We start from the raw sequence: 72,089 nt of genomic DNA, 5'->3' as shown, positions 1-72,089 counted from the left end.
AGGTCCTTTTGAATGAACACATATTGGAGAATTTTGTGATCAGTGAACACATTCATATGTACCCCATAGAGGTAATGCCGCCAAATCTTTAGAGCAAACACAACAGCCGCTGAATCAACATCATGGGTAGGGTAGTTACATCCGTGCATTTTCAATTGCCTAGAAGCATAAGCTATAACCTTGCCATTTTGCATCAATACACAACCAAAACAAACCCTGAAGCATCACAATAACCATGAACCCTTCGAATCCTTCTGATAGAGTCAAAATAGGAGCGGAGGTAAGTCGATCATTCAAAGTTTGGAAACTATTTTCACAGTCATCTGTCCATCGAAACTTTGCCGTCTTTTGAGTTAATTTTGTCATAGGAGATGAGATGGAAGAGAACCATTCAACAAACCTTCTATAATACCCGACTAGGCCCAAAAATCTCCTAATATCCGAAGGACCAAAGGAGATAATGGATTAGAACAATTCCTCACCACCTCTGTCTTTTTGGGATCAACCTTAATCCCATCACCGAATACTATGTGACCAAGAAACATCACTTCTTTCAACTGAAGTTCACATTTGCTAAATTTGGCAAATAATTGTCTATCTCTCAAGTTTGAAGAAAACTTTCAAGTGATCCTTGTGTTCTTCCTCACCCAAAGAGTAAATCAAGATGTCGTCAATGAAGACCACCAAAAAAGTATCAAGGTAGGATTTGAACACCCTATTCATTAGATCCATAAACACCACCGGTGCATTCGTCAATCCAAACAACATCACTAAAAACTCAAAGTGACCATACCTTGTTCAAAATGTCGTCTTGGGAATGTCACACTCCCTTACTCTCTATTGATAACAGCCGGATTGGAGATCAATCTTTGAGAAATGACTTGCCCCTTGCAATTGTTCAAACAAATCATGTATCCTAGAGATTTGATATTTGTTCTTAATGGTCACCTGTTCAATTTCTGAAAGTCTATGCACATCTGAAGCGACCCATATTTCTTTTTCACAAACAACAGAAGATCACCCCATGGTGAAATACTTGGCCTTAAGAAACCCTTTCCCAATAAGTCCTTTAGTTGTTCCTTTAACTCTTTTAATTTCGTCGAGGCCATTTGATAGGGAGGAATAGAGATATCTTGGGTATTACAAAGGAGATCGATACCAAAATTAACTTTTCTTTTGGGAGGGACACTAGGGAGGTCAATAGGAAAGATATCAGGAAACTCATAATCATAGGAACTGTCTTAACAGAAGGACTTTTGGAGTCGACATCCCTAACCCTCACAATGTGGTAGAGAAACCCTTAGTAATCAAATTTTTGGCCTTAAGACAAGAAATGAACCTACCCTTCACTATCGAATCATGATCCGTCCATTCAAGAATAGACTCATTTGGGAATTAAAACTTGACTTTGCGAGTTCTACAATCTATAGAAGCATAAAATGCATGCAACCAATCCATCCCAAGAATAACATCAAAATCTACCATGTCAAGTTCAATGAGATCACAAGGAATAACTCTATGCAAGGTAGACAGGGGAAAAATCCTATAGATGTTTCTAGCAACAACCAACTCACCAACGGGGGTAGACATCATATAGGGTTCTAACAATATATTGGGTAACACGTCAAACCTATTATAAAGGAATGGAGTAATAAACGACAAATTTTCACCCGAATCTAATAATGCATACACATTAAAAGTAAAGACCTTTAACATATTGGTAACAACATTGGGTGCTTCCTCAACCTCTTATTTCCCACACAAGGTATAAAAACAGTTGGTGCATTTGCCACTTCCTTGAACTTGTTGACCATGAGAAATTTGGTATCGATGCCTACCACCACCACCTCCACAACTCTAGCTTGGTGATCCAGCTTACCACACTTGAAGTATGCATTGGAGCTGGCTAAGCATTACCCTTTATGAGTCCTTCCACACTTTTTGCACGCGAGGAAAGCTTGAGCACCAATATTCTTCCTTGGAACCATTGGATTAGCATCCTTTTCCTTGTTGAAACTTGGATGAGGATAATTGGTAGAGCCTTGCCCCATAAATCGTTTCCCACCTTGACTATTTTTACTACAACCATAACAAGCCTTTGAGGATTGAATCCTCCATCATCAACTCTAGCCTTCTTAAACCCTCTTGACCTTTCCCTCAACTTCTCTTCCTTAATTTGTTACTCATATGTCATGAATTGGGAGATGTCCATCTCTTTGACAAACATAATCATCTTACATTCCTAGGAAAATAAACTAGAAATGCCAAAAATGAACTTGCTCATCATTGCTCTTGGGTTGGAATCATGAAAAGAGAATACTTAGACAATTCAGTGAATTTGAGGGCATATTCCCTCACACTCATGCTCCCTTGGTGAAGATTGATAAATTCTTGAATCCTTGCCTCTCTTATATCTAAAGAAAAGAAGCAATCTAGGAAGGCACCCTTCAACTCTTCCCATTCTATCGGTCCCATATCTTTATCCCTCTCAACAACCTATTGTGTATACTAAACCCTTGACACCTATTTGAGTTGATAGGACACTATCTCAGCCTTCTCATTTAGATTTGCACCCATGATAGCCACAATCCAATAGACTTCCTCAGTGAACTCCGTAAGGTCCTCATCTACCTTGGAACCATCAAACTTGGGTGGATTCATTCTCTTGAAGTCCAGAATCCTTGAAGCTGGAGTAAGCACTTAAGGAGTAGGAGGACAAATGCCTTGGTTAGTTTGATTAGCTATGGCTTGGGCTAACAAAGTGATGATGTTTTGGAATTCCAAAAGTGTCACTCCTTCCATGAGATGTGGAGCTTCGGGAACCCGAGGAGGTTGGTCCTTATCTTCAACCCTTGCTCTAGGTGGAGGTACCATTCTTGGAGGCATGATCTAGAAGACACAAAATGATTATTAGTTAGAGAAAATCTTAGGACCACTCTAAGGCATGATATGAATCATTAAAGAAGGGAAAACTTTCATAAATTCCCCATAGACTCCTATTCATAGTTGTGGTGCACTTCACAACCATAAATAATACCCTATTCGACATGGTATGTTGAACTCCGAGAGCCATTCAAAACCTGGTTCTAAGAGTAATAGAATGAAATCAATTAAAACATACTTGAAATAATCCACCAATTCACTTTAAAACTCTTTCATGCCTTCAAATAAGGATCTTTGATAAGTCAATCATTTCATGAAGTTAAGAACCAATATGAGATAAAATAGATAAATAAACTTCAAACATTCAATAATCTATACATTTGGAAATATAATATAAAAACCCATAAAATTTGTCATTTGATATTGAACTAATAAGTTGGAAAAAAATATTTTGACTCCATGGGTGGAAGAACCCATGAATAAAACCTATATAGCTTGGGGAATAAAACCCTAATGCAAACTTGAGAGTGGAGACTTGATCACCTCAGATAGGGGTTTTTTAGTCTTAGAACCTTGAGTTAAAATAATGAGTTGGGAAACGATTAGGGTCACATAGATAGGCTAGATTCAGTCCCCAAAATGACTTCACTTCAGTGCTAAAACATAGGCAAAGACCAAAATACCCTTCTTAACAACTCATAGACTTACCTTATGATTTGACCCTATAAATCATACAAAGGTCGACGAGTCGTAGGAATGACTCATCATACAGGGTTTCGGTAATAACCTAAGAACTGACCCTCAGGACATTTGTTATGACTCATAGACTCTTCTATGAATTGTCGAAGGGACTAGTCCTGTAGGGTTGGAGGAACCCAGAGGACTGAATCTTTGAACTTTTTCTACAAGTCGTTTCTACGACTTATCATTACTTCTATGAGTCATAACTTTGACTCATAGACTCATCCTGTACTTGGTCCAATTTACTTTCCCTCAGTATCCTCCCTACGAGTCACTCCTACAACTCGTAGAAGCACCTACAACTCGTAGGTTTGCTCGTAGACTTTGGGCAGTTCACTTTTTCAGAGGGTTTCTTCTTCATTTCGAATTTCAACTTATAGGATCTTACATAGTAGCTACTAGAATTGTCACATAGACTCTATGATCAAATTCTACAACTTATCTAGGGTGCTATGACCCATAGGGAGGGGATTCGTAAACCTCAAGTCAAATTCCCAACTAAGGCCATGAAGGATCTTTGGCAACCCATAGAAGAGTGGTCCTAGACCTCTAGTGCAATTCCTACGATGTCTAAGTATTGGACCATGGGTTCTACGATCGACCTTCTACGGTCCATAGAAAGTCCTACTGTCTATAGAAGGGCCTGTAAATAGCCCTAACCCACTTTTAATAAGGATTAGTTTGGTCTATTCCCATATTTTTCAAGCTAAACCCAAGTTGTTTCAGGACTAAAATTAGACCTTTATTAGTACCCAATGGGGTTTCCCTCTTATTAACACTTACAATCTTTTAAGAGCAAGAATTTGAGAGAAGGAGAAGAGTCAGGGTTCAAGAGTTTTATGCAATATCATCAAATTTTTGCTTAGATAATATTTATTCAAGGTATGTAAGGATGTTATAACGTTGGACTAAGTTCGTCCTCATACTCTACATCTTTATACAGTCAAGTTGAGTTTTGATTTTGAGTTTCAATTACGATAAATTGAATTCTTAAGTTATCTATTTAAAATCTATTTAGATCTTGTATATACTTGAATATACTTTTATGGTTAGCATGAGATGAGTTTGAGAAGTCTCTTAATTATCATTTTTGTGCATGATCTGAGTTTGAGAAGTCTCTTTATTATTATTTTGAGTATGAGTATAAATACTTTAAACATCTATTTTTGCGATTGAGTTGAGGAGTTAAGTTATCTTTTTAATGCATTTATTGAGTTGATAACATATCTTTTTTAAAGATAAAACATGAGTTGAGAAGAGTTGAGTTTTGAGCTAACTGTAAAAGAGACTAAATGAGTTAATTGAGTAAACACAATCACTTGAGATATGAGCATAGTAAATTATATTTTGGGAGTAGTACACTAATTTGGGTAAGAGTATATAATAACTCAAACCCCTTAAAATACGTAGCTAGCATAGAATAAGATCATACCGCTCATTTGGGCGACTCTCTAAACGGGGACTTTTATTTGATCTAGAGATGAGTTTACGTACCTTATCCTAGCATGGTATTTCAAGACTGTGGCAATGACAATAGTTCATTGTATCATCACGTAACTTATAAGTGATGGTTGTCGGTTAAGAGAAACTCCCCAATAGTAAAGTATTATATTTTTTATATACTGAGTTGCATTTACTTATTCATATCTTTTAAAGCATCATTTTATATATGTGCATGCTTTATTGAGTTGAACTATTTTCAGGGTTGAGTTTCTTGAGTTAAGTATCTTGAGTATGTTTCCTTTCAATTATTTTACATACCATATATTCCATGTACTGATGTCATTTGGTGTTGCATCTTTTTATGATGCAGACACAAGTGATAGAGATCATCAACCGGCTTATCCAGCTTTGGTGAGACCTATTTGTGTTCAAAGGTTCTCTTGAGTCTTTAGATTTTTAGTCTTTACCTATCAATTTGATATAGCCATGAGCCTAGCCTGTTACCTTTCTCAAAGCCAGTCTCAGAGGCTTCATACACTAGGCAAACAGAGTTGAGTTGTTTAATTTATATATATGATATTGTTAAGTTTATTTACACTTATTGTGCCCGTATGAGTAGGCTTTTCATGAGTAAAACTTTTTTCTTTATGAGTTAGCCAGGCCAAGAGTTTACTTGGGAACCAACAATGATTTTCGATTATCGTCCACACCTAGGGAGGAGACTTGATGTGTGACATCTTCCTCAACATCCACCATAAAATATTCATAACAACCAAAAATAAAGAGAGATCTTCATCTAGGGACCTGAGTTCAGTATTTGAAATAACTATAGGGTCAATCATGATGCCATTCGGACTACGGGTGTCATCGTGTTACCTTCATTGCCTCTAGGAGCAAAGCTTAATGTTTCTAATGGTTTGATTTAAATGCTCTACATTAGCGGATTGTTTGCAAGCTTGCCATCTGAAGATCTATACACCCATCTAAATAATGGGGTAGTATGTCTGTAAGAGTAGTGTTGGTAACCTAGATTTGAATATGGACATCATCGAATTGCGCGTGTTCCAATTATCCCTTACAGGAAAAAAAACTACTTGGTTGAGAGAGCTCCCATATAACTCCACCACTACATAGGGGTAGTTACATGATGCTTTTGTAGAAAAATACTTCCCTTTGTCAAAATAACTGAAGTTGAAAGACAAAAATCAATAACTTCCAACCACTACTAAGAGAGTCGATAAGTGCTGCATTAGGAAAGGTTCACAAAATATTTGAAGAGTGTACCAAATCACAGAATCACCAATAAGTCACTTCTTTAGATCTTATAGAGAATTGGATTACAATGAAAAAGCAGTTATAGACACCATCACTAGATTCATGCAAAATACTTTTGAGGAAGCTACTAAGAGACTTGATCTGTTGATAAACGAATAAGGCATGGAGTAACAGGGGCACATAAACCTCGAGGAATACCTTTGTAGTTGGAACTAACCAAAATATAAGACTAGCAAACAAGGAAGTACTCCAAGAAATAAAACATTCAAAAACATTAGATCAAAAAAATTCAATGCAATTGATTACCAAGGCATAGTGCTAATATACGATAATTTTGGATATGAGGAGGATACATACTATGTGAATGAGTAGATGGGGGGGTTAGACTAATTCCCAAGAGTTCAATCGGATACTTGGTGCCAAGGTCAAGGGAAACAAGGTCGGAACTATAATTGTGAAAACAACTTCAATCGAGAAGGCCATTATAACCGCGATAACAATTGAAATCATGATAACAACTAATGGATATAATAACCAAAATCACCGCCAAGATAGAGAAGGTGATTGGGAAAGGAGAGATACTAATAGAAATAAAAAAAGTGGTGCATACATCTCACCAGGAAATCGAGATGGAGAATCAAGAATTGGAAGGATTGAAGATATGATTACCAAGATGATGAAGAAGTATAACTCTACTGAGGAAAATCTCAAACAGATATACAATGATCTGTCGGGTTTGAATCAGAAAGTAGAGTTCCATCCTACATCCATCAAGCATGTTGAGAAGCAATTGGGTCAAATTTCCTTGTCCTTGAATCCACTCTAAAAAAGAACACTCCTAAGCAATATAGTCTAGAATCCTAAAAATGACGGGCAATTCATGATAGTAACCACCTAAAGTGGTGCCTAAACAGTGGATCAACCAATACAATTAATTATGGATGATGCATATGACTCTAATTCTAGTGTGGATGAGAGAGCTACCCAATTAAAAGAGAAAGTTGAAGGCCAGAATTTGAGCAACAAACAACCTCAAAATAAGGATAAAAAGCTCAATGTGGTGGTTGACAAGGAAAAAGAGGTCACTCCAACTCTAATTCCCATGTCGTGACCTCCTCCACCTTTCCCACATATATTGAGAAAGAAAGTTGGAGATAGAAAATAGCACAAGTTCATCTCTATGTTGAAACAAATATTAGTTAATATCCCTCTAATTAAATTGTTGGAGCATATGCTTGGATATAGGAAGTTTATGAATGACCTTGTTACAAAGAAAAGAATAGTGAACTTCCAACTTCCAGATAACTTGCATCATTGTAGTGCAATATACACCCGTTCACTTGTGTGGAAAAAGAATGATCCTAGAGAATTCACTCTACCATGTACTATTGGAGCATTCAACTCGCTAAAGCTTTGTGTGATTTGGGTGTTAGCATTAGTTTGATGCTACTAAAAGTATCTCAACAGTTGGTCTTGGAACCACCAAACCGACATCAATGCGACTACTTATGATAAAATGTACTGTGAAACAAACCTTAGTCATTCTTTATGATGTTCTAGTTAAGGTTGAATCATTTATATTCCCAAAGGATTTAGTTTTCTCGACTGTAAGGTTGACTTTGAGATTCCTATCATTTTGGGAAGACCATTCTTAGTCACTGGACGTGCTCTGATTGATATGGATACTGGACAAATAAAGTGAACATTGAATAATGAAGTGGTGATTTTCAATGTATGTCAGTCAATGAAGCATCATAATGATATGCTAGTAGTTTTAGGGATCGATCTTATTGATGAAGATCAACCTAAAATACCTATTTAGGAGAGACTAGTTGTTGAAAAATTAGCAACAGTGATCATAAATTTTGATAGAGATCACATTGCAAAGTATGAGGAGATGGCTAATGCACTTGACAGTATGGGGAAGCACAATTTTGCACCAAAGGCACTCGACTTAGATTTGAAGAACAGAGTAACCCTACCTACAAAACCATCCATTGATGAACCTCCAACATTAAAGCTCAAAGGTTTTCCTTATCACTTGAAATATGTGTTCTTGGGGCCTGACAACACCTTGTCGGTCATTATAGTTTCTAATCTAAATGAAAGGCAAGTGGTATCATTGACATTTATATTGAGGCATTTCAAGAGAGCAATTGGATGGTCTATAGTTGATATCATAGGCACCCCACTGAGCATGTGTTCTCATAAAATCCAACTCATGTTAGATTGCAAACCTAGCATTGAGCACTAGAAAAGAGTTAACCTTCCTATGCAAGAAGTTGTCAAGAAAGATATCATCAAGTGGATATATGTTGGATTAGTTTATTTAATTGCTAACAGTAAATGGGTAAGTCCTATACAATTCATGCCTAAGAAGCGAGGATCATTGTGGTGTCAAATACAATAAATGAGCTCATTATGATGAGGCTAGACACTAGTTGGAGAGTATGCATGAACTATCATAAATTGAATACGTGGATAGAGAAAGATCACTTTCTAATGCCATTCATGGACAAATGTTAGAATGTCTTGTTGATAAAGGGTGGTATTGTTTTCTTAATGGTTATTTAGGCTACAGTAAAATATCAATCACACTCGAAGAAAAAAAAACTACTTTTACTTGCTCGTATAGGACGTTCTCTTTTAAAAGGATGCCATTCGGATTGTGTAATGCATCGATGACTTTTCAATGTTGCATGATATCCATATTTTCGGGCATGGTGATGGACACAATTGGAGTTTTTATGGATGATTTTTTAGTGGTTGGTGACTCATTCGATGATTGCTTAGCTCATGTAGGTGATGTACTAAAGAGGAGTGAAGAATGTATCCTCGTACTCAACTAGGAGAAGTCTCATTTCATGGTGAAAGAAGGCATAGTACTTGGCCATAAGATCTCAAACAAATCAAAAGTTTCCCCCTCTTATCTTCATAAAGGGTGTTAGAAGTTCTTTTAGACATGATGGCTTTTATCGCAAATTCATCAAAGACTTCTCCAAGATAGCACTCCCATTATCCAAACTCTTCGAGAAGGATATGAAGTTTGTTTTTGATGAGGTGTGTCTGAAGGTGTTTGACGAGTTGAAAGAGAAGATGATTTTGGCACCGATCATCATCTTACCAGATTCGAAACAACAGTTCAAAGTTATGTCTAATGCGAATAAGGAGGCACTTAGCATAGTATTAAGGAAGTGGAGTAAGAAGATTCTTCATTCCATATACTATACTATAAAATCCCTCAATGTTCCTAAAAGAACTACACTGTGACTTGAACAAGAGTTTCTTGGCGTAGTCTTCTCATTTGAAAAGTTCAGATCCTACTCTCTTAGCACCAATGTCCTTGTACAAACTAATATTGAAGCATTGAGATATCTTATGGAAAATAAGAATACAAATCCAAGACGGATTCATTGAGTGCTACTTTTAAAAGAGTTTGACTTTGAAGTTAGACACTAAAAATCATGTTTCCGCTCACTTATCTAGACTAGAAAAAGAGGCAATGCTAAAGCTACAAGATGGGGTTGAGACAGATGATACTTTCCCTGATGAGAAAGTTTTGATGGCATCATATGATCTCATTCTCAGAACCTGAAGACTCAATAATTGTAAAAGCTAATAAACTCTAGCCACGAGCAGAAAGAGGATAAGCGCGATTGTTGGTCCCTAAATTATGATTCAATGCAGGCAAAAAGTATGCGTTAGTACATGGAATACACTAAGTATGTGGGAATATGCATGAACAATTAACATAGGGCATAGTCAATATGAATCATGAGATGCAAGACCAATATCTTTAAAACATGTCTAAAATCATGAAAACATTAAAACATTTATCTCATTGGTCAATACATCAAAAGAATCTCATAACCATCATAAGAACTCATACCTCAACTAAAACTGAGTGAAATAGGATCTTTAACCGGCATATAAGACCATGAGAATTCATAGAATTCGATGACTTCTGCATCGAGATAAGAGAGGCTACCTTACAAGGGCATACTCCATTAAGTAACTTTTTAATTGGGATATGTGGATCCACTAGCTTCTCCATATTGGAATATGTAAACCTACGCGGGCAATGAAATTTGGGACTAAAGGTTGCTACTAGGATTTCCTTGGGTAAATAACTACGTTACCAGACATTACCCCACCTAAAATTTCTCTCAGTGCTTAGTCAATATCCCAATAGAACTCATAAAACATGATCATAGACATTATAGGGAAAGATAGTAACTACCTATCAAAACATCTTTACAAAACATCTTAAAACAACTTATTTAGCATCATCATAGTAAAATCATATGATTAGCTCATCTATCATATAGCTCATGCAATATTGGTGTAGTCCTTCCATCATAACATATCTTTGATCATAAAGCTATTTAGGGATTTAATCTGTCCTATCTTTAACTTTGCATGAAACATCATAGAATCATGATTCATGAACTTCTTTGCATAAAGCATCTTTATATTCATTCATAAAGCTTTCATAACATATAACTTCAAAATCACGCTCATATCACAAAATCATAGTTGAAAATAGCATATAGCATGGGTTATTGAAATTCAACTTGAAATCATCCAATATGATGTGAATTATGCATAATTAGAACAATAGCATTGAAGAATATCATAATTGAGAAGACCTAACATAAATCTGCAATTAGGGCTTTTAATTGAACAAATCATATTAAGAATTCAGAAGAAATCTTTGGGATTCCATGGGTGAAAGGTACCCATGGATGAAGTCCCACATACCTTAACTTTGATTAGCCCTAGATTGTAGAGATTGAAAGCTTGACCATGAAGAACCCTAGTGAATTTGCTTGAGAGAGAAGAAAACCTTGAGAGAAGACTTGGGAGAAAAGACTTTGGGGTTTTGGGAGTTATGGCAAGAATGAGAGAGTTAGAATGTCTTATGAAAGTTAATAAGCATGAACTTAGTCCCATAAATCGTCCCCCTTAGTTGGTGATAACCGGAATGAAGATTGATCTTAGAGAAGTAACTTTTTCCTTGCAATTGGTCAAACAAATCATCTATCCTCATAATTGTATACTTATTCTTAATGGTAACTTTATTCAATTGCCAGTAATTAATACACATACGAAGCGAACCATTCTTCTTCCTTACAAATAAAATGGAAGCACCCCATAGGGATATACTTGGTATAATGACACCTTTGTCTAACAAGTATTTCAATTGATCATTTAAATCTTTTAATTTCACCAGAGCCATTTGGTAAGGAGGAATAGAAATAGTTGGGTACCGGGAAGGAGGTCTATGCCAAAATCAATTTCCCTTTCAAGAGGAACATCAGGTTGATCCTCGAGAAACACATTTGGAAATTCATAAACAATAGGAACTGACACTACAATAAGGGCTTCAAAATTAGTATCCCTCACCCTAACAAGATAGTAGATGCAACCCTTGAAAATCATTTATCGAGGTTTAAGGCACGATATGAATTGACCCTTAAACACGGAATCAGTACCCTTCCATTCTAGGACCGACTTATTAGGGAATTGAAACTTAACTACTTGGGTTCTACAATCAATAGAAGCATCGCATGCGTATAGCCAATTAATACCAAGGATAACATCGAAGTTAGTCGTATCAAGCTCAACTAGATCACATAAAGTAACATTGTGAAAAAAAACCAGACAATTTCTATAGACCCTCTTAGCTAAAACCGACTCACATATGGGAGTATAAATGAAAAAAGGCTCCACCAATATTTTGAGGCTAACATCAAATCTAATGGCCACATAAAGAGTAACAAAAGATAAATTTGCACCCATATCAAGTAAAGCATATACATCATAGTGAAAGAACCATAACATATCAATAACAACATTGGGAATCTCCTCCATCTCTTCCCTACCATGAAGAACATAAAACTGATTATTCCGTTGACCACCCTTTGGTTGCACTCGGGCACCTTATTGCACTAGGATTCTATGAACAACTTGGACTTGAGGACGATCATCCTTAACCCTACACCCCTTAGCATGATGACCCATCTTTCCATATCAATAGCACGCATTCAAACCTGCTAGAGACTCTTGTTTGTGGTTCTTTCCATATTTCCTCCATATAGGGGTAACTTGGCCGATTGGGGATCCTGATTGAGGCTTAGGATTGGTCACCCTATCCTTTTTAAGGGTATTATCATTTGAAGAACCTTGACTGGAATACCTTTGTAGAAAATGAGGATGCCTTCCACTTCTAGATCAAGCATAAGAGGAATCACCATCATCGGTCCTTGCCCTTTTAGACTCCCTAGTCTTCTGTCTTAGCTTCTCATCCTCTATTTTCTCCGCATAGGTCATATATATAGAGATGCCTAATTCTCAAATCAACATGGCCATCTTGCATTCCTTTGAAATAAAATCTGATACGCCTGACCTGAACTGCTCATACAAGCTCTTGGGTCGGCAACCATAAATGGAGCATACTTTGACAATTGGGTGAACTTGATAGCATACTCCCTCACATTCATACTCCCTTGCTTAAGGTTGATGAACTCTTGTAACTTGGCCTCCCTCAAATCCAATGGGAAAAAGAGATCAAGACATAATCCTTTGAATTCTTCCCAAGTCATGGGATCCGCCTCTCTAGGCCTCTCACTTTTTTATTGGTCAAACCAAATCCTAGAAACACCCTTAAATTGATAGGTAGGAAACTCCTCCATAGCAACGGGGATAATCCCCATGATCTCCATAAACTTATGAATGCTCTCAACAAACTCTTGGGGATCCTCATCCACCTTAGAACTCCAAAACTTTGGAGGATTTATCCTCATGAAGTCACACACCCTTGTCACCTTTGTAACCACATTTGGTTTTATGGGAGATACCACTTAATGATTCATTGTACCATCATGGCTTGAGCAAGCACTTGGAAAGTCGCTCGAAACTCTACATTAGTCAGTTGGCCATTCAAGGGATCATTCGGAGCTTGTTTCTCCTCTTCAATCATATTTCCTCTAATGGGTTATCTTTGTGGAGGCATTTTCTAAAAATTATAAAGAATAGCATTAGACAAAAAGACTTAGAGTACCACTCTATCACACGACATAGATCAATAAAGAAGATAGATTTTCCTAAGATGCCTCATAGCATCTTATGCATAGATGTGGTATGCTTCACACCAATGAATAAGACTCTACTTGATGTGGCATGTTAGACTCCCTAGGACACTCTTAAACCTTTTACTCTTATACCATGATTTTCATGATCCAAACTAGGGCCAAGCTGTGATACAGTAATTGGGAACCCAAAGGACCCCAACCAAGCCTCTTAGCATATATCGCATTCATAAGGTCAATTGAAAATAATGAAATAAGAAGAATAAACAACTCAATATAGATGTCAAAAGAGAATAAACTCAACTCAAATGTCTAAAATGGACTACATCAAGATCAACGTCTAATCATGCCTCTATAACTAGACTTGATGGGGGCTTAGGATAAGCTCCTAGCTCACCCGAATTCATAAAATAAAGTCAAAGCAAATATGAAAGGAAATCTCATCCTCATTGAATGAGGACTCACCAATAACAACTCAAGAATGCCAAGTCAACTCTAGCCATGAATGTGAGAAGCATGAGTATCATCTATCCCTACATTATGAGAAAATGTAGTTGAAAAATTGTGTTAGTAATAAAAGGTAAAGTATGTGAGATATGCATAAACAAGTGATAGAACATGAGAAATATGTCATAGAATTTATGACCAACATAAATGAGCATGAGTAAGGATTTAAATAGCATTGAAATCATATGAAAACTTTTGGTCAATGCATCATAAAACTTCATAGCAAAACTTACACCTCATGTTAACCGACATCTAAGACCATGCGAGCTATAACATAAAATCTTATATAACTCTCACATTGAGGAGAGAGAGGTTACTTGCATAGGTAAACTCCATGAGAACATTTTTAATATCACAAGCTATATGTGGATCCATTAGATAAGTCATAAGGCAACCTGCGACGGCAACAAAGTTTGGGACTTTAGGTTGCTACTAGGATTTCCTTGTTTAACTAAATATATTACCGGATCAAACCCCATCTAAAAATCCTCTCAGTTCTTAGTCAATATCCAAATAGAATTAATTAAAACATTGAAACATCATCATTAACTTTATCATGAAAATAATTGTTAGAGTAGCTCATTAACTTTAGTGATTCATAAGAATTCATAAACTTTGGTGAGAATTGTCCTTATCACCATCTTAATCATAATTTGTATGAGAATAGTCCTTATCATACTATAATAACTTTCTTGTATCATCATTGATCATTAATCTAACTTTCATCATTCAATCATAAGTCTCAACTCTTTCATAAAAGCTTTCTTTGAAAATCATTGAACTTCATAATCATAATTCATGTAAATCATCATTGAAAATAGATTCATGCACAATCATAATTCAACTTGAAATCATGTAACTAATGTAGAATTATGCTTATAATGATCATTAACGATAATTAAAATATAATTGAAATAGCCCAATAAAATTCATCAAAACTAGGGTTAGAAACTAAGAAAATTTAAAGAGATCTTTGAAGAAAACCTTGGGAATAAATGGTTGAAAGGAACCCATGGATCAATTCCCACATACCTTGATGTATCAACTAAGAAATTGTAGTAGAAACAGATTATTCTTGAAACCATAGCTTGAGTGTGTGAGAGATCCTTGAGAGAATTTCTTAATCTTGCCTTATAAAATTTATTAGAATGAATTAGAATAGGAAGGGATTTTTAATGGTTGGGAAATTATAGGCTTGAACTTGGCCAGAAATATGTCTAGAATTATTGGACTAAACTTTGGGGAAAAATAATATTACCCTTCATTAAACTTCAGACTTGACCTTGTGAATTGGGCCTTACGAGTCGTAATGAGTCCTACGACTCATCATCATGAGTCATCCTGCAGGTATGAAACACAGCATAAGTTACTCTAAACCTCAATATAATGGAACTAAAACTCAAGCTTGAACTCAAAAGAATGGAATTTAGATGTTGGGCACGACGACGGACTCAGTCCAACGTTATAATTAGCCTTATATACCAGGAAGAGTGATGTACTTGGCGAACCTTGAAGACTGCAAAGACTACTCTTGAACCCTAGCTTTTTCTCCTCTCCAATCCATGCTCAAAATATTCTAAGTATTAATCAGGAGAAATGGCATGTACAGAACTGATAAGGGACTTATTTTATTCCCAAAAAGTTAGGGTTTTGGTTTGGAAAAGGTGAGAAAAGACGAAACTACCGATCACTAAAATTATGCCTGGGCCATCTATGGATCGTAGGAACTCCTACTGGCCGTAGAAGACGTGGAAAGTGGATGCCAAGATTGGATTTCACTAGAAATTGTAATGTAGGGTATACAAACCCCTTTTATGGTGTGGACCCTTCTACGGGAGATATAAGGTGCTTGTAGAAGAGCACTTGGGTTTCTTAGGGATTTGGGTCTATGTACCTATCTACGACTCATATACCCTTAGACGAGTAGTAAACCCTAGTCATAGGATCTTGGTACAATTTTCAATAGCTACAAGAATTATGACATTAGGTTTATGAGTCCCTTCTATGGGTCGTAGACTCTTCAATGGATCATGGGATAGGCTCGTGGGATGAGGTCTGAGACTGGTTCTTGGGGTCCCTCCTACGGTCACTTCCTATGGTCCCTAGAAACTTCTACATGCAGTAGAATCCATCCGTAGAAAGGGACTCAACAAACTCAATTTTCACTAATCCTTGAAGGAACCTACGAGTCCTATATATGAATTATAAATCCTTATATGGTCCGTAGGTGCCACTCGTGGCCCTCTGGACAATGACTTTTATAATTTTCTCTGGACTCTTCAAGACTGATCTAAGTTAGAATATTTTGGGGTGTAATAATATCTCCCCCTTGAGATCATTTGTCCTCAAATGATAACCAAGATAAGAATTTACAAGCACAAATGCAATGCAAGGATATAAAATACTCAAACATTCGAAAGGCACTAAACTATGGGATAGGAAAAAGGAATATTTCCTTCATCATCGACACTAGGAGGAATGAATAGATACAGGTATTAACTTTTATATCTTCTTCAGCTTCCCGTGTAGTCTCTTCGACAAATTAATTCCTCCATAAAACTTTAACTGAAGCGACCTATTTAGTCCTCAACTTATCAACATGATGATCAAGAATATGAAATTGAATCTCCTCATAGTATAAGTTGTCCTTTATAACAAAGTATTTTGTAGAAAAAATGAGCGAAGGATCTTCCAAACACTTCTTAAGTAGAAATATGGAACTCTGGATGAACGGTTGCTGACTCTAATAGTAGCTCTAACTCGTAAGCTACATTACTAACTCTCTTAATAATTTAGTAAGGATTGATGTAATGGGTACTAAGCTTTCATTTCTTCCCAAATCTCATAAAACTCTTCATGATTGAAACATTAAAATATACCCAATCATTTACCTCAAACTCTAAGTTCTCCTCTCCTAACATCAGTTTAGGACTTTTGACGACTTTGCATGGTTTTCAACCTCTCTTGAATGATCTTTAACTTTTCCATAGCCTGATAAACCAAGTCTAGACCTATTAACTTAGCTTTACCAACTTCGAACCAACCAATATGTGATCTACATTCCTCCCATAAAGAGCCTCATAAGGAGCCATCTGAATAATTGAGTGATAATTATTGTAAGTAAACTATATAATAGGCGACTATCCATCCCAATTACCTTTGAAATTGATGACACAAGCTCTCAACATGTCATCAAGGATCTAAACCATACGCTCATCTTGACCATCTGTATAATGATGGAAAGTGGTACTAAGGTTTACCTTCGAGCCTAAACCTTTTTGGAATGACTTTCAAAACTGTGTAGTGAATTGAGCACTTTGTTTGAGATGATAGACAAAGGGACTCCATGTAGTGTGACTATCTCATGAATGTACAATCCGGCATAATCCTCAGCTTAATATGTATTCTTAACTGGTAAAACGTGGGATGATTTAGTCATTTAATCTAAAATTACCCAAATCGAGTCATGTTATCTGCGATATCACAATAAACATATAATAAAGTCAATCTTAATCATCTCCCATTTCTACTCTGGAAGCTTTATATTCTGAGCTACACTAAAAGGCCTTTGATGCTCAACTTTGATTTGTTGGCAAAGCTATATCTCTCTTCATATTATTCAACCAATAGACTTTCCTCAAGTATGATACATCTTTGTGGAACACAGATGAATCAAACATCTGGAACTATGGGCATGTGCCATGATTCTGTCTCAGAGATCATAAACATTCAGAACGCACAATCTACCTTGATACTTCAAAACATCATATCCCCCTTTAGCAAACTCCATCACTTTCTTCTTGTGAACATCTTCTTTTAACTGAAATAGGATAGGATTTTGTTCTTTCTTTTCCTTAACCTCCACAACTAGTGAAGACTCATCCCCATTTTGAATAATGACATCACCCTCATTTGAGTCCACAAGGTGAACTCACAAACGTGCAAGTCTATGCACCTCCTTAGCTAACTCCTTCTTTTTTTCCTTTACATGAGTCATATTCCCCATAAATAACAACCTAAGAGCATCAGTAATAACATTAGCTTTATCTGGTTGGTAGAGATTGTTATGTCATAATCCTTGAGAAACTCAAAACATGTCCTCTGCCTCAGGATTTCTTACTATACACATATTGAAGACTTCTGTGGTCAATGATCACATACATATGCATGACATATAGATAGTGACGCTATATCTTAAAAGCAAATACTACCGCCACAAAGTTCAGATCAAGAGTTGGATAATTCCTCTCATGTATCTTAAGTTGTCTGGAAGTATCAGCTATAACTTTACCTCTCTACATTAAAACACAACCCATCCTAACTCTGGACGTACCACAATAAATAACAAAACCATGTGTTCCCTTGAGTAAGGACAACACTAGAGCGGTAATCAATCTAGTTTTCAAATCATGAAAAGTTTTCTCATAAGCACCATACCATTGGAAGTTAGCCTTCTTTTGAGTTAACTTAGCCAATGAGGATGATATGGATAAGAAACACTATTACAAATCTTCTATAATAACCAGCCAAATCCAAGAAACTTCTTATGTCAGTCGGGGATGTGGGTCTAGGCCAATTCTTTACTGTCTTAATTTTCTGCGAATCAACTTGAATACCTTTCAAACACAATATGGACAAGGAATGCCACAGATGCAAGACAAAACTTGAACTTAAAATATTTGGCATACAACTTCCTATCCTTGAGAGTTTGGAGAAAGATTTTTAGATAGTTGTCATACTCCTCATTTTTGAATATATCAAAATATCCTCGATAAACATAATAACAAATATATCTAGATATTGCTTGATCACTCTATTTATGATATCTACGAATTTTTTAGGAGTGTTAGTCAAACCAAAGTACATGAAAAGAAACTCATAATGACCAAATAGGGTTCTGAAAGCTGTCTTTCGAATATCATTTTTTCTCACTTTAAACTGATGATAGCCTGATCTGAGTTCTATCTTAAAGAAATAACTGGCACCCTGAAGTTGGTCAAATAGTTCATGGGAAGAGGGTACTTATTCTTTATGGTGATATTATTCAGTTGAGGGTAGTCAATGCATATTCTAAGGGAACCATCCTTCTTTCGCACTAATAGGATAGGAGTGCCCTAAGTTGAAAAACTCAGTCTAATGAATCCCTTATCCTGCAGATCTTTCAACTACTCTTTTAACTCTTTTAACTCGATTGGAGCCATTTTATATGGTGGAATAGAGATAGGTTGGGTATTAGGAAGAACATTTATTCTAAAGTTTATCTCCTTATCGGGAGAGACTTTAGGTAAATCATCATAAAAGACTTTAGGAAACTCATTTACAATTGGAACTGACTGAAGCAATGATGTCTCCACACTATCATCTCTAACTTGAACAATGTGGTATATACACCCCTTGGAAAATAACTTTTTGGCCTTAATTTATGAGATGAAATGACCCTTAGGCACTGTTGGACTACCATTTTACTCAATAATTAGCTCATTAGTAAACTGAAACTTGACAACTTGAGTTCTACAATCAACTAGCATAACAAACATAAAGACAATCAATGCTGAGAATGACATCAAATCTACCATGTCTACCTCAACTAAGTCAGCTAAAATATCTTTATGATAGATGGAAATTGTGAAATCTCTATAGACTCTCTTAGCTAAAATAGACTCACCAACTAGAGGAGAGACGCTTAAGGACTCTAAAAGATGTTCAGACGTATACCAAATGTCACAGCTATATAAATAGTCACAAACGACAAAGTTTCACTAGGATAAAATAATGCATAAACATTAAAAGAAAAGACTTTAAGCATACCATGACGACGTATGGTGAGTTCTCCTTTTCTTGGCGACTAGCCATAGCATACAGATAGTTTGAACATACGCCAGCCCCTAAAGTTGTACCTCTTTGACCAACTATTCCAGGTGGTACTGCTAAAGAAGCTTGGGCCTTTTTTCCCCCATAACCTTGTCTCTCCGATTGATAGTCTCTCATGTAGTGACCCATCTGGCCATACTTTTAGCAACTGCTAGTTCCATCATGACACTCTCCCAAATGCAGTCTTCCACATTTACCAAAAGGTGTCGTACGCAAAGAACTTTGATCCATGCTCCCTTGAGACTAGGAACCTTGAGCTTTGAAATTCTGATTACTTTGTGATCTTTGGTCATAACCAGAAGACCTCCTTTGAAAGAACAGCCGATTTCCATTACCGCTCTTCTAGTGGTTAGTGCTATTAGCTACAGACCTAGCCTTTTTATGATGGTTCTCCTTCCTATATTTTTTTTTATCCTCCTCAACCTATTGTGCATACACCATGAGTCTAGAGATGTCCATGTCAAAGATCAATAAGGCAGACTTGCACTCCATTTTCACATATTTACCCAAGCTAGAGACAAAATTTCTGATCTTAGATCTCACATCAGGGACCATCTCTGTAGCATACCTGGACAGTTGAATGAACTTAAAGTTGTAATCTAGGAATGCACTCTCGAACTCATCCCCCAAACACAAGGCACAACATCCTCACCATGACTCTCCTCCAACTAGTTGTACCAAATATTTGCCATATCTTTAAGCTGATAGGAAACAAGCTCAACTCCCTCAATCTCTATCGCATGCATAACTTTTAGGATTTTCCATATCTCATCGATGAATTCCTGTGGATCCTCCTCAACCTTAGACCCAGTGAAGACTAGTGGGTTCATCCTCACAAAATCTCTAATCTTTGTTGCAGTTGAAGGATTTTGGGAACTAGATCTAGGGATTGTAGTTCTTTGATGGCCTGACTAGGAAGACATCACTTGGGAGATCATAGTGATTTCTCCTCCGAACTCTACGTTAGAAGTGTTGGTAGGCTGAGTAGTAGATGTTGAACTTCATGAGTTCTATTGTCATTTTCTTGATTAGCTACTTGAGTTATATTCATTATCTACATTCCAGATAGTAGAGGCATAGTCATCGATAGAACCTCAGCCTCGATGACGTTCCTCTGACTAAGTATGCATTTTGGAGGCATGATCTAAAAATGTGTAAATGCATAATTTAGGAGAAACTTTATAGAGTTAAACTCGATCGCACAAATTTAGAGTACAGAAGAAGTGAGATAATTCTTAAAGTCCTATAGCCTCCCTATTATAAACGTGGCTTGGTTCACATTGATAAGGAAGACTCTACTAGACTCAGCTTCATAAACATCCTAGGACTCTTAAACTATGTGCTCTGATATCAAATTTTTTACACCTTGAGTCTACATACTGGCGTGGCCGGCAATCGAAAACCATTGTTGGTTCATATTTGTTCCTTGGCCTAGCTAAATATTCAAAAGAAGACTCAAACCAATAGAATAGAATCATAGGAATGAGAATTATAATACATTAAAAGTAAACTTATACATCTCTAAAATAAGTCTAAATATATAATGAAATACTATTTAAAAACAAACTCTGAAAGGTTTAACCGATTCAACTCTATATCTATCTATGAAGCCTCTAAAACTCATAAGATAGGTATCAAGAAAGGCCTACGGCTACCTCAAAAGGACTACTAAAATAAAGAATGACTAAATTGAAAAGAGTTCCTCTAAAAGAAAAGAGGTCTCAGCAAAAGATGGATGGTTGTGATCATCAATGATACACCTGTTAAGGATCTCTAATGCTTGTACTGCATCATTTCTATTGAGGATGTCTAACGCCTATACTACATCATGAAATGATGGAACATCAAAAGGCGTTCGTGTATGGAATATACAGTATGTAAAATAGCTGGAAGGAAATAACTCACTAAATACTCAATCGAAGAGGATATAGAAAATAAATGATTGAAAGTAAAGCATGTAAGTATAATGAAAATTTCACAACTTTACAATAAAATAAGATAAGTAATGCAACTCATATAAAATATTATTTTCTCTTAATGGGGAGTTTTTCGAACCGACAACCAAGACTATGAGCCTCATGATGATACAACGAACTACTTTATTACCAGAGTCATCCAATACCTTGATAGGGTAAGGGACTCAAACTCATCTCATGGATCCATATAAAACTCCATATCAGGGACTGAAGTGAGGAGTCACCCGAACCAACGGCATGATCCTATCCTACGTTGACTACATAGTTTATGGAGTTTGAGTTATCTAAAATCTTACTCAAATCGGTGCACAATACTACTCATAAAAATATGTAATTATTCTCATATACTCAAAGTGAGTGAAAATAATCAAAACAAATTTCTCATTTAGTCCCAATGAGCTATACATTGATAAGCTTAAACTCATTTCTCAATTTTTATACTTTCTCTTTAAAATCAATGACATTTAAGACTATTCATGTGTCCTCAAACTCTTACTCAAAAACATCGTTTATGCTCAATACTCATACTCATTTAGACTTAGTAAAATCATGCATACTCACTAAGGTAAAGTATTGTAACTCAAGAAATATAATGTACTCGGAAGTCCTTTCTCAATCAAATCGTGAAAATATATCATTTTGCAACTCAAAATAATGAATAGTAAAAGCAATTGTAAATACTCAACTAGGATTCATGGGAATGTAAGCAAAAGCAATAAATTTAAGAATTGGATTTATGGGAATCATCACAATAGGATAACTATAAAGAGAACTCAGTGAATGACATCATAACTTACTTAAAACCTCAATATAATAGAACTAAAACTCAAGCTTGAACTCAAAAGAATGGAATTTAGATGCAGAGCGTGAGGATGGACTTAGTCCAATACTATGATTAGCCTTACATACCTAAAAGAATGATTTTCTTGGCGAAACACGAAGAATGCAAAGATTCCTAGCTTTTTCCCCTCTAATCCTTGCTCAAAATCTTCTAAGTATTAATGAGGAGAAAGGCATGTAGGGTGGGAAAAGAACAACCTACCCCACATTAAAACTATATCCGGGCCATTTATAGACGTTCTACGAACCATATGAAATCCTATGGGCCATAGAAGACTCTTCATGGAAATTGGGTATCAAGATTAGAATTTACTAGAAATTGAAATATTGGGTCTACGAACCCTTTTTTACAAATTGTAGACCCTTCTATGGGCCATTGAAGGTGCTTGTATAAGATCCCTAGGGTTTCTTAGGGTATGGGTATACAGAATTAGACCCTTACATGGATCGTAGACCCTAGTAATATGATATTTGTACAATTTCAGTAGCTACTGGAGTTGTAACATTGGGTCCACGAGTCTCTTCTATGGGTCATAGACCATTCAACGGATCGTGGTATAGGCTCATAGGATAAGTTCTAAGAGTGGGTCTTGGGGTCCCTCCTACTAAAACTTCCTAAGGTCCGTAGAAACTTCTACGAGCCGTAGAAGCAATCCATAAAAAGGGTCTCAAAAAACTCAAATTTCATTAAGTCTGGAAGGGACCTACGAGTCTGACCTACGACCAGTAGATCCTTCTACGGTTCGTAGGTGCCACTCTAAGCCTAATAGATAGTGACTTTTCTTAATTTCTCTGGACTGTTCGTGACTGAACTATGTTAGAATATTTCGGGGTGTTACAATTACTATATTAATTTTATGCATATTTTCCACGGGAGTAATACTTAGCACCGAGTGGACTAACGAATAAAGGATTCCAGTCAGTATTTGTGGTCTTTTTGTAGTAATACCTATTTTACCAGAAATATGTACCGTCGTAGGTTTGTCCTGATTGGTATTATCTTAGAGGATACACATAAGCTCAGACTCATGCCTTTATACCTTGGCATGTATATTGGTCCATTTTAGTGGGGCAATGTCATGACCCAATCCCATTGTGAGTGGAACCCATACTAACCCTCCGATGGAAAAATAATACTAACCCGACTATAACACAATTAAAATAAAACAAGCATTTAATAAGTGTAAACAATATTTCAATTCTTTAAAAGTTGAGTTCATATAAACTCAAGTAACTTTATCAAAACATGCGGAATTTAACTCTCCAGAACCTGAAAATCATCGTACCAAAACTCTATCTAAAAGTCTAAAATATGGGGACACAATCCTAAAAATAGTAAATATAATTTAAATATCTAAAATGTGTTATTCCGAAAAGACAGGACTAAGAACTAGGAAGAATTCATGGCAACCTAAAAGAACTGGCTCACAATTGAATTCGAACGATTATGCGTTCCTCAATTGAGGTCTCTCAATAGCCACCAGAATATGTCATGTACTAAATAAAAAAAGAGCAAGTGCAGTATCAGTACACAACCACAGTGTGTTGGTAGGATAACGCGGCCATTTCCAGTAAATAAAATATGAACAAGAATCTACAACTTAGTAAAGTGGATAATACACAATCACACCACATTAATACAACACCGGACTCCCAATCCTTACATTTGAATCAATATACACAATGAGAATAGTCAATCACAAAACAACAATCAAACGTAGTGCACTCATGGAACCCATACAAAAATTGTTAAGGTATCGATGTGGTACGCATTCTAATAGTCAGTATACTGGCGTGGTACCCGTCCCAAATATACCAGCGTGGTACCCAATCCAACATAAAATCACATATCACAACTACCACCACAATGAATAACACACACTTGTACAACTAAGTAATTCATTCATTACATGCAATTTGATCACAAATATTATTTCAATTCATGTTCTTTCCCATTGTACTAATCATATATCATGCATACAATACTACCAAAGTAGTTTACCACAAATACAACACAAATGGAAAAAACACAATTGTCACCTACCTCAAAACAAGCTTGGAACTCTAAAAAACTGGAGTTTTTCCTTTTTCCAGTGCCTTGGCTTGTTCTTTGTCTAAGACAAACAAATAGTACAAGTAATTAATGAATAATGGCCTAAAATACTTGGATTATATAAAACTCTAACCCTTGGCTAATTTCATAATCATACCACCTAACTAGGGCTTTTCCGACCATTAATTTCAAGTCAAAACCTTTCCCTAAGAGAATTCTCATTGATTCTAAGGTATAAGAATCAAATTACATGTTAGAGGAATGATTAACTTACATTTACCAAATAATTTGGTAGAAAACTGAAAAGAAATAGCCCTATGTCATCTCTAGCTCTTCAAGAATGAAGTTGCATAAATAAAAATAGTTTTAGGACTTTTATGACTTAAACCCCCCGACTGTCCTACTATAGCAGCCCTCAACCCACTTAGAGGGATCTGTCCCGCCATAGTGGCTTGCATGGAGTCTAAAACTTGGAATTCCCTTCACAAACCCCTCATGTTTCAACACTACCTCAAATTTTGACATTCTAAAATAACCCATTCACACCAAATTTGATTCCAGGAGTTTTATTCCTTCGAATTAAATTTTTGAAAGGCCCTACAAATTCCTTAACGCCTTAGCTATCTTAAAATCCAATCCAATCTTAGATGTCAATTCCAATCCTTACCTGGATTGCCCTAGACCTCTCCTCACTCATATTTCATCTATGACTGACCTAGCCTAAAATTTGTAAGTTACAACTCAAAAGTTTTTCAGGCCCAAATTTCTTCCCCATTGGCTTAACAATAACGATAGAAATGGGTTGTTACAATAGATACAAATTTACCCATCGTTCGTCCCCAAGTGATCAAATAGGAAAGATTGGGTTAAGGCAAGAGTAGAGTAGTACTTGAATCATCAAATAAGTGAGGGTACTTGTCCCACATGTCCTTCTCGGTTTCCCATGTAGATTTATCAATTGAATGATGCTTCCATTATACCTTCACTAACTTGATCTCTTTATTCCTAAACTTCCAGACATCACAATCAAGAATTGTAATCGATTCCTCCTCATATTGAAGATCCTTGTTTAACAAGACTGAATCCTAATTAATAATGTAATATTCATCCACAAGGTACCTCTTTAATATGGATAAATGAAACACGAGATGAAATCTAGATAAGCTAGGGTTAGAGCCAACCTATAAGCCATTGGCCCCACAAAATCAAGAATCTCAAATGTGCTAATATAACGACAGCTAAGCTTACCTTTTTTGCCGAACCTCATAACCCTTTTTGTGGATAATACCTTTAAGAGTACCTGTTCACTAGCCTGAAATGTCATATCTCCCACCTTGTGATCTACATAGTCTTTCTGTCGACTATAGGCTACCAAAAGTTTGGCTTGAATACTCCTTACCTTATCTTGAGCTTCCCTTACCAGATCAACTCCTAAAGATTTCACATCTCCGGCCTCAAACCACCCTATAGGAGATCTACATCCTCTCCCATAGAGTGCCTCAAATGGAGCCATGCCAATATTGGAGCGATAGGTATTATTATAAGAGAACTATTATAAGGGTAAGAACTGGTCCCAATGGCCCCTAAAGTCAATCAGGCATGCTCTTATCATATCCTCTAACACTTGGATTGTTCTTTCTGATTGTCGATCCATCTAAGGGTGGAAAGTAGTACTGAAAGTTAGCTGAGTGCCAAACTCCTCATGCAGTTTACCCCAAAAATTTAAAGTGAACTGTGTACTATGGTCTAAGATAATAGAAAGGGGCACCCGTGCAACCTTACTACCTCATTGACATAGATCTTCTCCAATTATTGAGCATTATAATCTACTTTGACTGGAATGAAGTGGGCTGATTAGTCAATCTATCAACAACAACCCAAATAGAGTCATACTTCCCCAAAGTCTTACAAAGACCCACCACAAAGTCCATGGCTATTTTCTCCCACCTCTATTCAGGAATAGGCATTCTTTGAATCATCCCTACAGGTCTTTGATATTCATACTTCACCTGTTGATAGTTTTGACATTTAGCCACAAACTCAGCTATGTCTTTTTTCATCCCAAGCCACCAATAAAGCCATTCCAAATCCTGATACATCTTGGTCACACCCAGATGAATAGAATATCGCAAACCATGAGATTCTATCAACACCCTTTGGATCAAATCACCAACCAAGGAACAAAAATTCTTCCCCTAAAAATGAGTACTCCGCCTGCATCAAGAGTGGAATACTGGGCCGCACATAACACCACCTTGATTCTAATATTGTTCAAATTCTCATCCTCAAATTGCTTAGCTTTGATTTCTTCAAAAAAAGTGGATCTAACCTTAATACTAGCTAACACCCCACCCTTCTTTGAAATGCCCAACTTTATGAACTTAGACTCCAAATCCAAAATCTCTCTAGACAAGAGTCACTTAAACATACCCAAGCAAGCTAGACTGCCCATGCTAACGTTCTTCCACCTCAGTATGTTTGCCACCACATTGGCCTTACCTGAGTGGTACTAAATGGTGACATTATAATCATTGAGTAACTCCATCTACCTTCTCTGCCTCAGATTCAAGTCTTTTTGAGTGAACACATATTGTAGATTGCGATGATCAGTGAATACCTCACAATTGTGAGAGCAAAAACTACCGCCGCCAACTCCAAATCATACATCAGGTAGTTTTTCTCATGAATCTCAACTGCCTTAAGGCATAGACTATGACATTCTTGTCATATATCAACACAACACCTAAGCTTGAATCTAAAGCATCAAAATAAACAATAAAAATTTACCTTCAACGGGCAATATAGGATAGGTGTTGTAGTTAGAAGAGTCTTGAGCTTTTGAAAACTATCCTCACATTTATCAAACCATTCAAAAGGTCCTTTTGAGTCAACCTTGTCAGTGCATAGAAATAGCAGCAAAATGTTTCACAAACAGGCGAAATAGCAGGCAAGCCCCACAAAACTCCTAACCTTAGTCACAAAACTAGGGCAAACCTAGTTCTTGACTACCTCAATATTTTATGAATACATCACCTCTTCTTTTGAAATCACATGCCCTAAAAAGGCTACTGAAGACAACTACAATTCATACTTAGATAATTAACATATAATTTTTTTCCTCAGGATACCGAAAATGACACGAAGATAATTTCCACACTCTTCCTTACTCTTAAGAGAAGATCAGGATGTCGATAATAAATATAATCACAAAAGAATCTAAAAATGATTTGAACAATCCATTCATCAAGCTCATAAATGTTGATGGTTCTTTAGTCAATTCAAATGACATTACAAGAACTCATACTGTCCATACCCAAGTTCTAAAGGTCGTTTTAAGAACATCCTCATGACTTTTAACTGATGATAGCCAAACCTCTACTCAATTTTTGAGAAGATTGAAGCACCATGTAACCAGTCAAATAGATCATCTATACGAGTCAAGGGATACTTATGTCATTCTCCGAGTCTATACCCTAGGCATGGCCGATACTTAGAAACCATTGCTAGTTCTTAAGAGAATCCTTGGCCTGACAAACTACTCAGCGGAAGACTTAACCCAATCAAATAGTTTAAGATGCGCAGATAAATTTATATAAAATGCTACTTCTCATAAATAAGTCTCATAAATAATCCGAATATAGAATAATTCAATGTTTGAAAACATGAACCCTGAAAATAAAACACAATGAACTTTAACTTTATTGATGTCTGGTCTATGAAGCCTCTAAACTGACTCTGAATAGGTATCAGGACAGGCCCATAACTAACTCAAAGGACTAATAAAATACTAGAATAAATGACAAGGAGCTCCTCTGAGTGCAAAGAGGTCTCACCAAAAGCTAGATGGAATTAAGGTGATCTTCAATAATAAGCCTGTTGAGGATCTCTATCATATGTATGTGTATCATAAAATAATGCAGCGTCACATTTTGAGCTCCTCCGAATGCAAATAGGTCTCACCAAAAGCTGGATGAGGGTGATCTTCAATGATGCGCGTGTTAAGGACCTCTATTACATGTATCTGCATCATAAAATGATGTAGCGCCGAATTTCTTCAGTACATGGATTGTACGGTATGTAAAATAGCTGAAAAGAAACTTACTCAACAATTCTCAATGAAATTAATGGTGAAATAACTCAATCAATAAAGCATGCAATATATGAATAAGACACTACTAAAAAACACTGCATTTAGCTAACGTCGTTGTTGCTCCGTCGCTATTTTGCTCGTAGCTAACAAAAATATGTTGCTAATTCGTTGCTAAGGAGGATTAGCAACATATTTTGCTGTTTAGCTACAAAATCAGTCCTTCATTAAATCCATCATTTTTAGTAGTGAGACAACATTTTATAAAATATGAATAAGTAACTACAACTTAGTGTAAAAATGATATTTCTCTTTTTGGAGAATTTCTCTAACCGACAACCATCACTATGAGCATCATGATGATACAAAGAATTGTTATTGTTGCCACAACCATTCAATACCTTGTCAGGGTAAGGGACGCAACTCATCTCATAGATCTAATAAAAGTCTGTATCAAGGATTGAAGTGAGGAGTCACCCGAATCAACGATACTATCCTATCTTATGTTGATTGTATAGTTTATAGGTTTGATTTATTTAAACTCTTACCCAAATCAGTGCTTAATACTACTCCATAAATATATTATTATGCTGACAAGCTCAAGTGAGTGTAAGTACTCAAAATGTTATCTCATTAGTCTCATTAGACTTTACTCAATTTAACTCAACTCTTCTCAACTCATAGCTTCTCTTTTAAAAATGGTTTTACTCCTCAACTCACTGAATGCATAAAAATATAGCTTTAATTTCTCAACTCAGTCTTAACTTAAACATTTGAATGCATTATTACGAAACTCATTTAGACTCGATGATGATCATGCTCAAAATCAGTGAATGAAAGTTTTCTCAACTCAAACTCATGCTCAACTCTTTCTCAATTTAAGACATGAAGCATATCATTATTTTATGATAAAAGGTTCAAAAATATCCTTAAACTATTTGAAATGAACAAAAATGCCTTCCGTTTATAGTTTGGTCCAAAAATATCCTTGCCGCCAATATTTTGGTCTAAAAATGACCTTGTTGTTGATAGTTTGCTTCAAAAATGCCCTTATTATTACAAAATGGGTCAAAAATGCCCTTTTACAAATAAATATATTTTAAAAAAATCTTGTTCCTTAAAAAAATATTAATTTTAAGGAACTAAATCTTGTTTTCTTTCTTTTTAAACCAGTTTGAGTATTAAAAATGTAGGAAATTATTTTATTCTTTGTAATCTCATTTTATCAATTAAAATGGAATAATTTCATGCACTCTAAGTGTTAATGGATAATATATGTCATATATGTAAGATCATAATAAATCTATCATTAATCTTTATTCAAATAACGATAAAAATAATTATAATAAAATAAGATATATTTTTAATTTTTTTTAATTGATGTAGAATAAACATTTGCTAATAAAAAATATTATTAGGAAATAATGGGCTCAAAAAGAAAATAAATAGTATATTTATTTGAAAAAGGGAATTTTGATCCATTAAATAATAATAAAGGCATTTTTGGACCAAACTATAAATGGATGACATTTTTGTTCATTTCATATAATTTAAGTGTATTTTTGACCATTTTCCCTTCTTTTATCTATAAATAATGCATAAAAGTAAGAAATGTAAATATACTCAACTAGGGTTCATCTAAATATAAACATGAACGATAATTCAAGGACTCAAATTATGCGAATCATCAAAATAGAATTAAATACATAGAGAACTCAATAAGAGATTATATAACTAACTCAACAATTAAATTTAATGGGATTGAAACTCAAACTCAAACTCATACTGACTGAACGAAGATGTACGGCACGAGGACGAAATCAGTCCAACGTTGTGATTATCTTTACATACCTGGAATGATAATTATCTAAACAAAACTCATAGAACTTGGTTAAAATTCTTGAACTCTAGATTTTTCCTTCTTTCCAATCCTTGCTCTCAAAATATTTGAAGTGTTAATCAGTGAAAAACACCATTAGGTACTGATAAGGGGCCTAAATTAGTCCCAAAATGTTAGGATTTTTGTTTGGGAAAGGTGGGATAAGACAATTCTACCCCTCATTTAAAACTAACTTTGGGCCACTATTGGTCATTCTATGGTCCGTAGAAGACCCCTTATAGAACTGGTGTCCTAAACATAAGACATTCAGGAATTTGTCATTGGGTCTGCAAACCCTTTCTATGGGTCGTATACCCTAAAATGATTCGTACAATAGGGCTTGTGGAACTCGACTAGGGAAATTGGGCTTGGGGTCAACAGACCGTCCTATGGTCCTTAGGAATTTTTGCTGGTCATAGGACCCAATCGTGGAACTTGGTGCACATTTCAGTAGCTATTAGAATGTGAAACTAGGTCTAAGAGCTCAACTTACGACTCACATTGAGTTTAACGGCTTGTTAGGATGGTGCTAAATAACTAAAAAATTTCTAAGTATAGAGGGGGTCTATGAGTCACACCTACGACTCATAGTACTTTCTATGGATCGTAGGTGCCACTCGTGGCTCACCTGGATAGTGAAATATCTTACTTTCTCTGGACTTCTCAAGATTAATCTAAGTTATAATAGTATGGGGAATTACAATATCTCGCCCTTGGGATCATTCGTCCTTGAATGAAGATCAAGCTAAGAATTTACACAAGGCACGAATGCAACAGAAGAACTAAAAGACTTAAACTGAAGAATAACTACTCAAATACTCAAGAAGGCACTAAATCTAAGCTAGTAAAAAAGAATAGTACATTCAACATCAACACTAGGAGAACTAGTAGATGCAGGTATTTGGCTTTCATATCATTTTTGGCTTTCCATGTAGCCTCTATAACAAACTAATTTTTCCACAAGACTTTGACTAAAGCAACATTTTTGGTCCTCAGCTTGCAAACTTGACGATCGAGAATTTGGATAGGAACCTCCTCATAGGACAAGCTATCTTTCATACCAATGTTTTCTGTAGGAACAATGAGTGAAGGATCTCCTAAATACTTCTTAAGCGTCGAAATGTGAAACACAAGATGAACGACTACTAACTCCAATAGTAGCTCTAACTCATAAGCGACATTACCAACTCTCTTAATAATTTAATAAGGACCAATATAATAGGGACTAAGCTTTTCTTTCATCTCAAATCTCATAACACCCTAAACGGGTAAAACTTTCAAATATACCCAATCATTTACCTCAAACTCTAAGTCTCTTCTACTAGCATTAGTGTAGGAATTTTGATAACTTTGTGCAGTTTTCAACCTCTCTTGAATAATCTTCTCTTTCTTTATAGCTTGATGAACCAAGCCTGACCCTATCAGCTCAGCTTCACCAACTTTGAACCAACCGATTGGACATCTACATCTATTTCCATAAAGAGCATCATAAGGAGCCATTTGAATACTCAAATAAAAGTTATTGTTGTACTCAAAATCTATAAGAGGAAAGTGATCATCTCAATTACCTTTGAAGTGAATAACACAAGCTCTTAATATGTCCTCAAGAGTCTGAATTATAATCTCTTCTTGACCATCTATCTAAGGATGGAAAGCGGTACTAAAATTAACCTTTAAACCCAAACCTCTCTAAAACAACTTCCAAAATTGTGCAGTGAATTAAGCACCTCTGTCTTTGATGATAGACAAGGGAACTCCATGAAGTCAGACTATCTCATGAATATACAACCTGCATAATCCTCTGTTGAATCTATAGTCTTGAAAGACTTGAAGTATACCGGTAATGAGATTTGGTGAAATCTCCTGATCGTGGTGACTATCCATGGCATATAGACGGCATGTCCCTAAATTAGTACCTCTCTGATTACCTCTACTTGGTGGTGTTGATGATGATTGGGCCTTATTGTCCCCATTACCCTAGTTCTATATTGGATATTCCCTAGAAAAATGACCCACTTTGCCACACTTATAACAACCATATTCCTAGATGACACTTTCTCGAATAGGGCTTACCACACTTACCACACGCTGGGTTCCAAATAACTCCTTGTGCAATATTGCCTTGTGACTGGAAACCTTGAGCTCTAAAATTCTAAGATCTATGATCATTTATGTTTATGGGTGCAGGCGCATTGATCGATGATGGTGTAGGTCCATATGACCTTTTGTTGAAAAGATTCACGATTTCCATTTTTGGTCCCCTACTTGACTATATCATGGTTTAATGTCTTAGCTCTTTTGTTGCGAAACTCTTTCATGTCCTTCAACTTATAATCCTCAACTTTTTGTATATGAATCATCAATCTAGCTATATATATGTCTCCAATAAGCATAGCTGCCTTACCCTCCTTACTCAACACATAGGGGAGTCCCGGTACGAACAAGGTCATCCTGCTCCTCATATCAACTACCATTTCTGAAGCATAGCAGAATAGCTAGGTGAACTTGAAGATTTACTCCTGCACACTCATACAACTTGTTTTAGGTTAAGGAATTCTCTTACCTTGGCTTCCCATAGTTCCCAGAGAAAGAAACGTCCCAAGAAGCCATCTTCGAGCACTTACTAGCTTAAGAGTGGTGCATCCTCTCCCATTGTCTTCTTCCACTGGTCACAACACACTTTTGCAACACCATTGAGTAATATTCAACCATTTCAATCCGCTCTACATCAGTGATAATGCATAACCTGAAACACTTTTTGTAGCTCATACATAAAGTTTTATGGATCCTCATTAAATGTAGACCCAGTAAAGTATGGTGGATTCATCCTTAAGAACTCACAAACTCTGGAAGTATCTAGATCACCCTTGCGGCCTACCCCTAGCGATCAACCTTTGCTGTCATAGACTGCGCCAACATCTAGATGGCATTGTGGAATTCAGTATTAGTAACTTTAGCCTATGGTGGTCGTTCAACAAGAACAGCTGGACCCCTTGGTCCTTTAAGAACTTGGGGCTCTTACTGGTTCCTATTCTGTTTAGCAGGATATCTGACTGCTCTTCTTGGAGGCATGATCTGTAACACGTGAATGCATAAATTTAGAATGAGATTTCATAGAGTTAAAATCTATAGCATGAACTAGAGTATGAAAGAAGTGGAATAATTCCTAAAAGTTCGATAGACTCCTCGTTATAGATGTGGCGCGCTTCATACCAATAAGAAAGACTCTACTAGACTTAGCTTTATAGATATCCTAGGACTCTTGAATCCTGTGCTCTGGTACCAATTTTGTCATGCCTTAAGTCTATACCCCGAACGTGGCCGACACTCGAAAAAATCATTACTGGTCCCAAATGAACCCTTGGCCTGGCTAACTATGATCAAATAATTCAATGAAACTTGCGGAAGCTTAAATAAATGGGAAATTAATACTTTAAAGAGAACTTAAAACCATTGTATGAAAATAATCCACATAGTGATGAAAAGTATTTCAAAGGAATATCTAAAATATAACATTAACTGACTCTCTATAACTGTGTCCATGAAGCCTCTAAAACTAATGATGGGTGCCAAAACAAGACCTCTGGCTACCTCAAAATACTAACAACTACTAATACTAAAATGATCAAATAACTACAAGAGTCCTCCGGAGGAAGAAGGTCTCACCAAAGCTGATAGATGAATGATCTCAATGATGAGCCTGTTGATGATGCAGCGTCGAATAATGTCAGTACATGAAATATACGGTATGTAATATGGCGGAGTGAAACAAATAACTGAACATGAGAGAATGAACATAATTCAATATAAAATAAAACATAGGCATGAGGTAAAAATCATTCAACTTTACAATGAAATAGGCAATAGAAGCAAAACATTAAAATAGTACACTTTACTTTATTGGAGAGTTTCTCAAACCGACAACCATTATTAATAAGCCCAACAATGATACAACGTCCTGTCCACGTTGCCAGGGCCATCCTATACCTTAACGGGATATAGGACAACAACTTTAATCTATGGATCCATATAATAGGACTTCTCAGAGACAATGATAAGTCGCTCATATTTCGGTACGATTCTATCCTACGCTGATAACATAGTTTGTGTGATCTTGAATTATATGAACTCTTACCCTTATCGGTGCTCAATAGTACTCCCAACATAAGAAATATCAATATTGCTCATATAATATCTAAGTTGAGTTAATACTCAAAAGCCATATTCACAGAAAACTGATCTTTTCTTTACTTTACTTTTACTTTGCTAAAATACTCTCTGAAAATATTTATACTCTTTTCAAAATCATGACTCTTTTCCCAATGTAAAATAATACATTTGAAAATATTTACACTTAGTAAAACTCTTTTTAATGGGATTTTAAAGGTATCCATGAAGTCACTTTGTTTTAAAGAAATTAGTGTAAAATATTAAGCAATGAGGTAACACAATTAGGGCTCATATGAAACTAGGCATGAACAATATATCATGAATAAAAATTACATAATTAATTACAATATCATTATGCATACATAAGACTCAATAATAAGAGTCTCATTCAAAAACTCAATAAGAATAGGAGTAAAACTCGAACTTGAACTTATACTAACCGAATTGAGATGTAGGGTGCAATGACAAATTTAGCAAGGACATTTGAACCCTAGCTTCTCCTCTTCTCTCCAATCCTTGCTCTCAAATTTTTTTAAGTAATAATGAAAGAAAAGGCACATTGGGTACTGATAAGGGACTAATTTTTAGTCCCAAGGCGTCTTGGATTTAGTTTGGGAGAGGTGGAAAAAGACTGAAATATCCCTCAGTAAAAGCGACTCTGGCCTGCTAAGGGCACTTCTACGGACTATAGAGTCTTCTACAGACCGTAGAAGGTCGGTCGTAGAATCTTATGTCCAAAATTAGACCTCACTAATTCAAGGCTTGGTGGTTCTACGACTAGGCTTTTACGGGTCGTAGACTTGATGACAGGTCGTAAATACCAATCGTATGAACACATTGAAAGTTGAGTCTTGGACTCTACGAGCCATCCTATGACTCGTGAAGTTTCAACCGATCGTAAGACCCAATCATAGGGGGCCGGTGCACATTCTAGTAGCTACCTGGAATGTGTCATTGGTTCCACGAAGGGACCCTACGGGTTGTAAGGTTGACTCATAAGAATGGTTCTCAGAACTCAAATTTTGGCTAAGTGTTGGGGTTTTAATTATCTCTTCGTACAGCTCATAGAAAACTCTACGGGTCGTAGACTACTGACAATTCATTTTCTCAACTTTTTCTCAGGTTTTCTCTTGGCTCTTCGGGATCGATCTAAGTTAAAATAGTATGGGGTGTAACAAAAAGGTGTATTTTTAAGTGTTGGTTTTGTTTTTGATGACTTTGACTTGGTCAAATGAGATTAAATAAAATATAGACTTGATTAGAGTAATTAAAATCTTTGGGGTGTATCATAATATTTCAAAAAATTTGAGAAGTCTTCCCTCTATTTTAAATTTCAAAATTTTAAACTTCCCCTCTACATTATATTTTTAATCTTCCTTTCTTTCTCCTTTCTCTTTTCAGATTTCTCTCCCCCTCATTTTGTTCCCTTTTCTTTCTTTCTCTTTTACTCTATTTTCTTCTTCTTCTTTATGATCTTTTTTGCCGCCATCATCGCCGCTGCCGTTCATTATTTTTTATCGCACTCTTTTTTTTCTCTCTTTTTGGTCCTTATTTTTACAACTTGTTGTAACATGTTAGTAATATGTTGCAACAAATGTCCTATCTGTTGCAACAGGTTATTAATTGCAACAGATGTCTTATCTGTTGTAATAGATGTGTTGTCTTTTGCAACAACTAGGAACAAATATCGTCATTTGTTGCATAAGATAGGACACATACTGCAACAAATTGCTAACTTGTTGCAACAACTTCAGCAATTGTGAGGTGACAGAAAGGTTATATCAGCAAAGAAGGTGTTGATGTTGGTGATAACAATAAAGGTGGAGGTACTGGTTGTTGTGGAGGTGATGGGGGAGGAGAAGGAGGTGGCAACGGTGGTGGAGGAGGCGGAAGAAGAGGAGGAAGTGGTGGTGGTGGAATAGAAAAAAAAAGAGAAAGTGGTGGTAATGGAGGAAGAAGAGGAAGAATTGGTGGTGGTGAAAATGGTGACGACGACAATAACAACGACAAAAGGAGTGGGAATGGCGGCAACAGAAGGGTGGAGTGGGAATGGCGGCGACAGAAGGGTGGAGTGGGAAGGGGGAGGGGTGGGATGAGAAAGATAGGACTTTTGTGTAACTAATAAAACTTGATGATTTTAGAATTAATATCATTAACACTAGTTTTAAAATTGTCAACTCTATTCAATAATTAAAATTTGAATCATTTTAAAAAAAAATTAAATTCTTTTATCACCCTTAATTAAAATAGCCGTGTGTTTGGCCTATGGGGCATAAGACACAAGTTTTGTCATTTTCTCACGAATAAAATAACAAGGTCCAAGTTGAATAAATGATGGCTTAGGGGCCACAACGTCAATGCATACGAAAACCCCAACAGAAAGAAGCGAACGCCGTCCAACAATTTCGCAGAAAAACAGAGAGAAGGGTTTAAGAAGTAGCGGCAGCTGGTAAGAGATTGAGTGTGAGGGATGGGAAATCCAAAGCAGAAATGGACTTCGGAGGAAGAAGAAGCACTTCGTGCCGGCGTCGCAAAGCACGGAGCTGGCAAATGGAAGAACATTCAAAGAGACCCCGAATTTAATCACCTCCTTTACTCTCGCTCCAACATCGATCTTAAGGTCTTTTCTTTTCTTTCCAGTTCCCTCTCCATTTCTTTCGTTTCAATTATCATCAAGGAGACGGCAAGTTATGTACTTGACCCGACTTTTGTAAAAGAGTGTAGTTTATATACGCTTACAATCAGGTGGCTTGATTTATTGATTGTCGATTGTATTCCACCTGATTTGTGAGAAATTCGTTTAATGGTATTCCATTAATGTTGGAGTGCGTGCATATGATTGACCATATGCAAATTTGAAATGCTATAACCTGTGAAGGAAGTGTACAATTATTACTATCATATTTCAATGTCCTAAGGGGTTGTTTGGTTTAAGTTTTAGGAGATATAGCCTTCTCATAAAAACTACCATGAGTTTATACAATGTTTTGTTGAGGTTTGAGAAGATTTAATCACCACGTAAAAATTCAGCAGTAATTGATACAACATTTGGTTGGTCCTTTGGTTGTTATCAACAACATATCTAGTGAAATTTTACAAGTGGAGCCGCCCATTGGGGATGGTAGAATGTATGCTAACCTTATCACTACCTCGTGGAGGTAGATGGGCTGTTTTCAAAAAGACCCTTGGCTTAAGTGCAACAAATTCAGGTCCTTTTGTTGTCATCATAAATAATATTTGCATAAGTTATGCGAGAATCTCTATATTATTTTATACAAGATGCAATTTGAAATAAAAATGTGGGTATTAGTAATACATAGAATAAAAATGCTTAAATGACAAAACTAGCCCTTATAATAATATGAATTTTTTGGTTCTGTTTTTTTTGTTGGGGTAAAAATCTAGTTCTCCATTGATCATTGATGGGCAAAAATATACAACTTGAGTTGGGCATACCAAACTTGGTATAAGATTATTGAGATTAGGCTAGTGTAATTTGTCCTACCAAAAAAGAGAGCACAAAAATTTGAGAGGGTAGTAGAATCAGAGTGGTTCATGATAAATGAGGCAGGGCTTAGTAGGTTTGATTCTAAAGGATGGTATGTTCCACCCATTCATATTTACCAACCCTTTAACTTTGCTAGGAAGAGACACATAGGATGTGAATTCTTGGTCTTCATTGTAGACATGGCTAATGGTTGCAAGTTTGTCGGCAAGTTTGTTGGCTTCTTTGTCGCAATGTCTAATGGTAAAGCCATGATTTGCAACAAGTTTTTGGATCTCCTTAACTTGGCGACTAATTCTCAGAGATTTTCCTTCTTCCTTGATTCTTTTGACAATGAGCATATAATTAGTTTCTCCCCACACCATATTGAAACCATTCTTGTCACACCATTTAAGCCCATAAAGTAGTGCAACTGCTTCTGCTTGGTTGCTATTCCCTGACCTACTTTGATGGAGTAAGCAAACAAGACTATCCCCTGGCTATTCGTGATTATTCCTCCTAGTCCTCAACATATTCCATTTAAGTTGTGTTGCCTTATAAGTTCAGCTTGACCAATGGTGTGGAGGGTTCATGCTAGTTTATAACAATGATGCTTTGGTGTAAGAGGCCTGCTTCACAGGCTTGACAAAGGTTGCTCCAATGATGCATTCCCAAACTATTTCTTGGTGATCTGCAAAACAGTATTTAGAATTAGTTCTAGATCTATAAAAGGATGGTTTCTAATCATGTTTGTTGCTACATCTGGCCCTCCACAATTTTTTTTTTTATGGGAACAGACCCTACACGAGGCTCCTACCTCTCGTGCACAGTCAGGGGTTGAGCATCACCCCCAAGCCTTAACATAAAATAAAACAGAAAAATACAAGGAGGAGGATATAAACCTTACCTCCGATCCTATGTTGGTTCATAAGTCGGCTAACCTATTAAGGTCGGCTAACTCATCCCCGTAGCAAAAGGAGCTATCTATAACTAGAAAACAGTAAACCTATGAGAGGACTCCTCCCGATACAAGTCGACTAAGAAAGCATAAATGAGGGAGACTCTCCCCTTCCATGAGAAGACAAGAAAGTAACCTACACTAGTCCTATTCAACTATGCTACGTACCATACATAGCTAAATTGAGGAAGAACAAGTATATGAACCTTCTATCTCGCATGGGGTGAAGAAGCTCTTTTCATCTTTGCTCTTTTTCGTCTTGTCGTACCAAGTAAGTCCAAGGGAAGTATGCAACAACATCGCAATCATGATTATCCGCTAAGGAGGATGAAACGAGAGGAAGTATATAGAGCTATAATAACCAGCAACGTTGGAGTTGTTGTTGAGAAAACTAGTGACTGAAGAGCAGCAAATTGTAACTTGTAGGTGATGCAGCCATGGCATGAGCAGTTGCTTGGGTGTCAAGGAGCTCAAAGTAACTTGGAGCTGCTGCAAGAAGGCCCCTACATGAATGGTTGCTGTCTTCGTTTGTTTGATTCTTTGTGGACCTGCACAAGGAAGTAGCCAAGGAAGCAAACCAGTGTGTGGTGGTTCTGTAGTGCCCATTGGAGGGCTCCTCAATTGCAAGTAGATGGAAGTTGAAGATTGTTGGTGTTGGATTGTTGTAGTTGTATGGTTGCTGCTGTAGCTTCTGAATTCCAAGGTGCTGTGGTTGGTTGCAACTCCTCTTGTTGATAGTTGCTGCACTGCACAGCTGTGAAGTTGTTGTTGCTTCCAATCAAATTCAGCTTCAGCAGTCTGTGACATGATATCTGCAACTGCAGCTTCATGGAATTTGCAGCTTCTGATGTTCCAGCAGCCTGCATACACAAATAAACAACCACACAAACAAGAACAATGGCCTCCCAGATTAGACTCCCATAATGAGTGTTGATGGGTGCTGCTGCTGCCAGGAGGTTTAACAGATGGTGCCTTGGATATTGGAGGGTTCTTGTGTGCCTGCACAGAATCCAGGAGGGCTGTTGCATGTGTTGTAGCATGGTAGCTGTTGGCTGCATCTACAAGTGCAACCATGCACTTTGTAATCCCTGCATCTGCAAAGAAAGACAACCCTGTTGCCACTGCTGTTGCTGCAGCTGTAGCCCATCTGTTGCAGGTCTGTCTTGATGTTGCTTTATGTTCTAGTGAGTGGTTGTATGCTGAAGTACTTGTTCTTGGGGATTGTAGTTGTGTATTGTACCTGCACAAGTAAAAGAACAAGAAGAAAAGTACCTCCAATACTCCTGCACAACAAACTTCTGCAGGTCCATTGTGGACTTGTAGTTTGTCCTTGTATGCTGCATGTTGTTGGAGTTTTTGTGTGTTGTGGCTTGTAAACATGTCCCCAACTGTAACATGCTTTAATGTATCTCCAGATACCTGCAAATGCATAGAGACAAGCCAACAAGACCAAAAACAAATAGACACCAACCTCCTCATTATGCTTACGTCGGCTAACTTTTTCAAGGTCGCTCGACTAACGTTTTCAATTATCCATTTGAGGTGGAACTTCTTGGGCCTTGTAGTGACTGTATTTTCTGTGTTCTTGCAACATTTGGAGGCCTTTTGGACAAGCTGGAAGCTCCAAGTAGTGAATTGCTCCATTTGAAGACTTAAGTCGGCTAACTTTTTCAAGGTCGCTCGACTAACGTCTCCAATTATCCGTTTGGGATGAAACTTCTTGGGATTTGTAATTACAGTACTTTCTATGTTTTTGCAACATTTGGAGGCCTGTTTGACAAGCTGGAGGCTCCAAGTTGTGGAGTGCTCCATTTGGAGACTTAAGTCGGCTAACTTTTTCAAGGTCGCTCGCCTAACGTCTCCAATTGTCCGTTTGTGATGAAACTTCTTGGACCTTATCCCTATAGTATTTTCTGTAATCCTGCAAAGTTTGGAGGCCTTTTGATGTGTCATGATGCATTTGTTGATTTGCTGCTGCTGTGGCTCAGTTACATTCACTGTTGCTGCTATAGTGTAGCATATGCAAGTGATGTTGCTGAGATGCTGCAGGTCTATGGTAGGTTGTTGGTCCAAGAATTCCAATCTCAGCTGCTGAAACTCCAATACCAGGCTCAAAGCTTCATGATACCTGCACCAGATAAACAAACAAAAGGAAAAATCCCTTTGCTGATTCCTGTGCTGCATCTCTACAACATTCTTGCAGCTCCAAGGCCATCTCCAAGTTATCCATTGGTTCATTTTGCAGCTGCTGTGCCAAGAAGCAAACCTCACCTGGCTTGCAGTTATTTGTTCCCTTTTTCCAAATCTGCTGGTACCTACACAATCAAGCATGAAAAGAAAAAAGAAACTATCTACTCTAATCCTTACCTCTAGGGGTAGGTTGATTGCTCTAGGAAGGCAATAAACAAGGGAGACTCTCCCCTTTACAAAACTCCTAACTATGAATTTATACATAGGGAGTTCTGTACTACTATTAATGGTATACAATTCAAGGAGGTTGTTTGATCCTCTTCAGTTTTGTCCTCCTAAAATTTGGCATCCCCATTTTGTCTAGGATGTAGTATCCTCTTGTTTCCTTAGGAAGCTGTTGAGCACTGTAGAATTGAACCATGCTGTCTACACTGTGGCTATGCTTGGAAAGTGTATCTGCAACAAAGTTAGCTTCCCTATAGATGTGCTTGCATTGAAAGAAATCCATCATTATGATCAGCTCCTGTAGGTCTGTGATGTAATTCCTGATATTCCAGGGTGGTGTAATCTCTTGTTTTAGCCATTTCACAAGTAATTCAGAGTCAACCTCCAGTAGGACCCTGCTGTAGCCATGTTGAATGCACCAAGTGATGCCCAGAAGTGTAGCCTGTACCTCAGCTTGGTTGTTAGAACCAACTCCAAGTGGTGCAGCAAATGCATAAAGGAGGTTTCCTTTGTGGTCTCTTAGGATGCCCCCAGCTCCAATTTTCCCAGGATTATTCAAAGCACTTCCATCAGTGTTAAATTTAACCACATTGTAAGTTGGTTTGTGCCAACTAACTTGGGTGATTTTCAGCTCCTGACTGCAGTTTTCCACCATAATTATTAGCTCCTTCCAGTCACTTGGCCAGCTAAGGTAAGGGAAAGCTGTGAAGATCAGCATGTAAAGTTCTTTGATAACTGAGAACTTCACTCTAGTACTGCTTGACTTTTTTCCTCCATATTTGCTAGCACATCTGTTCTTCCATAGATTCCAACAGATGAATATGGGGGTAGCTTGCATTAATAGTTTATGGACTTCATTATTTGGTTTAACCAACCACCATTTCATCAGAGTGCTCCTCATGGGGGCCCTCCACAATTTTCAACATATGATTTGTGGGAGAGTTTTCAAGATGTAACCAGCCATGGGGTTTTTGTGCTTGATATTCCACCAACGAAGAAATAGCATCCTCGGGTTCATATTCCTTAGTTCAATGCCTAGAGGTGTAGCAAAGAAATTCCACATTCTTCTAGCATGATCTCCTGCATAGAATAAATGGTCAAATCTTTCATACTCATTAGTCATATTAGTAGGATCACAACAATAACAATGATGCCATAATTAGACTCTTGAGCATTTGTGGCTAGTCTGTTGTGAGTAGCCCTCCAAGTCAAGAAAGACATCTTGAAGGGAATGTCTTTATGCCAAAATTTAGTCTCTATGGGGTTGGGGTCTCTCTTTTGTTTCAAGTACCCCCAAGTTGTGCCTATAGTAAACAACTCGCTCCCACCTGTCTTCTTCCCACTATAGTGAAAGATCTTTCATCTCTAAGGCGGGTTTTCGCTGAGAATGGAATAGTGTTCGTATCCACGACGCAACAGAGGAGCCCATTTAGTATCGTCTGCAAAGAAATTTCCTTCCTATTTTCAGGAGGAATTCTATCATCCATGGAGAAGAACCCCAGTTCCTTTCTGCTTTTTTTCTTGCTTCTCCTGTTTTACGAATCCTACAACTCTCTTTACTGAGTGAGACTCCATCCATCAGAGATTTTCTTTGTCCGGAATGAGCTTCTAATAAAAACACAAGTATAGGTTGGAGGATTGATACTATAAGTAGGACAAAGGCCTTTAAAGAGAGAAATGTCTGCCTATTAAATCCTATTTTTTTCCTTTTTTTTCCGGCTAGCTCTAGCCCTAGTAAAGGTTCGAGCAGAAAAAGATGAAAATCGACTCTTTATCCCCTGTTCATTTTTCCAATACTCGTTTTAGCAGGTTAAGTATTCCATTTCATATTTACCACTACGCATTTCACCGCTCCACCAAAAATTTCCTCCGCCCAAAAAGATACTTCGAAGGCTTTGGGATTGAAGTCTCATTAGCCGAAGTGCTCAAAGGTTGTTTACTCAGATATTTCTTATCAAAGCGAGGGGCGATCTAAGTGAGGAGATGCCTTTGAAGTAGCGGACCTATAAGTGTGATTGAACTCGCCGATCAGGCGTATACTCAACGGAGGCTTTAGGCAACTCGCTGGTTTCGAGATGTAGAAGAGAGGGTCCAGACAACTTTGTCTAGGACAACCAAGGAAATGTTGATAGTAGATAGCTTGTTTTTGATCTCAATAAGGGGTTGGAAATGTAGTTGCAAATAGGTAGAGGAACTTCATTGAGTCATTAGGTGTATGAGGGAGAGGAGACATGAAAAGGGCCTCTGTAGGGTTTTATGAACTTAAGGAAATGTTAGATGGAGACCGAATCTAGGGGGGGAGTATTTAGTCAGGTAGGGGATAGGATAAGGGAATAGTTGGAAAAGACTATAGTATAAGAAGAGGTCAAGGAAGCTGTGTTGAATTGCAGGGGGGTGGGGGGACAAGGCTTTGGAGTTGGATGAATTCAATTTAGCCTTTTCCAACAGTGTTGGAGGATAGTTAAAGGTGAGTTTATGGAGACCATTCCAGAGGGGGGTTCGAGAAAAGTTGTTATGCCACTTTTGTTACCATTGTGCCAAAGAATGAAGGAATGTAGAGTATAATGACTTTTAGACCTATTAGTCTGGTAGGAAGCATTTACAAAATTGCCTCGAAAGTGCCTTTTAATATACTAAAACGGTTTTGGAAGATGGTGTTCACTTCTCATAATGCTTTTTTGGAATGAAGAGAGATACTAGATGTAGCTTTCGTGGCAAATGAAGTGGTTGATTCTAAGAAGAAAAAAGGTAAACTGGAATCTTATGTAAGTTGGACCTTGAAAAAGCTTACGATGATGTGAATTGAAATTTTTTAGATTTCATTATGTTGAGGATGAGTTTTGGGGAAAAATGGAGGAGATGGATCAGTTTTTTGCATTTCTATTGCCATATTCTCTATTTTGGTGAATAAGAGTCTATGTGGTTTCTCTGGGAGTTTGAGGGGCTTAAGACAAGGGGATCCTTTATCACTTATGTTATTCATCTTGGTAATGGATGCTTTGAGCAAACTGATGGATAAGGCAGTCTTTGGAGACGTTTTGAAGGGCTTTGATGCTTCTTTTAGAGGGCGTAATAATGTGATAGTTCCTCATCTTTTATTCGTAGAGGACATGTTGGTCATCTGTGATGCATAGGTGTCTCAAATAGATCATTTGTAATAAATTTTGATTTGGTTTCAGGTTGTATCAGGCCTTAAGGTCAATCTCAAAAAATGTGAGGTCAGATCAATTAGAGTAGTGAATATTACTAAGGAAACGGCACATGTGTTGAATCGCAAGGTCGACACTCTTACCTACTATATATCTGTTATTACCATTGGGGCCCATGTAGTGTGGAATCCAATGATTGATAGAGTAGAAAAATGACTTAAGGGATGGCAAAAGAGGTACTCATAATGCGGGGGGGGGGGGGGGGGGGGGGTTAAGGAAGTGTTGATCAAAAACACCCTTTCTTTTGTTGTCACTTTTTTAGGCGCCTAGAAAAGTGATTGAAAGGTTGGAAAGACGTCAGCGGAACTTTTTATGGGACACTATGAAAGACATTAAGAAGTTTCATCTAGTGAATTGGAGAGTTGTCACATCTCTAAAGGAATGGGAGGACTCAAGAGTGAAAGATCTCAAGATATTCTATAAAGCTCAGTTAGAAAAGTGGTTATGGAGATTTGGGGTGGAGTAGAATGCTTTTGTTTGAGGGGGGGGGGGGGGCATTATTGCTCTGGTTGGGTGTTAATTAGGAGGAGTTTATGAAGGGATGCGAAGATTTTTGTGGACGAATTTCTTTTGAAGTTGGGGACAAAAGTAGGATTAGCTTTTTGGGCACATAATTGGTGCAGAGAGAATGAGTTGAGGGAAGTCTTCCCTAATATATATCGTGTATCAAGCCAAAGAGAGATGCCAATCCAACAAATTCATTGCTCTCATGAGAGATCTCTCATTCACTGAGACTTCATATTCAGATAGAACTTTTAGGATTGGGAGATGGAAGGATTTCACAATTTTATTGCGTTTTTGTATGGGCTAAACACACCAAATAACTTATCAGATATATGGAGATAGTTTATTCACTCGTAGCTATACCAAATAACTTATCAAATTTATGGAGATGGTTTCTTCACTCTTGGCTTTGCTACAAGAGATTATTAGCGAGAGAGAAATGTTCCTTCTCTCATGACTATTTGGATGCCTAGAGCACTGAGGAAGGTGTGTCTCTTTGTATGGTTGGTGACAAGGGGTGTGATTTTAACAATGGAAAATTTGAGGAAGAGGAGGATCACTTAGGTTAGTTGGTGGTTTATGTGTAAGAGTGCAGGCGAAAATATTGATCATCTCCTATTGCACTACCAATTGGCTAGCCGGTTATGGAGGGTGGCCCTCAACTTGTTTAGGTTGCAATGGGTGATGTTAGACACAATGAAGGAAGCTTTACAAAGTTGGACTTATAGGATGGGGAAGAGAAGCTCAAGGGCATGGACGGTTACCCCTTCAACAATCATGTGGATCATTTGCAAAGAGTGAAATAGGAGGACTTTTGAAGGGGTGGAACAAGATTTTTTAAAATTACTAAGTAGTTTTTTGTCGTTAGTTTCTTTTTGGTGTACTTATAGGTCCCTCTTTGTATAGAGGATTGGATTTCTGTTGTTGAGATCCATATTTTGGTGCAGGTTCTCTTCATTTGGTATACGACTTGTAAACGGGATTTTCCTAATTGTTAATAAAATTATTTACCTTGTAAAAAAAAAGGAAATTTTGGAAGTTTGGCCAAATAGGCTATTTATCTATTAGCTTAATGCTTCTAAATCCCTCTGCCTCGTAATGCCTTTGCGGAATGAAGAAGTTAATTTGGATGGTTGATGAGAATCTTATTGTTTTCTTGCATTGTACTTTACTTCCTTTTTTTTTCATTTTCTCTCATTGACTTCTTGGCATTGTATTTGGATGGTTGATGAGAATCTTATTGTTTTCTTGCATTGTACTTTACTTCCTTTTTTTTTCATTTTCTCTCATTGACTTCTTGGCATTGTATTTTATGTAGGATAAATGGAGAAATTTAAATGTTAGTGCCAATGGACAAGGACCAAGAGATAAATCAAGGACACAGAAAGTGAAGGCTAATCCTGATGCTGCAGCAGCTCCATTGGCCATCACACAGGCCCCTGTTTCTTCCACTCTAGTTCCACAAGATGCATCAGCAGACACTGTTATGGAAGATTCTTCAAAATGTGCACTAGATGGAAAAACTGCCTCAAAGTTTGTCTTTCTGTATTTCCTTTTCAAATTGTTGAATAGGCCAGGGAATGAGACTTGTCAAATCCATATCCTTTTGAGATAACAAATGCATTTCCTTCAGACTTTCTAACTTAAATCACAGTGATGTGGGAAAAGATAAGCGGTAGTTGTTATTCTTTGAATTGTATAAAGTGCATCAATATGGTAATCTATTAAACTGTTGATTCTGGGGTGAAACAATTTGGTCTGTTATGGATAGACGGGCACAAAGATGTAATTTATCGTATGCCCCTTTACTAGCCAAATGAAGTTTGATCTGTTATGGATAGACGGGCACAAAGATGTTATTTATTGTATGCCCATGAATAGTCTTGTATGTCAAATTGACCTCATTAGAAATCCTATGATGAAAGCTCATCATTTCATGTCTTGGTATCTCAACTGAGTACCTCTTTGAAATCTGATGAGTGCTCATGATTATTTTTTTCCCGGATTTTAACCTACCATAAAGAACCACTTGCATCTCCAACTAAAGGTCCCCTCCCGACTCCCACCCCCTCCCAAAAAGAAAATTTAAAAAAGAAAAGAAATAAGAAGATTAGTATAAGTGAATATATAAGTGGAAGAACAAATATATATTTTAGTGCTTGATAGCCATAATGTACATTGCCATTTTTCTTCTTTTTTTCTCTTTGTTCCTAGTAATTCTGTTTTTGTTTTCTTGAAATAATATTATTTCTTTATTCTTAGGTACAATCAAATGATATATGATGCACTTTCAAGTCTAAAAGAGCCAAATGGATCAGACACAAGCACACTTGTTAACTTCATTGAGGTATACAGAGACATCACTACACTTTCTGGTTTCTCTTTTGGCTTTTCTAGCCATATAGGAGGTACTTGACACTTCCACATACCCCTTGACAATCAAACAGACTGTTATGGTTCAAATCCCAGTGGAAACAAAAAAACCTAGGTGATTTCTTCCCATTTGTCCTAGCTTTAGTGGACAGAGTTACCTAGTACTTACCACTTGGTACCTGTTGCTGTCCCGTGGAATTAGTCGAGGTGTGCTCAAGCTGGCCCGAACACCATGGCTATCAATGAAAAACAGACTGTTTACATATATTTTACTAGAAGCACTATGATTTAGGCAATCGCTGTGATTTTGACCATTTACCAGAAAGGAATTTTAAGTTTTCAAGGTCATTAAAATGATTATTTGACACATATAGGGGATGAAGACTTTATTTTTGTCCAACATAAAGACCTAAAGAAATTGTGCTTGTGTTCTTATTTACATCTATGTCTTCATCCTCACAATTGAAAGACATGACAGACAGAACGTACTTACCATCCCGCAAGTTATCCAGGTTCTCTCCCTCAGTCCTTCTTGTGGCAAACAGAGCTAGTATTCATTCCAGGAAAAAGGAAAATAGATCAACTTTGATTAGTGAAACATAACTAAAAGCATTTTCAAGGAAATCAAGTCAATTTGGTTGATAAACAAAAAGAAAAATGTTCACCCATTGCCTAGTGAGAAATAGTTGAAGACTGACTGCAGAAGTATGTCATATGGAGTTCAAAATATTGAGTTCCAGTAATTCCAATAGTTGTTTTTTCTTTTGTCTGACAAAAATAGAAATCACATAATCGCAGAACTATGCAATACATAACTGAAGTGGGCATTTCTTATTGTTTTTGTATCTACTACAGCAAAGGCATGAGGTGCCCCATAACTTCAGAAGGCTGCTGAGTTCTAGGCTGAGGAGGCTTGTTCAACAAGACAAACTTGAAAAGGTCGCCTTTATCTTTTTTACACTTATCAGCTGGATTACCGATAACAATTGCTTTTGCAACTTCTTTTGTTGCCAAAAGGCTAGTCCGAATTATTAACATAATAAAATGTGCATGCTTGTTCTCCAAGTTTTCTGAAGAACTGTCAAATAAATGTATCCAAGCAGAACCCAGTCGTGAACACCCTTATAAAACTAATAGCTTTGTGAAATGAGTATACTAAGTTTGGTTCCAATATCCAGATGTTTGAGTCTGGTGTAGTAGCATAATTAAGGTCACGATCACCAAGTTGTGTGTCACGCCCCAAGTTGGGTGAGGCGGACCATGCTCTATATGAACACATGAACCTGATATATATACTGAACCATATGACATAACTCAGTCAGAAAGCACGTGAAAGATACAATTGGTAAGCTCTAATAAAACAACTGTAAGTAAATAAAGGGCCACTAAGCTTGAATCATATGTTTGGCATACAGTCCACTGACATATACAACTAAAAATACCCACACAAGTCTATGAAGCCTCTTCTAGAATCTGGTAACTGAATACTTGTCGGGACAGGGCTCCGACCTACCCATACTGTACATAGACATCAAAAGAGTATCTAGACTCAACTTGGCTCCAGATAGAAATGGAGCTCATCAATCAACAGCTGCATGTCTGAGAAGATGCGCAGTAAAGTGGTCAGCTATCCTGTGCGTCTGAACCTGCATTGTGAAATGCAGCGTCCCGGCAAAAAGGACGTGAGTACATAACTATGGTACTTGTATGTAAGCAGACTGAATAACATGAAATAACTGGAAAGCTCATAAAAGAGAGAGATGAAACATAGCCTACTGAAGGCATTTGAAAGCTTAAGACAGAGTAAGCCACTCTATTGTGATTGTAACATCTGAATTGTTCTTTAGACTTGGTTTTGTTGGTTCTATATACTTAGCTTATTGTGGATTGTTGTACTCAGCTGATCCTTTAGCCTCTGAAAATATAGAACATGTTAACTTTCAAGTAATGCTGCAAATAGCATAAACATCTGAATCTCACAATAGACTTACTGAAACATACTGAACTTGTAACATATAAGACATGACTTTGTGAATAACTACCGTGTAGCTCGAGGCAAATAGATCATTATGCTAAATTCTTGTGAATCTGAAAGCATTAGCTAAATCTGGATCCGTATGCTTAACTTATTTCTGTTGTTACACCTTATAAGTCATTTAGCTTAGTGCTTTTGGATCTGCATTCTTAGATTGTTTGAGACTTTATTATTACCTATTTCTGTAGTCTTTGAATATAGTATTCAGTATTACTATGGTCACTTCTTGGGGGCTAGTGATTTAACACACAATCAACGGAAATATGGCCACTTCTAGGGGCCTAAAGATATATTGTGGCCACACTGATGGCCTAAAGATATATTCTGGCACACTAGGGGCATCATGAACTTACACGATATCATATCTGTTGTGGACACTTTTGGGGCCTCGTGACTGTACATGATAAATAACATAGTAGGCCTCTGGGGGCCTATTCTTATCGACGTACAACAATTAATGTAAAAGAGCCACAAAAATGCATAAAACATGTAAGTTGAATATTACAATCCTGGGAATCTTATAATAACTTCAGGAATACATTAACCTTGTTCATTATGCTTATTACACTAGGAGCTAATTCATATGAGTTGTTGTGACTACTCTGGGGGCTCTGTGGATAAAGATAAGCAACTAGGGGCAAATAACATATAAGCTGCACATTAGCATTTTTGCGACATCTTGTCCTATCTTCTGCAACTCATTAGATCTGATTCTTTTATGCTTATATAGTCACCTCAGAAAGAAATAGAGGAATACTGACATTTATTATACTGACAAGCGACATCTCATGTAAGAGGAAGACTGACATATGAGTGATCATAAGAGCTTAGCTCACTAGGAGCGATAGCACTTGGGCATATAATATGTTATAGCCATTAGATTGTTATATATAACAAGTTCTTATTGCTCCTTGAGATCAATATAGGCTTCAAGGCCTTGGGATAATCGTCTGTCTTCTTCACATGATTTAGGTCCCACTGGCTCACGGGATACTCACCTGACTTATAACGCATGATTTTGCCACATTGGGCTCACGGGGTACTCACCCGACTTACAACACATTATCAAGTATATTGTTCACCTTGGCGACCTAGTAACTACACACTACAAATAGTGGGCCAAACAAGTCATACAACATGTAAGACTGATTATTAACATTCTGGATTACCTCATCTTACTTTAATTTATTAGACAATAGACGTGATCATTAAGCTCGTTGCACTGGGAACTTAGTTCGTTAAGCTTGTGACACTAGGAATTGATTCGTTAAGCTCGTTACACGGTGAACTGATCTGTTAAGCTCCTTACAGTAAGAGCTGATTCGTTAAGCTCATGACACTAGGAACTGATTTGTTAATACACGCCATAATCATCTCAATTTAGAGGAACTAGACATCTCATAATAGAGGGACATATGAAATGTAAATATATGGGCTTCTTAATGAAGACTTATAAAATCGTATCAAGTGATATGAAACCTCGACTTTAGGGGGCGGGGGGGGGGGGGGGGGGGCGGCAACAAGTGAACAAATAAAGCTTTACCATGTCGGGACTCTTGTCACATCTAGTCTAAGGTCCCATTGACTCGTATAAGAAAAACATATGACATGGAAGTCGTGCCTTAGCAGCAAAAGCCTTAAATACCTCAATTTCTGAATAATTTCGAAGATTCGACCCTTTGGGACCTTAATCTGCAATAAAGGTGTATATAAAGCTAGTGTTAGCAGCTAATCACAAGTGTGGGCGCCACAAATAGTACACCAAACAAATGATGGGCAGCAAGCCGTACAGCCCTCAAACAACTGGTGTATCACCATACCCTCTTTTCCACCTCAATGCAACTATACACGACCCTTCTCATGAGGTTGCTCACACTCCCCCAACAACATAGTGCATAAAACAGCCCCAAAACTCCTCTATACAACAGGAAAAACTTGAACTCACGGTTTCTGATCATCATCACGTGAGTTCTTACTTAAAACACGTCTAGAATTTCTCACCTGAGAAGAGGGGCAGAAACCTTACCTCAATTGATGGAGATTCTGCCTCTTTTACTTTGGTTCTTCAAGAATAGGGTTGTCTTTCAAGCTTGAACTTGAGAAGACAAATTCACTTGAGAGCTAAGGGGAGAAGATGGGGTGAACTTGGCTGTCAAAGTTCCTTAATTACTTCACTTTAATTTCCTTGAGTAAACCTCCAATTTCTTGAAGCTAAGAGGAAAGGGGGATGAAAGTTGGGACTGTTTTGGTGAGAACACCTTGGGAGCTATGGGGGAAATAAGGGGGCGGCTGGTATGGTTGGGAGAGAAAACCCAAGAACCCTAATTGTTCTTGATGAGAGATGAAGAGAAAATGAGTGAAAAAATAGACTTTTGGGTTGTATATAGCCCCTATATCTTCGCTGCTTCTCTTTCTTATTTTCCTTTAATTTGGGGGCTTTTATTTTAAGTAGGCGCATCACCTACTTGGGAAAGTATGTGAAACATAGCTTACTCATTTTGTCACATTCCGATTTTCTTTCCCAAATCTTATTTCCTTCAACTATTTCTCCCTCCGTCCCAATTTATATGAGTTAGTTTGACTTGTCACGGAGTTTAAGATAGAAAGAAAGACTTTTGAAACTCGTGGTCTACAATAAGTCAAAGATGTTTGTGTGGCTATAAATCATTTCATTAAGGGCAAAATGAGCATTTTAAAGTTAAATTGTTACTAAATATAGAAATGTGTCAATCTTTTTGGGACTAACTAAAAAGGGAAGCGAGTCATATAAATTGGGATAGAGGGAGTACTTAGCATTTGTACAATTGAATACTCAAGACTTTAGGCTCAAATATAACCTTACTTTCCCAAGTTTAAATAATCTCATCGACGTCAACTTAGTCGTACACATATTGGATGATAGGAGTATTACACTGTAGTATCCTGTGTGCATACACCATAATCTGGCTTCGGTGGTCGGCATTTTATGGAGTGAAATGTTTGCATCTTTTAGGCAGAGTTATCTTCTTTGGTGGGTAGTGTGTTTTTGATTATCTAATATGGTTGGATGGAAGAGAATGTTTTCAGCTCTCATAGTCGAGTGCTTTCACATACTACTTCTAGACCTGTGCAGGTGTTTTTGGTGGATAGCAGTCACTCTTTTGTTTATTTAGTCTTTTTGTTGGTAGATGGGTGTTCGTCATTATCCTTGGTCAATTTATTTAACATCAGTAGAAGTGCATCTTCCCTGCAGCCTTTTCTTCTATTACATAATCATCTGTTATAATTTATGGATTTTTGAAACTGGAAACTGATGACAATCTAAAGAGCTTAAATGAATTAGTTGTATATTTGATGAACCACCGAATACTGCATCCTGATATTTGTTTTAAGATTGAAAGTCTGAATTCTGGCATTTTGTTTTGCGGCTTCCTCTGCAGATTGAGAATTCCTACAGGATTAAGAAAGATGTCTTGGAAAAAACAAAGACCCCTACGCCTAAACAAAAACATGTTGGGCCAAGGCAGTTTCCAAATAGTGCCTATCTTGGTGACACTGCTGAAGAAGCAGCTATCACTGCTGCCTACAAGGTTGCAGAAGCTGAAAATAAATCATTTGTAGCAGCTGAAGCAGCCAAGGAAGCTGAGAGAGTCTCAAAGATGGAGGAAGACAGTGATAATTCACTACAGGTGTATAAGGATATCTTCGACAAATGTATGTTTCTTCCTTATTCATCTTGTTTGTATGTGTTGTATTTTATATTTTCTCGTGGGACAGTTGTTTATATCTTCATTTTCTTGCATCAACAGGTTCACATGGCGAAATTGTGCTGCTAATGGCATGATATGGTCTTTCCCCTATTTTGTAAAGTCAGAATTAGCTGTTCAGAACCTCTATAGTAGTAAATGTTTTTCTCTTCATATCAACTAGTGATATGCAGTTTGTTGTTAATTTATGTAATAGGGATGATGACCTTTGCACAGATTCTCACCTCCTATTATGTATTCAACGTAACAAAAAAAAAATAGAGAGGCAGAGAGATTATTTTAAAACTAGAGATTTGACGCTTGTAGGCCATGCACTTCTTTCTAGCTGGAAAAATTGATAGAGTGCTCTGCTTTTACTTCCTGCTGAGTAGGTTTGGCGCAACTTCAGTGTATTCATAACCTTTTGAAGTTGACTAAGAAATGAGTTGTGTTAGAGTGGAATCGATCTTTCCATTTGCACTGCAATTACCTCTGTGTTACTCACTTCAATGCTCTCTATCTCTCCTCGCAGCTATGGTTGGACTCTTGAATGTATAATTACCTCATATTGAACATTCTATATGCAGATCTGTACTTGTATCGATTTGTTTGCTACAAAATTCTGTGGGGAATCACTATGCAGTCTCAATTTTAATTTCCTAATTGCATCTGTATGCTTTTGTTTCGTTTTTGATAAATTTATGAAGAGTTCTATGGCAGTAAATTGTGTTCTCATGTTTCCAAAAGATTGTGCTATGCAAATTTTCTGTAGTACTGATTTTTGCCTGTTATTTTTCTGTCCTATTTTTCCTTCAATCCCATTTTGATTATACTCTTTTAGAATCAGGGTTTATCAGAAACATTCTCTCTACTCTGCAAAGTTAGGAATAAGGTTTACATACATTCTACCTTCTCCAAACTCCACTTGTTAATACATTGGACATGTTATTAACAAAGCAAAGGCTGTTTCATCAAGCAAGTATGCTTTGAAAGACTAACCTCTTTCGTCAGGAGTAACTATCTTTGTCGTATTTGTTCTTCTACTGGCATTAGCTAATGGGGTTGAAAATTATGTCCATGAAGTAGGAATAACTTAATAAGACTGAGAGATTTAGCAAGGTTTCGAGCCTTCCCATGTCACCTTTTAACTTTCTTTTAGAAGTATTTTAATGGCAACCAGAAAGGCCATCCATCTTATGAGGAGACTGACCAAAAAAGAAAGGGCAAGTCGGTGCACTAAAGCTTCTATTATATGTAGGTAGGGCTGTTCACAGTTTTGATTAAAACCAAAACCAAATCGAAAATTTAACCAAATCGAATAAAAAAAACCGACATTTGGTTTGGTTTGATTTTAAATTTGAAAAATCGATAATATTTGGTTTGGTTATGGTTATAGTAAAAAATAACTGAATAAATAATCGAACCAAACCGATAATTATATACATAAAATTTATAATTATTTATATGTATAATATTAGATTTTCATAAATAATTAAAGATATTTTATACCTTTTAATTATTAATTTAAGATGGTCGAAGTACTTTTGATTATATTATGGATTCTCTAGTTAGTTTAGTTTAAATATGTAATTTTTTCATTTTAATGGACAAAGTTGTTTGTATTTTGAAACCTCAGACTTGTTCTTTTAAATCTAAACTGTGTTGCAAGTTTGATCCACCTGATTTGCCATCAACATGTCTTTCCCTTAATATGCAGCAAAGTTCGCTCTTGTGGACCGTGAGGAAAAAAGAGCTTCATAAGAAATTTGAAGAATGTAGAGAGAGAATATTTGAATTGTCTCGGCTAGTCATAAATCGAAAAACTGAACCAAAATGATAATAACCAAACCGGAGGTTATTATTTTACTTGGTTTGGTTATGGTTTTAGACATTTAAAAATCGATTAAATTGGTTTGGTTATGATTTTAATCGATAACCGACCCAAATCGAACCATGAACACCCCTATTAATGTAGGGTCCGAGGAAGGGCTCAACCACAAGGGTCTATTGTATGTAGGTTTTACTTTGCATTTCTACAGAAGTTGTTTTCAAGGCTTAAACCCGTGACCTCTTGGTCACATGATAACAACTTTATCAGTTACTCCAAGGCTCCCTTTCAGGAGACTGATGGAGAAGCCTTGAAAAAAAAGACTTGCTTATGGTGTTTATTGACCTTGAGAAGGCTTACACTAAAGTCCAGAGAGAAGACTTGTGGCGATGTCTAGAGGCAAGAGGCGTATTGGTGGCATATATTAGGGCGATAAAAGATACATGCAGAGGAGCTAAAACGCAGGTAAGAAGATGGGAGGAAACTCGAAGAACTTCCTGGTAGAGATGGGGTTACACCTGGGATCAACTTTTAGTCAGTTTTTATTTGCTTTGGTTATAGATGAATTGATGCGTGTAAGACCCCGAAAGTTGGAAAGTCAAAACGAAAAAGAAAAATGAAGATAACTTAACCGGTGCAAAAAGTTGCAGCTTTATGGGTTTTCACGAGGCCCTTCACTGGCTATTGGACGCACCACGGTCCGTGGAAGGCACCCATGGAACGAAGCTAGAAAAGTGAGAAAGTGGAGTAAGGTTCCACAGAAGAGTTCACAAGCCATGGAAAATTTAACGGACTATGTAGTGTTCCGTGAACCTGACTCCTAAAGGACCCAGGGAAGTTAGCTCTCATGAGCAATTGCACGATCTGTAGGAAGGTACGCAGACCATAGAAAGGTCTATGTAGGAGAAACTTCAGGACTTTGTGAAAGGTCTTGTTCACAACAGAGTCTATGAACCGTATTGGATTTTAAGGATCGTGGAGAGGACCTGTGGACATGCGATAGGACCTGGACTTTACCCCTTTGCTTCGGTGGACCACTTCACAGCCGTAGAAGACTTCACGGTCCATGGAGTCTTTCGTGAAGGGTGTTTCGACTGGAAACTTTTAAGGACAGTATGTACTTTTCTCATCTCTTTTATAATTAAAGCTTGGACGTTTTTGGGTTATTTCCAATCAATAACTACGCAAAATCTTTCATTAACTCCCATTCTCTCAAATAGTCTCCTACTCAAAATCTTCTCTCTAAAGAATTCTCTCCAAAGCTTCTTCTTCAAGTCAAGTTAGGGTTCAAGCTTTAAGCAAAGTTCAAACTCCATTTCATCAGGCCTTTGATAGCTAAGGTATGTGAGAATTCACCAATGGATTCCTTTCATCAATTACGTCCACAATAACTCAATTCTCTTAATTTGATTTCACCCAATTCAAAATGGTTTCATGTCAATTCTTCATGGATCTTTTGTATATTGATTCAATTGATATTTTTTCATGTGATTATGCATGAATTCACATTACTACATGATTTTAAATTGATTTCACATGCACCCATGCGTTATGTCAATGCTTTTCATTATGAACCATGAATTTTGGATCATGAACTTATGAAGGTTTTACGTACGATTTATGAAAGCTATGATTATTTTTTCAAGTATGTTTTCAGCATGAATGAATGGGTTGTGAAAGGTTTTCTCACAATATGAAGGAATCATGATTTAGATGCTTAGAAAGGTAAGTGTCTATATGAATTATGTATGATCATGATTTTACACGAAGCTATTCTTATGTTATATTTTATGATGTGGAATGATATTGATTATTTCCTTTCCTAATGATATGAATGATAAATGATTTACTTATTCCGTTGGAATTAACTTAGCACCAAGAGGACTTTGTGGTAGAGACTTGGTAAGGGAGTCTCTAGTAGAAACCCCTAGTCCCAAACTATGTGCCCCCGTAGGTTGCCTTAATTGGCCTAACTAATGGAGTTATTGTTAAGCTAGAGGTGTGGAGACAAACTTTAGAGACTAAATGACTCAGGTTGAGTGGAACCAAGATAAAGTATGTGGAGCGTAAATTCAGTTAGGCGATGCATGAGAAAGACGTGGAAGTGAGGCTTAACACTCAAAATATCCCCAAGATATATAGATTCAAGTACCTTAGGTCTATGATCTAGGAGAATGGAGACATCGATGAGAATATCACATCATATTGATGAGGCGTGGATGAAGTGGAGGCTTGCCTCCAGAGCCTTATGTGATAAAAAGGTACCATTAAAACTCAAAGGTAAGTTTTATAAAGTGGTGGTTAGATCGACATGTTGTCTAGTCAAAACTCTCATGTTCAGTAGTTGCATGTTGCAGAGATCAGGATGTTGAGGTAGATGTGTGATCATATTAGGAGGGATAAGATTAGAAATGGGGATGTTCAAAATAAGGTGGAAGTGACCTCCATGGTGGATAAGATAACAGAAGCAAGATTAGATGGTTTGGATAATGAAGAAAAGATGCATGGATGCACTATTGAGGAGGTATGAGATATTGATTATAGAGGGTAAAGGAGAGAAAAGTATTGGGGAGGGTTGGTAAGACAAGATATGATACAACTTCAAATTACCGAAAATATGATCTTAGACAGAAAGGTGGAGGGAACATACTAGGGTAGAAGGTTAGTAGGTAATGTCGATGTTTGCCCTTATACTAGTTGTATTACTGTAGTTTTTATTTTGATATCTATCATTATTTATTATTGTTTCCAATAATCTATCCTTCCTAGTATGTTTTTTGTGTTTCAATTATTGCACTATTTTGTTGTTGCTCCTTTCTGGTAGACTTCCATTATTTTCTCGTGTCTTGCTATATTTTTTGCTTTGTATTTGAGATTGTTGCATCTGAGCCGAATTCTTTCGGAAATAGTCTTTCTGCCTCTACAAAGTAATGAAAAAATCTGACATTTTATCTTCTTCAGACCCCAATAGTAGAATTTCACTGGGTATGTTATTGTTGTTAATGACAACCACATAATAGACTGAGAATGCATTCTGTGACAGGTAAATCATTAGCACATGGTGATAAGAAATGTGAGTTCTCCGACACTGTTGATTAGAAATCAATGAAAACTTTGACCTTCTAACTAAACATCAAGGGGCACAGAGTATTTGAAAACACAAAAATCGTGTAACTTATATAAAACAAACAAAAAAGGATTGATATTTCAATAATATGAAAAAATCATACTCATAATGATTTCAAATAAAATCAGAAGAAAGGTAACCTCAATTATATATATATATTATCGATTATTTGATACACATTTTAACAATTTATTTATTTTTTGAGTAAGTATTAAATTATTTTATGCTCATTTATGTGAATTACTTTGGGTAGAACGTGTCCCCCAAGCTAACAAATGTGTTTTGAGATGAAACACATATTTTGAAATTTTGCAGTCTGAGTAAAAGTCTAAATAAATAATTTAGATCGAGTTTGAAATTTACTAACATAGTACTAACATAAAAAGTAGAAGAAAAATACCTGCGTTTTTGAATTGAAAATTATCGAATGTGTTTTTATGTGGAGCAAATTAACGAGCTTAGAGGGGCAATTAATGATCAAACATAATTGAAAAGGGGATTTGCTACAGAGCAGCGAGAATTGAATCTACTTGAATGATTGTTTTGCGTGATGCAATACACTGAGCAGGTGAGTCACGTTAATTCAGTTTTTGATTTTTTTTAGTTTATTTTAGATTTGATTATTTTATTTTATAGTTTTTCTATACCTATAAATAGTTCATAAACACATTTTAAAAAACAACTTTTAACCTAATGAGGAATTCAAATAAAGGAGAGAGCGAAGAGCCATCGTGAAATAAGGTGAAAGATTCTACATCAATTTTTCTTTTCCTCTTCCTATTTGTCATTGTTATTTATGAATTTTTGAATTGTGTTATCATATAAATTTATGATTAACTAATTTTCTATTTATAGTTTATATGAAATCTTTGTAGGATAAATTTGTGTTACTTTTTATAGATTAATCCATTGGATTTTTTCGGCTTGTTCAACTACGTGTTTATAACAGGAAAATCAATTATCTACTAATTGTATGTCTGTTAAGAAACAAGGTATATTTAGGTTGTTGTTGAACAACGTCACTCCTATGCATATGAGAGATCAATATTGTTAATTTAAAAGGGGGTTTAGAGATAACAAAATTTTGATATGGTCATAATGCGCGATGATAATTTACTAGCTAGAGTAATTCAAGAGAATATATCTAGTAAATTATTGTGAGTGCTTGATGAGTTGAGGATTTCAGACTCATTTAAGGCCTCTAATTCACCAAAAGTAATGTCTTCAATGACTCTTGATATCATTTTCTGATAAAATTGTGAAGATGAAAGATGTTATGAGAGCATAAAGATGTTATGAAGATGAAAGAGATCAAAAAAAGAATTTTTTTTTGAAGAAGCATGCAAATACTTCATTGAATATCGCCACAGGAACTTCTCGTATCGTCGAACGGAATTCACATCGCCAAAAGTCACACCTCTCAGCTTCTCAATCTATCTCAATTTGGCAACAAGAAATAGGAGTTGGTGTATCGCCGAATTGATTTCGCAAAGGTCAAACATCTCACGAATGTCACAGTCGCTTGAAGGAAAAACTCAAGTCTTAAAGCATGATCAATGATAAATGCAGCAAGTCAGTGCATCGCTGATCTATTTGGCAAGCCCGATCTTGTTTGCCGATCCTACTCGAAGGACAATTTTGTGAATTTTTTTTTAAACATAAAAATAACTTTTTTGAAGTGAGAAAAATAACTTTTGACATTCTGAAATTTTAAGCAATATTCTGCAAACCCTTACTATTGGAAAGAAACTTGTAATTGGCGGTTAGAGGTTTTGAAGATTCAATTCTTTTAAGATTTTCATTGAAGTAACAACTATGAGTGATAACTTTGGTATATTTATTTTACTTTCTGTTATGAGTACCTAAACTTTCTATTTTTAGGGGTGTGCAATGTATGGGTGACTAATCTACAATAGAATAATGTTTAATTTCTTATGTTAAATTGAGTTGTGTTCAATAATCTCTTTATGAATTCAATTATAATTTGAACTTGCACACTCTAATTTACTATAGATCTTTATTTTTTCTTGCGAAAGGACATTAGAGTGATAAGAGATAGTTCATGGTGACTTGATGTTACGATCCGAATCTTTGAGTCATAATGACGCTGCAAGCCAATCTATATTCCGGAACGAAGAGTAAGGGATGTAAGGCTAGAAGACCAACATCTAAACTAAAAATAATAACAAAATAACAGAAACACAAATGAACGGGAGGAAGCAAATAAAAAATATATACAGACAAAAGATCCCTCCCAAAACCTAGAAAATGTACAAAACTACTAACAAAATAAGTACAAGTCTCAAAAGTAGACCACACAAACCAGACTGTCTCAAAAAGTAAAAGATAAGCCCTAAGTATATACAGAGGGAGACAGGTAAATCTAAAACGCTTTGTGCTCACCCACGCCTCCAATCAAGACTGCAACTGGCTCTAGATTAACACTGATAGCTAGTACCCGGTCTTGCATCACGAAAACAAATCCAGAGTGTAGTATGAGTACCAAAAAAATAGGTACCGAGTAGGCATCATAGGGCGACTGAGCAACGAAAGAAAAAGTAATCGAAATGTGAGAAACTAAACTCAAATAGAGACAGGAATAAGAAATCAAATAGGTATGTACACGAGCGTATTCACACACAAAAAGAGAGCAAAACTAGCTAAATCCACCAATACCCCATAAACCCGACGGGTACGCTCATGCAAAAGTCTAAAAGCCACAATCCGAATGGACTCCCATAATCCTGATAGGAGCAAAAATAGTTGGAATGAAATGCAGGATTCTGATGTAGTACCAACGGTTCCACAATATTCTGTTGCCTTGAACCGAACCATTCCGAAAGCCTGAAGCTTGAAACCAAAGCATGAAGGAATTAAGAACTTGAATCGGATGAATATAAGAGTATCAGGGGCTTCAACTGAGATTGGAAATAACCAAGGACTTGAACCAAGGATAAGGATAATCATGGACTTGAACCACGTATAAAGGAGACCAAGGACTTAAACCGAGATAATAGTAGCTATGGACTTGAACCGAGGTTGTAGGCATTGGTGGACTTGAACCATGTCTAAGTGAAGCCAGAGACTTGAACTGAGGCTATAATACCAAGGCAAGGACTTGAACTGTGCCTGGTGGAGATATTTGGGGACTTGAACCACAAATAAAGGTGAATCGGTAAGAATTAGGATTAGAAGCTAATCGAGCCTCATGAGGAGTACTCTCAATTCTAGTGCCATCAATAAATCACTCCAATCCGAACAACATCCAATTAGAATCAACGAATAGACTCCTAGAATGAAGGAGCAATTGATACGGGACTGATGAAGTCATGGAATTATGGATATACGGTTCCAAATATGTGTTACTGCCTAGCTAAGGCCCGGACTACCAGACCCAAGTCTACTATATCGGTCTACAGGGAGCTAAGCCGTTCAAAGTGATGTCAGAGAGGTTCTAAGGCCTAACAACTCCAAAATAATACGCAAGTCTATGACAATCACTGGTCTAAGCCTAAACTAAGGCCAAATATTCTTTCCAACCATATAATCCAAATACACAATACGCCACACGAAGTACAGGTGATCAACAATAACATGTGACATCTTATACTAGCTCGGATTTCCCTAAAACAAAACCTAAGACATGATTTCTAAGAATTTAGCATGCTTGATACCCAATTAACCCCAATCTTACACAATTCAAAATACAAATGCTTAGACATGCTCAGTCTAAAGAGGAAAAAGACGTAGCTTACCTGTAGGCCGACTGCGCATGCTCCAACTCAAGTAACTGGAATTTTCCCTTCCGTACAACCTCGAAATACTACTGCTATCAAAAATTGAATCACAATGTCAATATAGTCATTTGATCACTAAAAAATTTAAATTCAGATATAGACCAATTTCGGAGTCAGAAAGGGCAATGTGGGACCTTCTCTGGAAATTCTAAAAGTAACTTCGTAAAAAGGTTCTATACACTACCCCGAACTTGTGTTACAAAATGGAACATAATTCGTGGCTCGAATTAGCTCTAACGATGACATGTATAAAATTCACAATTTAAGCTTGAATTTAAAGCTTGGACAACAGGTAATTCACAAATTTCGAATGATAGGGACTTTGAATCACTGAATTTAGTTGAGAATTGAGAAAGAAATCCAAAGGAGCAAGTTCCCATCCTTGGTCTTAATTAAAAGATCGGGGAATTTCTCATAGTGATTGCGGAGCTCAAGGATCGTGATCGTGGGCCACTAAAAATTTACCTTTCGCGATCGCGAAAATAGCCTCTCAATTGTAGAGAGTCAGTTAGTCAGACCCTCGTGATTGTAGAGGGCGCCTCACGAATGCAAAAGCTTGGACATGCCAAGCATCGCAATCGCAGCCAAAGGGCCTCGCAAATGTGATGGTCAAATATGGCCTACATCAGCAATGTTGTAACACAACTATTTTTGCAAAGTTCAAACCTCCAATGAGGTGCCCGATTTTAGTTCTGAATCCTATGAATGCAAATGAGATATATCACCCTATACGAGGTCATTTTAATGAAAAGTGAGTCCCACACCTAAGTGCCACATTAAGCCAAATTCTATAATGGGCCTCGAAATTAGACCAAAAGTCTCAAAAACCAATGGAAGGGTCATTCTAGACCAAATTCGATATTTTAAAACTACCCGCGCTAACAAATTTTCATCTAAGCGCGTTTTTCAAGAATGTTGACCAAATTCAATCTTAGGCCAAATTTCAAAGGCTAAAGCGCCTAATGGCTCCAAACTCTTACTGATTGCCTCGATACTCGAGCTGACTATGCTACTAGGCTAATTTGGCCATTTTGATGCTGATGGATTTGTTAGAATTTTGTTTGAGGTCATTTACCTAATGTACTAACCAAAGTCAACTTTTCAAGTTATAAAAGTTTTAAAATAGGAAAACGGGCATAAAACCCAAATGAATGATCAAGCGACGAGCAGCCAGTGGAAGAGGGTTATAAATGACTTGGGGTCACTAGAAAAACACTCTAAATGATGAAATGAATTCTTTAATTCAAAAATGACCTGGAGAGTCATTACAACATCCATTACTAAAAGAACTTTCGTTCGCGAAAGTAAGAGTCAAGAAGTACTTGAAGGCTCAAATAAGCCACAAAACTGCTTCCATATCTCCTGCTTGGTCTCCTAGGTAGCCCCCTCGACTGGATGATGCCTCTAACGAACCTTAACCATAGGAATGGCTTGGGATCGCAACTGTCTAATATCTCTGACCAAAATAGCAACCAACTCCTCAATATAACTCAGATGATCATCCAACTCAATTGCATCATACTGGAGCATATGAGAATCATCTGGAACATAACGATGCAACATCGAAACATGGAAAACTAGATAATAGATGAAAAGTATGGGGGCAAAGCTAACTCATAAGAAGCCTCACCAACTGTCCTCAAAATCTTATAAAGGCCAATATATCTGGGGTGAATCTTTCCCCACCTCTAACTCTCACCACGCCATTCATGGTCGATATACGGAGGAATACTCTATCACCAATGACAAATCGCAATGGCCGACGCCTACGATCCGCATAACTCTAGTATCTACTCTAAGTTGTCCTGAACCTATCCTGAATCATCATCACATAATCTAAGGCCTCCTGCATTAAGTCGATACTGAGCGGTTTAGGCTTCGTAGACTCAAACCAAGTGACTAGAGAGTGACAACGTCTACCATATAAGGCCTCGAATGGGGCCATCTGAATATTGGAGTGTTAGTTGTTGTTGTATGCAAACTCCGCCAAAGGAAAAAATTGGTCCCACTAACACCCAAAATCTATAACACGGGCCCATAACATATCCTCAAAAACTTGAATAGTGTGCTCTGTCTATCCATTAGTCTGCCGATAAAAAGCTATGCTAAGGTCGACAAGAGTACCCAACTCCTCCTGAAAATTCCTTTAAAAGCTGGATGTGAACTTTGAGCCCCTATCCTAAGTGATAGAAATAGGTACACCATAAAGATGAACTACCTTCCGAATGTAGATACGGGATAATATCTCAACACTATAGAAAGTATGAATAAGAAGGAAGTGTGCTGACTTGGTAAATCAATCAATGATGACCCAAATAATAATAATACCTCAATAAGTGCGAGGAAACCCTATAATGAAGTACATGGTGACATACTCCCACTTCTACTCAGGAATGAGTAATCTCTAAAGCTCTTCACCAGGACTTGAATGCCCGGCTTTAACCTGCTGACAACTCAAAAAATGTGACACATATTATGCAATGTATCTCCTCATGCTGCCCCACCAGTAATGTTTCCTCAAGTCACGATACATTTGGGCAGTTCCCGGATGGATAGAATATTTGGAATCATTATCCTCGATAAGGATCAATTGGATCAATCCCCCAACTCTCAGAATATAAAGAAGACCACCAAACCTCAATATCCCATATGGATCTAAAGTAGCTTGGCTGGCGTCACCTACTAAAACCTGATCTTGAAGAGCAACCAAAACCTCATCCTCAAATCAATGACTGTGAATTTAATCTAATAAAGATGACTTAACTCCCACATAATCTAGCATAAGGTGTGGGAATCATAAATATCAAGTCAAATCATCTTGTTAGCTAAGGTATGGATGTCTAAAGCCAAATGTCGCTCTACAGTAAAAAGGAGGCTAGAATACCCATACTCACTGTCTTCTGACTTAAGGCGCCTGCTACTATATTTGCCTTGCCCAGATGGTAGAGAATAGAGAGGTCATAGTCCTTTAGGATCTCAATCCAATAGCGCTGCCTCTTGAAGATAAGTCCCGAACACCTCCACACCAATCTACAGGACTCTACTAGACGTTAGCTTTGTACTAGTGAAACTAATAAACTTGGGGCTCTGATACCAACTTGTCATGATCTGAATTTTTGAGTTATGATGACACCTACTATGATCCACAAGTAGGAAAGCCAAAACATTTATTGGAATGGCGAGAAGAGAGATGTAAGGGTAGAAGACCAATATCTAAACTAAAAGAAATAACAAAATAATAAGAACATAAATAAATGGGCGAAAGCACATAAAAAATATATACAAAAGAAATATTCCTCCCTGAACCTGGAAGTCACATTTACAAAGCTACTAATAAAATGAGTACAAATCCCAAAAGTGGACCATAGAAACCAGATTGTCTCAAAAAGAAAAAGAAAAGCCATAAATATATACAGAAGGAGACAAGTAAATCCAGAATGATGTGTGCTCACCCTCGCCTCTAATAGATACTGCAATTGCCTCGAGATCAATGCTGATAGCTAGTACCTGGACCTGCATCATGAAAATAGATGAAAAGTGTAGTATGATTACCAAAACAATAGGCAGTAGGCATCATAGGCCGACTGAGCAAGGAAAACTAAAGTAACCAAAATGCAAGAAACTAAACACAACTAGCGATAGGAACAAGAAATCAAATAGGCATGTACATGAGCGTACTCACACACAAAGAGAAAGACAAAATCTAGCTAAATCTTCTAGGTCCCTATAAAATCGATGGGTACGCTCGTGCAAAATTCTAAAAGCCACAACCCAAATAGACTTCCATAAGCCCGACAGGAGCAAAAATAGTTGGAATTAAATATCTAATTCTGATGTAGTACCAACAGTATCACAATATTCCGTTGACTTGAACCAAACCATTCTAAGAGCCTAAGCTTGAACCTAAAGAATGAAGGAATTAAAGACTTGAACATAATGAATTTAAGAGTATCAGGGACTTGAACCAATGATAAGGATAATCATGGACTTGAATCACGTGTAAAGGAGACCAAGGACTTGAACTAAAGTAATAGTAGCTACGCACTTGAACCAAAAATGATAAGTAGTTATGGACTTGAACCAAGGTTGTAGGCTGCGGTGGACGTGGACCACGATTAAGTGAAGCCAGGGACTTGTACTAAGGCTATAATACTAAGGAAAGGTCTTGAACCATGCTTGGTGGGGTGATTTGGGAACTTGAACCATGGATTGAGGTGAATCACAAAATTAGGATCAACAACCAACTGAACATCACGAGGAGTACCCCTAATTTGAGTGCCATCAATAAATCACTCCAATCTGAACCACATCCAATCAGAATCAATGAATAGACTTCCAGAATTAAGGATCTAGTGATACGTGACCGATGAAGTTAGGGATTCATCTATATACAATTCCAAATCTATGTTATTGCCTAGATAAGGCCCAAACTATCAGACCCAAGTCTGTTATATCGGTTTATAGGGAGCTAAGCCGTCTGAAGCAATGTCAGAGAGGTTCCAAGGCCTAATGGTACCATAATTATATGAAAGTCTATGGAAATCACTAGTCTAAGCCTAAAATAAGGCCGAAAATTCTTTCTAACCACATAAACCTAATACACAATACACCACACGAAGTACAGTGATCAATAATAATAGGTGACATGCTATACTAGCCTGAATTTCCCAAAAATAGAACCTAAGACATGATTCCTAGGAGTTTAGCATGCTCGACACCTAATTACCCCTATCTCATACAATTCAAAATAAAAATGCTTATACATGCTAAGTCTAAAAAGGGGAAAGTCGTATCCTACCTGTAGGCCGACCGCACACGCTCCAAGTCTAGTAACTAGAGCTTTTCCTTTTTGTACAACCTTAAAACATTGCCATGCTATAAAAAATAGAATCACAACGTCAATGCGGTCATTTTAATACTAAAATTACTATATTCAAAGATGAATAAATTTTGGAGTCAAAATGGAGAATTTGGGACCCGCTCTAAAATTTTAGAAAAAACTTCGTAAAAAGGTCCTATACATTACTCTGAACTTGTGTTCCAAAATGAAACAAAATTCGGGGCTTGAATCATCTCAAACGATGACTGCATAAAATTCACAATTTAAGATTGAATTTAAAGTATGAGCAACTGGTAATTCGCAAGTTTTACCTCAAACGAAGCTTTTCCAATACTTTCTGATCTCCCACCCAAGTGTCCACAATAATTTCAAATGATAGGGACTTTGAAGAATTGAATTTGGTTTAGAATTGAGAAAGAAATCCAAGTTTTACACAATATAAATGAGTTGGTTCCCGTCCTTGGTCTTAATTAAAAGACTAGGAAATTTCTCATCGTGATCATGGAGCCCAAGGCTAGCGATTGCGGGACACTAAAAAGTTACCCTTTGCGATAGCGGAAAGAGCCTCATGATCGCAGAGAGTCAGTTAGTCAAACCCTTACGATTATGGAGGGCTCCTCACGAAAGCAAAGGCTTGGACGAGCCAAGCATTGAGATAGTGGCCCAAGGGACTGGCAAACGCGATGACCAAATATGGCCTGCACCAGCACTTCTGCAGCATTACTATTTTGGAAAAGTTTAAACCTCCGATGGGGTACCCGGAATTCATTCAGAATCTCGTGCGTGCAAATGAGATATGCCACCTTACCAAATTTGATATTTCAGAATCAATGAAGCATTTAAAATTCCTATATAAGGTCATTTTAATAAATAATGGGTCCCACATCTAAGTGTTATTTTAAGCTAAATTTCATAATGGGCCTCAAGATTAGACCAAAAGCCTTGGGTAGAGAATGAAGGGTCATTTTAGAACAAACTCGATATTCCAAAACTATCCACGTAGATGGAATTTTCATCTAAACATGTTTTCTAAGAATGTTGACCAAAGTCAATCTTAGGCCAAATTTCATAGGCTAAAGCACCAAGTAGCCCCAAACCCATACTGATTACCTCGATACTCAATCCGACCATGCTACTAGCTTAATTTAGTCATTTTTGAGCTGATGGAACTGTAAAAATTCCCTTTTGAGGTTGTTTACCTAAAGTAATGACTGAAATGAACTTTTTAATTTATAAAAGTTCCAAAACAAAAAAACGGGCCTAAAATCCAAACGAACGACTAAGCAACTAAATGGTCAGTGCCAGCAAGTCATAAATGACATGAAGACTATAGGAGTTCTCTAAATGATGAAATGAATGCTTTAATTTAAAAATACCCTGGAGGGTCATTACACTCGATTGCATTCGTTTTACAACTGAAGCTTGACATAATTTAGTTAAATGAAAGTAGTAGATTGAATACATGCCGGGGTTTGATAAAAATCTATATGAATTATGATAGTTTATTGGCGAATAACTATTATTCCATATAATCTAGCTTACCCAATGACATTCAACTGATTCTACCATTTAGCAATACCTAAGTTGCAAGATTATAGTTCATACTAGCACACTCCTAAGTGTCTCCATTTACTTGTGATAAAACCTCATTTTAAGACTTGTAATGGAATTGTTATGATTAAGTAATCATTACAACTTGTTGTTAGATTGTTACTCAAAATCCCCTATTTACTTTGATGCATAAATTATATCAACGTACGAACATCTAGTGAGACAGAATACATTGCAAGGTGAATTGTATTTATTCATTCCCTATGGGATAAACTCCAACTCTTGGTTAGGTTATATATTGAAAATGATCATCTACACATTGAATTTAGATGTGTAGTTGAACATTATTAAAAATGGCGTCGTTGTCGGAAAATGCTACATAGAAATTCTCATACTCAAGTATTTTATTCCACTAGTATTTTTTCATTATTTACTCTTAATATTTTTATATGTTGTTGCCTCAATAGGTGAAAATATGAGTGCTTACGAGAGTGATGTTTTCAGCTATGATGGATAATTTATGGATAATGATTATTTGGGAGATATGGGCCAAGATAGTGCCATCCATTTGCCACCAACTGCGGGAAACACTGTCGTTCATGTCAATTGAACCATAATACATTTTTTTCAAATGAAGGGACTCTACGGAGATAAACATCACGAGGATCCACATAATCATCTCAAAAATTTCGTTGATGTGTGCATTCCTTTCTCTTTTGCCAACATAACTCAAGTGTCAATTTGGTTGAGGATATTTTCTTTGTCTCTTATGGGAGAGGAAACCTCTTGGTTAAAAAAATTTCCAAAATGATCTATCACATCTTGGGCTAAACTTACTATTGTGTTCCTTGATAGATTCTTTCCATCTTCTCAGATGTTTCAACTCTGGGATGAGATTACCAATTTTGCCAAATTATTGGCAAAACTCTTTATGAAACTTGACTGCATTTTCAGAAAAGGTTATTCCAATGTCCCACTCATGGTTTATCATATGAGGTGCTTTCACAAAACTTTATCGAGCACTTGATCAAATGAATAAGATTGTGGATAATAACTTTGTCGAAGACACTAACATGGTTCAATATTTTGGTGTCACATCTTCTTTGCTTGATAGAATGACAAAAATAAATAGAATTTTGCATACTAGTGAGGCCAAAGTGGCAAGGGGTGCTCCTTCCTCCTTTCCTAATACCAAAGAAAAAAGGTTGAAGATTGAAGAAAGGGATGAGAATATGGCTAAGATGATGACACAAATGGTCTGTTTAACTAATCATGTTATGAGAGATGGTTTAAAGAATGTGAATGAAGTGGCTTCAAGTGAAGGATGAAGTTACGAAAATGAAAATTTCGAGGCCTTATATAATAAAGAAGTACAATTTCTATCAAACCAACTAAGGGTTCTTGTCCTACCTTCCAAAGGCAAGGCAAGAATCAAGGTTGATACAAGGATAAAGAAGTTAAGTAGAGAAATAAGGAGAGAGATGGGAATTGAAGAGATCGTGAAAGAGAGTGGTGTGATTGAAACAATGGTTACGTACCTCCTCATGATAGACCCAAGCCTAAGAAATCCAATGTCAATTCCAAAAACTTTTGGATCGAGGACATGATTGCTTTCATCATTAACAAGGTTGAAGGATCTGAAAAAGTACTTAAGAAATGAAGACTAATTTCTCTTCATTAAATTAAACAACTCGAGAATATTCTCAATCTCTTAGTTCTAGCTATCCTAACTGATAGATCTATGTCACATCTCACTCCATTTTATAAATCAACTTGAAACTCAAATGGGTCAGATTTCATCACATTTAAATAAAGGAAAAAAAGAGGACTCTCAAGTGATACTTTTGTGATTACTAAGAATGATAATTCTCATTGTATGTACATTGTGATAAAAAGTGGTAGAGCAGTCGATAGTGAATCAAGAAAGGAAGATATAATTTTTAAGAATGCTGGCAAAGCAAAGTCAATCGATGAAGAGTCAATACTCGAAAAGATTAATCTAGAGGATCCAAAAGTGATTTGAAAGGTGAGAGTCCGTTCAAATAAAAGGAATATGCAAGTGATTGAGGGGGGTATCGCAACACCATCAGATCTTAAGTTGTCACTTACCATTCCAACACCATTTCCTCAAAGGCTGAAACAAAAGGATGAGGATGTAACTTCAAAAAATTCCTATCTATGATAAGAAAATCTATCGATAAATATTCCATCGGTGGATGTTTTTCTTGAAATGCCCAAATATGCCAAGTTTGTAAAAGAAGAGAGAAGTATTGAATTTGAAATTATGGAGATTTTGTACCTTTATAGCATGATCATGGAAAGCAACATGGTGATTAAGAAGGAGGATCTGGGGGAATTTAAAATTTCATACACGATTGGTATGTACCAATTTTTAAAGGTTGTATGTGATCTTGGATCCAACATAAATATCATATCATTTATAATATTCAAGAAGTTTGGGTTGGAAACTCCAAAACTGACAACAATGAGACTTCTAAGTACAGATAGATCAATCAGAAATCTTATTGGAGTTCTCTATGAAATCTTGATTAAGGTAAATAAATTCATTTCTTCCCCCAATTTTATCATTATTGACTGTAAAATAGACTTTGCGGTCTCAATTTTTTAGGCTATCCATTCTTGGCTATCAGAAGAGATTTAGTGGATGTAGAGAGTGGTGAAATTAAATTCTGGGTGAATAATTAAGAAGTCAATTTTAATGTTTGCAAATCAATGAAACAACTGAATGAGTTGAAAGTGGTAGTGATTGATGTTATTGATGAAATAGTGGCAAGTGTTGTGTGTAGGTGAACCATTGGCGGTAGTATTATTGAACTATGATAGTGAATAAATTCAAAATTATGATGAAGTGGTGGTTTCTCTAACTTGGTTAGGTCCCTATCCAAAAATTTTCAAAAAGCTTGACATTGACTTGAAGAATAGGGAGATTCCACCCGCAAACTTTCAATTGACGAGACAACAAGGTTAGAATTAAAAGCTTTTCATTCTCATCTTCATTATGTGTTTTTGGGTAGTGCAAACACTTTTTCAGTTATTGGTTACCGCTGATTTGTTGGATTGGCAAGTGGAAGGACTAGTGATCGTGTTGAAAAAATTTATAAAAGCTGTGGATTGGACTATTACAAATATTATTAGGATTCCTCCTGATTTATGTACCTATAAAATTCAATTTGCTAATGACTGTAAGTCAAGCATCAAACATCAAACATCAAAGGATATTGAATCCTCCTATGTAAGAAGTTATAAATAAAGATATTATAGAGTGGGTTGATGAGGGCGTCGTTTATCTGATAGAGAATAGCAAATAGGTCAGTCCCATATAATGCGTGCCTAAAAAAGGAGGGATCACGGTGATTCTTAATTAAAAGAACGAACTTATTCCAATGATGACAATCACGGGATGGAG

General features: G+C 36.8%; 1 protein-coding gene across 2 annotated transcripts; it reads left to right on the top strand.

The window, feature by feature from the left end:
• Positions 1 to 37,122: 37,122 nt before the first annotated feature.
• Positions 37,123 to 53,981, top strand: LOC129893393 (telomere repeat-binding factor 4). 2 transcript variants are annotated; one of them, XM_055968907.1, is made up of 6 exons: positions 37,123 to 37,436; positions 46,705 to 46,919; positions 47,649 to 47,733; positions 48,615 to 48,698; positions 53,214 to 53,487; positions 53,583 to 53,981. In XM_055968907.1, exons 1-6 carry the CDS (start codon positions 37,287 to 37,289, stop codon positions 53,615 to 53,617), a joined length of 843 nt encoding a protein of 280 aa, XP_055824882.1. In that variant the 5' UTR covers positions 37,123 to 37,286; the 3' UTR covers positions 53,618 to 53,981. The 2 variants fall into 2 exon arrangements, with proteins under 2 accessions (XP_055824882.1, XP_055824884.1); XM_055968909.1 differs by lacking the exon at positions 48,615 to 48,698 and having other exon boundaries at positions 37,131 to 37,436.
• Positions 53,982 to 72,089: the final 18,108 nt, after the last annotated feature.

Source organism: Solanum dulcamara, chromosome 6 (genome assembly GCF_947179165.1).
Source record: "Solanum dulcamara chromosome 6, daSolDulc1.2, whole genome shotgun sequence".
In the NCBI taxonomy this organism is placed as follows: domain Eukaryota; kingdom Viridiplantae; phylum Streptophyta; class Magnoliopsida; order Solanales; family Solanaceae; genus Solanum; species Solanum dulcamara.
Note: the sequence above shows the minus strand (reverse complement) of the source record. Positions and strands in the feature narration are given on the sequence as shown.

Excerpts from the sequence above, each read along its gene's own strand:
- LOC129893393 (XM_055968907.1), top strand. The coding sequence starts at position 37,287 with ATGGGAAATCCAAAGCAGAAATGGACTTCGGAGGAAGAAGAAGCACTT. Across the intron at positions 37,437-46,704 it reads GCTCCAACATCGATCTTAAG|GATAAATGGAGAAATTTAAA; the intron begins GTCTTTTCTTTT and ends TATTTTATGTAG. Across the intron at positions 46,920-47,648 it reads GATGGAAAAACTGCCTCAAA|GTACAATCAAATGATATATG; the intron begins GTTTGTCTTTCT and ends CTTTATTCTTAG.